At 37.9% G+C, this 72,089-nt stretch overlaps 1 pseudogene; it reads left to right on the top strand.

Annotated features, from left to right (window-relative positions):
* The first annotated feature begins 39,827 nt into the window (after positions 1–39,827).
* Positions 39,828–64,305, top strand: LOC138425901 (EF-hand calcium-binding domain-containing protein 14-like; annotated as a pseudogene).
* The last annotated feature ends 7,784 nt before the right edge of the window (positions 64,306–72,089 follow it).

Genomic DNA, 72,089 nt, shown 5'->3' with positions numbered 1-72,089 from the left:
AATAATGTGGAAGAGAAGAGATTATGGGGCAAGTGAACTGAACCACCAACAACCATACCAAATGCTGGTCTTCATGCAAAGAAGTGGTGTGGTTATATATTGGGATTGGAAAGGATTACTTTATTATAAGCTTTTTCTGGAAAACTAAACAATTAATTCAAGCAAATACTGCTCCCAATTAGGCCAACTGAAAGCAGCACTCACAGCACTCAACGAAAACCACCAGGAATTAGTCAACCGAAAGTGCATCATCTTCCATCAGAATAAAGCATGTTTTTTTGATGACCAGACAAAAATTGTTACAGCTTGGCCAAGAAGTTCTGATTCATCTGCCATATTCACCAGATTTCGCACCTTTGGATGTCCATTGATTTTGGTCTTCCTAAAACTTCTTAATGGAAAATATTTCAGTTCCCTGGAAGCCTGTAAAAAGCACATGGAACCATTCTCTACTCAAAAGATAATATGTTTTAGGAAGACAGAATTATGAAGTTGCCTGAAAAATGGCAGAAGGTCGTGTAATACTATGAATATGCTGTTCAATAAAATTATCAGTGAAAATGAAAAATATGTTTTTTTCTTTCTATTTAAAAACTGAAAAAAAAAACCTTTTTGGCCAACCCAATAAATTTTAATACAGCACTTTCAATAACAAATCACAGAAGTCATCTACAAAAAGTTTATAAGGAGTCCAGAGATAAAAATCACAAAATTTTGTGGATGAGTATGGAGTTCAGAGCCTAAAATTAGCATGCACTGAAACAGAATTAGCTTCATCTTTTGACTAATGATACATTTTTTCTAAATAAATCTTAGAGAAGATTAAGCTGTAAAGAAACGTTTTCAATCATTTCTGTATACAGATTAAGCTCTGAGAATTCCAGCTATGACTTGACATATTAACCTGATTAGAGCTCAATTTTCCTTATTGAAAAAAAAAATCACTACATTTTCATTTTGATGCTTTCTATCACCCAAAATACAGTAACTAGACAGTAAGACTAGGAGGGAATCTATTTAAAAATATGAAAAAAATGAATAAAGACATATTATGTACAGAAGGAAATTGTTTCTAAAGAAAATATGTTTTTCAAAGTGAAGAACCCGGCTAAGTTAATCCATTTGGAATATTTATAGACCATTCCAAACCTTTTCAGAACTTTAACAACTGAATGAGTAGTCTTTTTCTCACTTTAATCAAACATTTCAGCATGAATTCATTCACTCAACTCTAAGAGCCACTTCCTCTGAAGTTATCCATAAGTCTTCTATGTCCTATGGTAGAGAAATCTAAAATATAACAATATCTTTAAAAGTCTTGAAATTAAACTTTGCTAAATTTTTTTACTGAAACACAAGGTTGAGTATGACATCCACAATCCTTTGGGAAGCTAGTAAGATACTTGCAGAAAAATTTGATTAAGACTTCCTGATGTGTTGCTCAGTTCAGTTCAGTTCAGTTGCTCAGTCGTGTCCAACTCTTTGCAACTCCATGAATCGCCAGACTTCCCTGTCTGTCACCAACTCCTGGAGTTCACTCAGACTCATGTCCATCGAGTCAATGATGCCATCATATATATTATTAGTCACTAATTTTTTTTTTTTGAGGAACTCTTCCAGAAATAAGAATTTGATCTTTGGTAATTTATTTCTTCTATTGCTAATATGCTCTGTGATTTTGAGCAATTTATTTGACTGGCTAGCCTTTTGACTAAACTCATATTTAATTAAGAAAACAGTTTGACATTAATTAAGTCAAATTAATTAAATGTAAACATTCTGATGCCATGTGTTTTTCTAAACTTTTAATTTGGAATAATTTTAGATCTGTAGAAGAGCTACAAAGACAGTACAGAGTTCCTGTGTGGTCTTCATTCAACTTCCTTAATATTAATATTTTACTTTGGGATGATAAATTGTCAAAATTAAGAAATTAACACTAGTAAAACATTAATAATTAAGCCCTCAGTTTTGACTGGGTTTTGCCAATTTTTCCACCATCTTTTTTTCTCTCTCAGGATCAAATCTCCAAATTCCACCTTGTATCTTGTGCTCGTGTCTCCTTGGCCTCTTCAATCTGTGACAGTTTCTTAATCTTGTCTTGTCTTCATGACCTTTGAAAAATACTGCTTGAGTATTTGTTGAATGTCCTTCATTTGGCAATATCTACTGTTTCCCATGAACATATGTGTTACATAGTCTTCTCATGGCATCATGTCACAGGGACATGGTATTAAATTGAGAGCTCTGGAACACTTGCTTTGATCACTGGTTAAGGGGTCTGTGGGCTTCTCTACCCGAAAGTTACTATTTTTCTTTCCTACTCCTAGAAGGAAATCTTAGAATCCACTAAGTTCAGACTACACTGAAGGGGAAAGGAATGAAGGTGAACTTCCCAGGGGGAAGGGTGTCCAAGAGTTTGTGTTCATATGTTAAAATCAGAGCAAATTTGAGGGTACACAAAGACTCTATTTCTCCTCAAAATTTTCTCTAGGGATTCTGATATTTACCAGTGGATCTTACTTGATGTGATTACTTCTACAGAGTTTAACTGGAATTCTTCCATAAGAAAGATTTGTTTCTTCTCTCCCATTGCTTTATTCAATGATATCACTCAAGGCTCACGAAAATTTCCTTTTTTTTTTTTTTTTTTGCATTATAATCTACTATTATGATGATCACATTGTCTCAGCTGTTCCAACTTCTGCAGTTAAAAGCCCTCTCAGATCGACTTCTGTGGCCATTTGACATAACACTTCAGGCTTTATGCTTTGCATGTGTGTTAACGTCCACACTTTGTATCACTGTCAGACAATGGTGTTAGCTCATCTTGTATTTTCCCTGCTTCAGTGCTAGAATCAATCACTTCTTCATGACAATGATGCTTGTATTAGTTTCTTGGGACTTCTATAGTATGATCCCACGAACTAAGTCGCTTAAAGACAATAGAAATTATTCTTGCACAGTTCAGAATGCTGAAATTGAAGGGCTGTGTCCTTGCCAGCTACATGCTTCTCTTCCCACTTTGGGCAGTTGCCAGCCGTTCTGTTTTCCATGGTTTGCAGCCACTCACTCTGTTTCCTGCCTGTGTCACCCTGTGGCCCTTCCTTCTACATGTCTTTCCATGTCCTCTCCTATTCTCTTTTCAATAAAGGGGCAGCAATCATTGGATTTAGGGTTCACTCTAAATCATGGATCATAGCCTTGCCATGGCAAAGGGGCTTGCATTGTTCAATGAAACTATGACTCATGCCATGCAGGGCCACTCAAGATGGATGGGTCATAGTGAAGAGTTCTGACAAAATGTAGTCCACTGGAGAAGGAAATGGCAACCCACTCCAGTATTCTTGCCTGGAGAACCCCATGAATATTATGAAAAGGCAAAAAGATATGACACTGGAAGATGAGTGCAGCCATGAAATTAAAAGACACTTGCCCCTTGGTAGAAAAGCTATGACAAACCTAAGCAGCACAACAGAGATATCACTTTGACAAAAAGGTTCTGTATAGTCAAAGCAATGGTTTTCCCAGTAATCATATATGAATGTGACAGTTGGAACATAAAGAAGGCTGAACGCCAAAATATTGGTGCTTTCAAATTGTGGTGTTGGACAATACTCTTGAGAGTCCCTTAGACTGCAAGGAGATCATGCTAGTCAATCCTAAATCCTAAAGGAAATCAGTCCTGAATATTCATTGGAAGGACTGATGCTGAAGCTGACACTCCACTACTTTGGCCACTTGATGCAGAATTGACTCATTGGAAAAGACTGATCCTGGGAAAGATTGAAGGCAAAAGGAGAAGGATAAGATGGTTACCTAGCACCAGTGACTCAATGGACATGAATTTGAACAAACTGGGAGATAGTGGAGAATCTCTAGTGTGGTGAGGAATCTGGTGTGCTGCAGTTCACTGGGTCACAAAAAGTCAGACAGGACTTAGTGACTAAACAACAGCAACAACTAATTCAATATGACCCCATTTTAATTAATGGCATCTGCAAATACTCTATTTCCAAATAAAGTGGTATTCTGAGGTTCTGGGTAGAAATGAATTTAGAATGACACTACTCATCTCACTACATATTCAGATATCAAGATCTGTGCATTGCATTTTAAAAGGAAAATCATCATGTGTATATGTATGATATACATATAATATATAAAAATATAAGTTAAAATGTGATGTTTTATGTTACAGCTCTCTTAGTAACTGCATTGCTTTATCCCTTTGCTTTACATTTTATTTCCAAGTCAAGTAACTTCCTTAGATATACTATTGAAAGTATATTTATCTCAATTTTAAATATATAAATTCCAAAATATCTTTTAAGAAATCAAATCTTATAGTTGAAATAATAATGATGTTGTTAAAGTTCATTTTGCATCTTTCAGATGACCCGAGGAAAGTTAAAATCATAAAATTTACATTACTTCCAATTGACATAATGTAACTTCAGTTTTAATGTCTAAATTGTAAACTACTTTAAAGATACAGCATAGGTACACTATAGTAACACAATGCATCCACCACCCACTTCACCACATAGCTTGGTCATTTTTGCAACGTGATTTTTTAAAAGCAAACTAAATTCCTCAAAGATAACTAAAATTGAAAACCCTTTAAAAATAGTGTATATTCAAATTATTATCTAAAGCTATAAGCATGTTTTCACAAACATTATTGTTTTCATATTCATGTAACTAACACTATGGTATGCTTACTACTTTTCCATTTTCTTTTATTTTTTAATATTCATCTATGTTAATAAATATAGTATGTTTTAATAGCTATATTTTATATATAAATATAGAAAATATAGAATAAATGACTATTAATTCACTTCTCTATTAAACCAAATTTAGGTTGCTTTTTTCTTTTTAATATTAAAATCATTCTTAGTTGATATCTTTCAACAAAGAATGGCTGATTCTTACTGCATGTGGATGAATAGCTCTAGTAATATTCTTGCATATTTGCTTACTAGCAAGGTAGCAAGACTCTGCTTCTTTGAATCTATGCCTATTTGGTATTATCTCAAATATAGGCTATTTTACATCTACACCATATTTATTTATATTTTTACCATTTGATAGATTTGAAATTATATCTCATTGACTTAATAAATACTTCCTTATCTTCTAGCAATATAGAGCTTGCAAACTGTTCATTGACAACTCAGATTTTCATTGGTCATTTACCTGTTCAAATCCTTGACTCCTTTTAGTTATTCTTTGTTTTTACTTTTAGAAACTTTAATGCATTCAAACAGTAAATCTTGGCTAGTTATAGGCAAGGTGAATATAATTTTGCAGCTCACAGCTTTGATTTAGCTTTTTTATAAGACAAAGATTCTACATTTCAAATGTGTTGAAATTAACTGTGTTTTTCATTTGCTGTTTTGTGTATATAGATATGTTTTGTGTATGCATAATTATTTTTAAAATTATTATCATGAGGTCATATATTCTTTTAAATTACATACTTATTCCATCTAGATTATATTTGTACAATATATAGGTAAGTATTGTTTTATAGTTTGTTTTTTTTCTCTCATTTGGACAGCCAATGTTTCCAACATTATATATTACATAATCCACCCTCTCTCGAGTGATGTGGTTGTAAAACCTCTACCTCTTTTATATTCTGAATCCATATATCTATATGTGTTTGTTTCTGGGGCCATCTCTTCATTTCCATTTCTAAATTTAAATAAATATTTGTTTATTTTAATTTCTACCTATTTGGCTACTTACTATGTCAAGTGTTTTCTTTTCACTTTTCTGTATGGGCTGTATAATGTACTGGTTTACCATGTAATATTTAGAGTTTGCAAATCAGGATTCAGCTCTCAATATCATCCTTGTTTAACAGTATGACACTAGCAAGTTACTTCCACTTTCTGTGTCTTAATTTCTCATCTACAAGGTAAAGGTATTAATGGTTCCTGTGCTATAGTGTTCTTTCAAAAAGCAAATGTGTTTATTCATGTAAAGCACCAGAATTGTTCCTAGAAAATACTTAATAATTAGTCATTATTCAAAATTGTCTTGATTTATCTTGGTCTTTCACTGTTTGTAAATTTTAAAGTCAGCATTCCAAATAGCTTAATAAACCCTATCCATATTTTTTATTGACATTTCAATTAATTTATAGAGTAATTTATGTTCTCTAGCTAATTCTGTAAAACAGTTTTGCTTGGACAACATTAATTTCTAACAACAAGTAGTGATAGATATGTATAATTCCTGATGGACAATACTGTGTGAAAGTTGTTTTGCAAAACTTCCTGATTATAAAATAATTTTAGAATTTTTTTTTAATATAAGGGCAACTTAACCATCATGAAAATTATCCCCAAATGCTGCAAATGGCTGATGTTTGCTTGGTGTGCCACTGAAGCCTAAATCACTAGAGAAATGGTATCTTTTATCAAAACAGATTTGTTGTAGGACCTACTCTGTAGCACAGGGAAATATACTCAATGTTTTCAATAATCTGTAAAAGCAAAGAATCTGAAAAATAATATGTATACACACATATGTGAGAATATATATATATATATACATACATATATCTGAGAATATATATATGAAAAATGAAAGTGAAAGTAACTCAGTCATGTCCAACTCTTTGCGACACCATGGACTACAGAAGTCTCCATGCCAGAATACTGGGGTAGGTAGCCTTGCCCTTCTCCAGGGGATCTTCCCAACCCAGGGATTGAACCCAGGTCTCCCGCATTGCAGGCGGATTCTTTACCAGCTGAGCCACAAGGCTAGTTCAAGAATACTGGAGTGGGTAGCCTAGCCTTTCCCCAGGGGATCTTCCCAACACAGGAATTGAACCGAGTCTCCTTCATTGCAGGCAAATTCTTTACAAACTGAGCTATCAGGGAAGCTAGGCTGATATATATATATGTGTGTGTATGCCAAATAAGGGCTTCCCTGGTGGTGCAGAGGTTAAAGCATCTGCCTGCAATGTGGGAGGCCTGGGTTTGACCTCTGGGTCAGGAAGATCCCCTGGAGAAGGAAATGGCAACCCACTCCAGTATTCTTGCCTGGAGAATCCCAAGGATAGAGGAGCAAGTTACTTAAAATATTTGGTGCTATAAAACAGAGAAACAATATCTAATTCATTATCTTGTCATAAAAAAGAAAACAAAATAAGGGAAAATAAGGGCAAAATTATAATTTCTGTGGAAAATTCTTAAAGACTTGGGAATACCAACCACCTTACCTGCCTTCTGAGGAATCTGTATGCAGGTCAAGAAGCAACATTTAAAACCAGACATGGAACAGCAGACTGGTTCCAAATTGGGAAAGACTGTATATTGTCACCCTGCTTATTTAATTTATACGCAGAATACATCATTGGAAATGCCTGGCTGGATGAAGCATAAGCTGAAATCAAAATTGCCAGGAGAAATATCAATAATCTCAGATATGCAAAGGACAACACCCTTATGGCAGAAAGCAAAGAGAGACTAAAGAACCTCTTGATGAAAGTGAAAGAGGAGAGTAAAAAAGTTGGCTTAAAACTCAACATTCAAGAAACTAAGATCATAGCATCTGGCCCCGTCACTTCATGTCAAATAGAAGGGGAAACAATAACAGACTTTTGTTTTCTTGGGCTCCAAAGTCACTGCAGATGGTGATTGCAGCAATCAAATTAAAAGACGCCTGCTCTTTGGAAGAAAAGCTATGACCAGCGTAGATAGCATATTAAAAAGCAGTGGCATTACTTTGCCAACAAAGGTTCATCTAGTCAAAGCTATGGTTTTTCCAATAGGCATGTATGGATGTAAGAGTTGGACTATAAAGGAAGCTGAGCACCAAAGAATTGATGTTTTTGAACTATGTGAGTCCCTTGGACTGCAAGGAGATCAACCCAGTCAATCCTAAAGGAAATCAGTCCTGAATATTCATTGGAAGGACTGATGTTGAAGCTGAAACTCCAATACTTTGGCCACCTCATGTGAAGAACTGACTTATTTGGAAAGACCCTGATGCTAGGAAAGATTGAAGGTGGGAGGAGAAGGGGTTGACGGAGGATGAGACAGTTGGATGACATCACTGACTCTATCGACATGAGTTTGAGCAAACTCTGAGTGTTGGTGATGGACAGAGAAGCCTGGCCATCCTGCAGTCCATGGAGTAGCAAAGAGTCGGACATGACTGAGCGATTGACCTGAATAATTATAAACATTGAGGCTACTCAAGTATAGAAGACATTTTGTTTTCTTTCTTCTTTTTTTCCTTCTCCTTGCTACTCAGGAAGAACAGAATGCAATCTTGGGAAGGCAATTTATGGCCTTCCTGCCCTGATATATAGAAGGGAGTTTGGAGACAAGAAACCATCCAGTCTTAAGGAAGCTGGGCCACTGGGAAGATGGTTCCTCAGAAGCCCTGAGTGAGGGCTATGGAGTTAAATAATATAATGTCGACCTTTCAACCACGCGTAGTGACAGCACTGATCCACTGCTTATGCCCAAAGTGCCATAATGTCAACGTCCGGTTGGGACTCAGAGGATTTCCCCAGTCTGGCTCCAGTGTCTCATCTGTTAATCACCAGTGAGAGGGGGATGAGTGAGATGGTCCCCTGCATCCCATCAGCCAGACACACACACAACACACCAGGCCACACACGAACTCGACTCTGATCGAAACTGTAAGGTGGAGCTGAGCATGTGAGAGAAATGGAGTCAAACCTTCTATTTCACTGAGGGGATAGAAAGAGAAGTAAGACAGAAAAAAAGAGATAAACTTAGTAGAATCTGGGAAGGAAAATGTCTTAGAAGCCAGGAAAAATCAGTTTCCTGAAGGAGAGTTAAAATATCAAATGCTGCTAAAATCAAGTAGAATGAGAACCAGAATTTTGCTTAAGAAACTTGAAATGAAGACATCTGTAACTCACCTTGTTCAAAGTAACATGTATTTTTTCTGGGTTAGAATGATCTCTTGGTTTGTACCCTTTTAGTCCATCCTATTTCATCATATAGAATGCACATTTCTTTAGCCATCCTATCTCTGCATATGGATAGGATGCATCCAACGAGATACATTTTCCTAAAAAGAAGATCTAACTACATCTCTTGCTTATCCCTTCAAGGTTACCCTCTACTCAGTGTTAAGTCCAGTATTCTTTGGACAATATGTAAGAATCTATATACATTCAATAGAATGAATTCTAATTTTTTCTACATTTAGATTCTAAATATTTAAAATCAAATAATTCTAAATATTTAAATAATCATTAATCTTGTATTTTTAAATTAATTTTAAAATGCACTATTCTGGTCAGTCATCTTACGAAGAACTTAACACACATTTTTCTCTTTTATATCATGCATTGTGTTAAGATGTCTGTTTAATATCTGTCCTTTCAGTACACTTGATTAGAAGAATCATATCACTCAATTGGGTTCTTAAGTATCTTGCATATTCATGTAAAGCCTGGAAAAATGGATATTACATGTCCTATAGGCATTGAAATTGGTACAGTCTATACCTTCAGAAAGATTTCATGTAATAGTTTCCTAAAGTATTAAAAAGAATTATAATAGCCAGGACATGGAAACAACCTAGATGTCCATCAGCAGATGAATGGATAAGAAAGCTGTGGTACATATACACAATGGAGTATTACTCAGCCGTTAAAAAGAATTCATTTGAATCAGTTCTGATGAGATGGATGAAACTGGAGCCGATTATACAGAGTGAAATAAGCCAGAAAGAAAAACACCAATACAGTATACTAACACATATATATGGAATTTAGGAAGATGGCAATGATGACCCTGTATGCAAGACAGGGAAAGAGACACAGATGTGTATAACGGACTTTTGGACTCAGAGGGAGAGGGAGAGGGTGGGATGATTTGGGAGAATGACATTCTAACATGTATACTATCATGTGAATTGAATCGCCAGTCTATGTCTGACGCAGGATGCAGCATGCTTGGGGCTGGTGCATGGGGATGACCCAGAAAGATGTTCTGGGGAGGGAGGTGGGAGGGGGGTTCATGTTTGGGAATGCATGTAAGAATTAAAGATTTTAAAATTTAAAAAATAAAAAACTAAAAATTAAAAAAAATAAAATAAAATAAAATAAAAAAGTTAAAAAAAATAAAAAAAATAATAAAAAGAAATCAGAGCCTCTTCTGCTCAGCAGTTATATTTCTTGAATGAATATAAATAAAATAGCAATTTAGTTTATGCAACCATTTCTGCATACTTAATGCGTGCCAACTCACAAGAGGGAACTCAGTGGACTGTCAAGTCAGTTTTATAAATTAAAAACCAGATGTTAGATGGTGAAGAAGTTACCAAGAGAATGCCATGTGTGCAAATGGCCTGGGGGCTCAGCTAGAGGTTTTTTTTTTTTTTTTTTTTTTTTTGGTGAGATGTTGCTTTAGATTATATTATGTTCAAAATTTTTTAAACTTCTGTAAAATAATTTGTTGAGAAATTCAGATTTAATTTTGAATTAACAGATCTGCATGAATGATTATGGTACTGCATCTTTTGTAATAAACAAAATACTTTGTTCACTATTTCCTACATAATTGGAATTACTTCTAATAACTAAATTTCTTATAAGTAACTAACTTCTTCAATAAAATTTAAGCCAGTGTTGATAGTTTATTTTATACTATTTTAAGGATATCAATCAGATCTCATTTTTAGCTTGATTGATTTCTTTAGGGTTTTATCATTTTTTAAATACATATACAAGCTAAGTTTTGGCACCAATAGGCTCACTTTTAAACCATAAAAATTCTTAGGTTGAATCATAATAGCAATAAATAATCCATTCATGTAAATTAACAATTTTCATTATGGGATATATAAGAAAAGATCCTAATTTTGTGATAAGTGGTTACATTTTATACTCTTTCCTATTTGTTTCTCTTTAGAGGAACTGTTAGAATTTCAGTTGTAATCATATAATATTGATATATGTAATAAACATATGGTGCTTCCCTGGCAGCTCAGAGGTAAAGAATCAGCTTGCCAAAGCAGGACACCTGGGTTCGATTCCTGGCTAGGGTGGATCCCCCAGAGAAGAAAATGGCAACACACTACAGTGTTCTTGCCTGGGAAATCTCATGGACAGACAAGCCTGGCAAGTCACAGTCCATGGGGTCTCAAAGAGTCAGATGCGACTTAGTGACTAAACAACAAAAATTAAATATATAATGATTATTTCAACCAAATGAACTGTTTAAGTCAGATAAGTAGAAATTGCAGCAAATATCTAAAAGCATGCAATATTGATTCCCAATTTCAGATTAGAAATCTAAAACACAAGTCCCTGAGTTTTTCCTGTAAAGCACCAGATAGTGAATATTTTAGGCTTTGCAGGCACATGGTCTCTACTGGGGCTCAATCTATAGACAGCTTTGGAACCAATAGTGTGGCCATGGTCCATGAAACTTAAAAGGCACGCAACAGGCTGGATTTGACCCTTGAGCCATAGTTTGTTGACCTTTGAACGTCAGTGTTCAGATACTTATACTTCAATTGTGACTGAACTGTCACTGCGCTGTTTTGTTTTTTATTTTTAGTCTTAATTTTGAATTTTTTGAAACACAGTTAATTTATAATGTTGTGTTAATTTCTGCTGCACAGCAAAGTGACTTAGCCAACACATTCTTTTTTATATCGCTTTCCAATTTGGTTTATCACAGGATATTGAATATAGTTTCCTGTGCTATAGACTAGGACATTGTTGTTTATCCATCCCATATATTGATATAATAGCTTACATTTGCTAATCCCACTGTTGTTTTGGAATTCAATCAATCCTTTCCAAGCAGTATGACTTGATTAGCTAGTTCTCTATATTTCAAATTCTTAAATTTTCTAGTGAAATATCTATTTTGTAAAAAGGTTTGAGATAATTGCCCACTAATTCCCCAAAAGTACTTGGCAGAGGGCATCCTGACACATGAAAGCAGTTAATAAACTTTAGTGGTATTATTACTTTTTTCTAAGATTATATATTTTTTATAATATAATATAGATAAATATATAGGTTTTTTCTCACCGATTATATATTACATAATTCATAAAGTATGTCATTTATTCAATTCAACCTAACACAGATAATATTTATTAAGGAACAATTGTTCTTGACATTTTTGTTGGCCAGCAACTTTGGTGATTCCCTTACCCCTTTAGTCTTCTATGTTATGCTACTTAAAATGTTTCAAAGAACTCAAATTATACTACTTTATTTACATTTTTAAATTAATTTTACCACTTTAATTAAATTTTCATTTAGCAACCAATTATATGTACAAATTTGAGACAGACAAAACAGGTAATGCGAAAGTCCAGAGACATTAAGATTAAAGAAAGCCAGATTATGTGCAGAATTTAATTGACCCACATTCACATTAAAACAAGTGATTCCGAGGTTTTCACATGTTAATCACCAGTTATAAGGAACAGCAAACTTATAAAGAAATAAATTTGGTGTTGAAAGTAAGGGAAATGAAATATGTGGTTTTGATATTTCAAATAGTACAAATTGGCACAATTTAGGCTTCACAAAATAAAAATATGATTGACAGTTATAAAAATGTCTTAGTGAAATTTTTCTTTATACCATGAATACATATATATATTCATATAAATGTATATATGGCTATATAATTATTTGAATATATTGCATGCATTTATGCCTCAATGAGATTTTTTTCTTTTTTTTTCTTTTCTTTTCTTTTTTTATTGTTTTAATTTTAAAATCTTTAATTCTTACATGCGTTCCCAAACATGAATCCCCCTCCCACCGCCCTCCCCATAACATCTCTCTGGGTCATCCCCATGCACCAGCCCCAAGCATGCTGTATCTTGCGTCAGACTTAGACTGGCGATTTGATTCTTACATGATAATATACATATTAGAATGCCATTCTCCCATATCATCCCACCCTCTCCCTCTCCCTCTGAGTCCAAAAGTCCGTTATACATATCTGTGTCTTTTTTGCTGTCTTGCATACAGGGTCGTCACTGCCATCTTTCTAAATTCCATATATATGTGTTAGTATACTATATTGGTGTTTTTCTTTCTGGCTTACTTCACTCTGTATAATCGGCTCCAGCTTCATCCATCTCATCAGAACTGATTCAAATGAATTCTTTTTGACGGCTGAGTAATACTCCATTGTGTATATGTACCACAGCTTTCTTATCCATTCATCTGCTGATGGACATCTAGGTTGTTTCCATGTCCTGGCTATTATAAACAGTGCTACGATGAACATTGGGGTACATGTGTCTCTTTCAATTCTGGTTTCCTCAGTGTGTATGCCCAGAAGTGGGATTTCTGGGTCATAAGGTATTTCTATTTCCGGTTTTAAAGAATCTCCACACTGTTCTCCATAGTGGCTGTACTAGCTTCCATTCCCACCAACAGTGTAGGAGGGTTCCCTTTTCTCCACAGCCTCTCCAGCATTTATTGCTTGCAGATTTTTGGATCACAGACATTCTGACTGGTGTGAAGTGGTACCTCATTGTGGTTTTGATTTGCATTTCTCTAATAATGAGTGATGTTGAGCATCTTTTCATGTGTTTGTTAGATATCCGTATGTCTTCTTTGGAGAAATGTCTATTTAGTTCTTTGGCCCATTTTTTGATTGGGTCGTTTATTTTTCTGGAATTGAGCTGCATAAGTTGCCTGTATATTTTTGAGATTAGTTGTTTGTCAGTTGCTTCATTTGCTATTATTTTCTCCCATTCAGAAGGCTGTCTTTTCACCTTGCTTATATTTTCCTTTGTTGTACAGAAGCTTCTAATTTTAATTAGATCCCATTTGTTTATTTTTGCTTTTATTTCCAGAATTCTGGGAGGTGGATCATAGAGGATCCTGCTGTGATTTATGTCTGAGAGTGTTTTGCCTATGTTCTCCTCTAGGAGTTTTATAGTTTCTGGTCTTACATTTAGATCTTTAATCCATTTTGAGTTTATTTTTGTGTGCGGTGTTAGAAAGTGATCTAGTTTCATTCTTTTACAAGTGGTTAACCAGTTTTCCCAGCACCACTTGTTAAAGAGATTGTCTTTACTCCATTGTATATTCTTGCCTCCTTTGTCAAAGATAAGGTGTCCATAGGTGTGTGGACTTATCTCTGGGCTTTCTATTTTGTTCCATTGATCTATATGTCTGTCTTTGTGCCAGTACCATACTGTTTTGATGACTGTGGCTTTGTAGTAGAGCCTGAAGTCAGGCAAGTTGATTCCTCCAGTTCCATTCTTATTTCTCAAGATTGCTTTGGCAATTCGAGGTTTTTTGTATTTCCATACAAATCTTGAAATTATTTGTTCTAGTTCTGTGAAAAATATGGCTGGTAGCTTAATAGGGATTGCATTGAATTTGTAAATTGCTTTGGGTAGTATACTCATCTTCACTATATTGATTCTTCCAATCCATGAACATGGTATATTTCTCCATCTATTAGTGTCCTCTTTGATTTCTTTCATCAGTGTTTTATAGTTTTCTATATATAGGTCTTTAGTTTCTTTAGGTAGATACATTCCTAAGTATTTTATTCTTTTCGTTGCAATGGTGAATGGAATTGTTTCCTTAATTTCTTTTTCTACTTTCTCATTATTCGTGTATAGGAATGCAAGGGATTTCTGTGTGTTGATTTTATATCCTGCAACTTTACTATATTCATTGATGAGCTCTAGTAATTTCCTGGTGGAGTCTTTAGGGTTTTCTATGTAGAGGATCATGTCATCTGCAAACAGTGAAAGTTTTACTTCTTCTTTTCCAATTTGGATTCCTTTTATTTCTTTTTCTGCTCTGATTGCTGTGGCCAAAACTTCCAGAACTATGTTGAATAGTAGCGGTGAAAGTGGACACCCTTGTCTTGTTCCTGACTTTAGGGGAAATGCTTTCAATTTTTCACCATTGAGGATAATGTTTGCTGTGGGTTTGTCATAGATAGCTTTTATTATGTTGAGGTATGTTCCTTCTATTCCTGCTTTCTGGAGAGTTTTTATCATAAATGGATGTTGAATTTTGTCAAAGGCCTTCTCTGCATCTATTGAGATAATCATATGGCTTTTATTTTTCAATTTGTTAATGTGGTGAATTACATTGATTGATTTGCGGATATTGAAGAATCCTTGCATCCCTGGGATAAAGCCCACTTGGTCATGGTGTATGATCTTTTTAATGTGTTGTTGGATTCTGATTGCTAGAATTTTGTTGAGGATTTTTGCATCTATGTTCATCAGTGATATTGGCCTGTAGTTTTCTTTTTTTTGTGACATCTTTGTCAGGTTTTGGTATTAGAGTGATGGTGGCCTCATAGAATGAGTTTGGAAGTTTACCTTCCTCTGCAATTTTCTGGAAGAGTTTGAGGAGGATAGGTGTTAGCTCCTCTCGAAATTTTTGGTAGAATTCAGCTGTGAAGCTGTCTGGACCTGGGCTTTTGTTTGCTGGAAGATTTCTGATTACAGTTTCAATTTCCATGCTTGTGATGGGTCTGTTAAGATTTTCTATTTCTTCCTGGTTCAGTTTTGGAAAATTGTACTTTTCTAAGAATTTGTCCATTTCTTCCACGTTGTCCATTTTATTGGCATACAACTGCTGATAGTAGTCTCTTATGATCCTTTGTATTTCTGTGTTGTCTGTTGTGATCTCTCCATTTTCATTTCTAATTTTATTGATTTGATTTTTCTCTCTTTGCTTCTTGATGAGTCTGGCTAATGGTTTGTCAATTTTATTTATCCTTTCAAAGAACCACCTTTTGGCTTTGTTGATTTTTGCTATGGTTTCTTTTCTTTCTTTTGCATTTATTTCTGCCCTAATTTTTAAGATTTCTTTCCTTCTACTAACTCTGGGGTTCTCCAATTCTTCCTTTTCTAGTTACTTTAGTTGCAGAGTTAGGTTATTTATTTGACTTTTTTCTTGATTCTTGAGGTATGCCTATATTGCTATGAACTTTCCTCTTAGCACTGCTTTTATAGTGTCCCACAGGTTTTGGGTTGTTGTGTTTTCATTTTCATTAGTTTCTATGCATATTTTGATTTCTTTTTTGATTTCTTCTGTGATCTGTTGGTTATTCAGAAGTGTGTTTTTCAACCTCCATATGTTGGAATTTTTAATAGTTTTTCTCCTGTAATTGAGATCTAATCTTAATGCATTATGGTCAGAAAAGATGCTTGGAATGATTTCGATTTTTTTGAATTTATCAAGTTTAGATTTATGGCCCAGGATGTGATCTATCCTGGAGAAGGTTCCATGAGCACTTGTAAAAAAGGTGAAATTCATTGTTTTGGGGTGAAATGTTATATAGATATCAATTAGGTCTAACTGATCTAATGTATCATTTAAAGTTTGCGTTTCTTTGTTAATTTTCTGTTTAGTTGATCTGTCCATAGGTGTGAGTGGGGTATTAAAGTCTCCCACTATTATTGTGTTATTGTTGATTTCCCCTTTCATACTTGTTAGCATTTGTCTTACATATTGCGGTGCTCCTATATTGGGTGCATATATATTTATAATTGTTATATCTTCTTCTTGGATTGATCCTTTGATCATTATGTAGTGCCCTTCTTTGTCTCTTTTCACAGCCTTTGTTTTAAAGTCTATTTTATCAGATATGAGTATTGCCACTCCTGCTTTCTTTTGGTCTCTATTTGCGTGGTGTATCTTTTTCCAGCCCTTCACTTTCAGTCTGTATGTGTCCCTTGCTTTGAGGTGGGTCTCTTGTAAGCAGCATATAGAGGGGTCTTGTTTTTGTATCCATTCGGCCAGTCTTTGCCTTTTGGTTGGGGCGTTCAACCCATTTATATTTAAGGTAATTATTGATAAGTATGATCCCGTTACCATTTACTTTATTGTTTTGGGTTCGGGTTTACATACCATTTTTGAGTTTCCTGTCTAGAGAATATCCTTTAGAATTTGTTGGAGAGCTGGTTTGGTGGTGCTGAATTCTCTCAGCTTTTGCTTGTCTGTAAAGCTTTTGATTTCTCCTTCGTATTTGAATGAGATCCTTGCTGGGTACAGTAATCTGGGCTGTAGGTTATTGTCTTTCATCACTTTAAGTATGTCTTGCCATTCCCTCCTGGCCTGAAGAGTTTCTATTGAAAGATCAGCTGTTATCCTTATGCGAATCCCCTTGTGTGTTATTTGTTGTTTTTCCCTTGCTGCTTTTAATATTTGTTCTTTGTGTTTGATCTTTGTTAATTTGATTAATATGTGTCTTGGGGTGTTTCACCTTGGGGTTATCCTATTTGGAACTCTCTGTGTTTCTTGGACTTGGGTGATTATTTCCTTCTCCATTTTATGGAAGTTTTCAACTATTATCTCCTCAAGGATTTTCTCATGATCTTTCTTTCTGTCTTCTTCTTCTGGAACTCCTATAATTCGAATGTTGGAGCATTTCATATTGTCCTGGAGGTCTCTGAGATTGTCCTCGTTTCTTTTAATTCGTTTTTCTTGTTTCCTCTCTGATTCATTTATTTCTACCATTCTATCTTCTATTTCACTAATCCTATCTTCTGCCTCCATTATTCTACTATTTGTTGCCTCCAGAGTGTTTCTGATCTCATTTATTGCGTTATTCATTATATTTTGACTCTTTTTTATTTCTTCTAGGTCCCTGTTAAACCTTTCTTGCATCTTCTCAATCCTTGTCTCTAGGCTATTTATCTGTGATTCCATTTTGATTTCAAGATTTTGGATCATTTTCACTATCAATATTCGGAATTCCTTCTCAGGTAGATTCCCTACTTCTTCCTCTTTTGTTTGGTTTGGTGGGCAACTCTCCTGTTCCTTTACCTGCTGAGTATTCCTCTGTCTCTTCATCTTGGTTATATTGCTGCGTTTGGGGTGGCCTTTTTATATTCTGGTAATCTGTGGAGTTCTCTTTATTATAGAGCTTCCTCACTGTGGGTGGGGTTCTATCAGTGGCTTGTCAAGGTTTCCTGGTTAGGGAGGCTTGTGTTGGAGTTCTGGTGGGTGGAGCTGGGTTTCTTCTCTCTGGAGTGCAGTGGAGTGACCCGTAATGGGTTATGAGACATCAAAGGTTTGGGGATAATTTTGAGCTGCCTGTATATTGAAGCTCAGGGGAGTGTTCCTGTGTTGCTGGAGAATTTGCGTGGTATGTCTTGTTTTGGAACTTGTTGGCCCTTGGGTGGAGCTTGGTTTCAGTGTAGGTATGAAGGTATTTGATGAGCTCCTATTGCTTAATGTTCCCTGAATTCATGAGTTCTCTAAAGTTTTCAGGCTTTGGATTTAAGCCTCCTGCTTCTGGTTTTCAGTTTTATTTTTACAGTAGCCTCTAGACTTCTCCATCTATACAGCTCCGATGATAAAACATCTAGGTTAAAGATGAAAAGTTTCTCCACATTGAGGGACACTCAGAGAGGTTCACTGAGTTACAAGGAGAAGAGAAGATGGAGGGGGTAGTTAGAGGTAACTGGAATGAGATGTGGTGAGATCAAAAGAGGAGAGAGCAAGCTAGCCAGTAGTCACTTCCTTATGTGCGCTCTATAGTCTGGACCGCTCAGAGGTATTTATGGAGTTATACAGGGAAGGGGAGAGGGAGGAAGTAGACAGAGGTGGCCAGGAGGATAAGAGAGAGGAATGAGAAGGAGAGAGACAAATCCTGCCAGTAACCAGTTCCTTAGGTGTCCTCCACCGTCTGGAACACACAGAGATTCACAGAGTTGGATACAGAAGAGATGGGGGAGAAAAGAGACAGAGGCCACCTGGTGGAGAAAAAGGAGAGTCCAAAGGAGGAGAGAGTGGTCAAGCCAGTAATCTCTCTCTCAGGTAAACTTGGGTAGTGAAGTTTGGGTTTCTAAATGTACAAAATTGACAACAAAAACCAAAGAGCAAAGATTAAAAATCTAGAGTAGAGGTTGGATTTTCAAAAATACAATATTAAAGAAAAGAAGCAGAAGGAAAAAGGAAGAAAAAAAAAGAGAGAAAGAAAGAGAGAGAGAGGAAAAAAAAACAAGAATTATTAAAAAAAAAAAACACCACCAACCCTTAAGAAAAAAAAAAAAAACAACTTTTTTTTAAAATAGTAATAGTAGGTTATAGAAATAAAAATTAGAGGAGAAATAGAAGACTTAACAATTAAAAAAAGTTAGAAAAAAAAAGAAAAAAGAAAGGAATGATTTTAAAAATAGTAAGAATATTTCTGGCCCTTCTCCGATGTTGTGGGCCGTGTGGGATCACGTCCAAGGTGGTTCCCTCTGTTTAACTTCTTCTGTTTGCTGGTTTTTTAGGCTCACTAGTTCAGTCGCGCTGTGGGGAGGGGGGATGCTGCAAACAAATAGCACTGTCGTGTGCACACCGTGTCTCAGCCCCGCTTGACCTGTCCCTTCTTGCGGCGCACAAACCGCTCCGGCTCTATGATGCTCAGCCAGGAACCATCTCGGGCCGGCCCTAGGCTGCGTGCACTTCCCCGGTCCAAGCCGCTCAGGTTCGGCACTCAGGCAGCCCTCAGAGGCGCAGATTCGGCTGGGACTGTGCTTTGTGCCCTTCCCAGGTCCGAGTAGCTCAGGAGTTTGGCGAGTGCGATTGCCGCGACTTGTCACCTTTTCTGCCGCTGCTGCTCAGCTTTCTGGGTGGACCGCTGGCACCCCCCGTGAGGCAGATGGTGACTGTCCAGCACCCCCAGAAGTCTTAGTAAAGAAGCCTGCTTGCAGTTAGGTAAGTAAAGTCTCTCCGGGTCTGCAATTGCCCCTTTCCAGTCCTTACGGCTCTGGCTGCCTGTCCCCGGCGGGGGATGGTCTGCAACCGGCTTATTCCGTTCCGTCCTTTGTTCTGAGTTCGGTCCTGGCGGTGTCTTATGTTCGAGCTTTTCGCGTGGTAGCTATCCCACAGTCGGGTTTGCTAGCCCAAGTTAGATCGTTCTGGTTGTGCGTGGGGCATTCCTGCCGGATTCTTACAAAGCACTGCAGCCCACACCTCCCACGCTTCCCTGCCCTGCCCGCACTAGCTTGTGGCGGATGCAAGCGTCTGTGCTGCTTTTCCGCTGGGGGAGTTACTGTTGGGCTTGTAATCTGTTGGTTTTAATTATTTATTTATTTTTCCCTTCCTGTTATGTTGCCCTCTGTGTTTCCAGGCTCGCCACAGACTCGGCAGGGAGAGTGTTTCCTGGTGTTTGGAAACCTCTCTTCTTAAAATTCCCTTCCTGGGATGGGCTTCCCTTCCTGGGATGGAGCTCCCTCCCCACCTCCTTTGTCTCCTTTTTCGTCTTTTATATTTTTTCCTACCTGTTTTTGAAGACAATGGTCTGCTTTTCTGGTTGCCTGATGTCCTCTGCCAGCCTACAGAAGTTGTTTTGTGGAGTTTGCTCAGCGTTGAAATGTTCTTTTGAGGAATTTGTGAGGGAGAAAGTGGTCTTCCCATCCTATTCCTCCGCCATCTTTACAGTTCTGATTTTTTTCTTAATATATATATTTATTAAAGTATAGTTGAGTAACAATGCTTCAGGTGCACAGCAAGCTGATTCAGTCATACATATATACATACATTACTTTTGAAATTATTTTACATTATAGATTATTACAAGATATTAACTATAGTTCCCTGTGCTATACAGTAAATCTTTGCCACTTGCTGTATATCTATTTTTTAAATTATAAGTCTAGCATTTGACTCATACGAAATCAAGCCAGTGGAATCTAAATGTCATAAAATGTTTAGTTAGGCAAAAGTTCATAAATTTTCTAAAATATATATATTGTATATTATTTATATATGTATATAAAAGCTTTTCTACTAAGCTTAATAAGGGTTTAAAAAAATCAAAAATGAGAAGAGATGGAGAAGTTGGAAAACATAACCTAAATGATTGGGAGCACTGACTATGAAATAGAAAAAGGTGAAACAAACTGGATTAAAGTAAATGATCATCATATACTCCAGTTTTGTTTTGTTTTTTTTAATGTGACTGCTCATTAGAGACATATCTGGAGTCCTTGGGTGGGCGGGGGGCGAGGCGGGAAAATAAAAAAGCAATACCTAGGGATTTGTAGTTTTCAAAAAATTCCAAAATAATTCCAATATGCCTCTGGATTAAAAAAAAAAATTTTAAAAAAAGTGATTGCAGGCTTTTCTATTAAATTGTAGTTTTGGTGATATAGAGTTCTATTAATTTTCTGTTGACCAATCATGATACAATGGTACTGAGTATTAGTCACCTGAGCACAATAGTAAAAGATGTTTATCAGTTTTCAGAATCAATATCCAGACAAAAAATAAAAGATAATTACAACTGCCAGCTATAATGGGAACATGATTAGCTTAACAATATAAACTGCTGCTGCTGCTGCTAAGTCTCTTCAGTCATGTCCAACCCTGCGCAACCCCATAGACCGCAGCCCACCAGGCTCCCCTGTCCCTGGGATTGTCCAGGCAAGAACACTGGAATGTGTTGCCATTTCCTTCTCCAATGTGTGAAAGTAAAAAGTGAAAGTGAAGATGCTCAGTCGTGTCCGACTCTTCGCAACCCCATGGACTGCAGCCTACCAGGCTCCTCCATCCATGGGATCCTCCAGGCAAGAGTACTGCAGTGGGGTGCCATTGCCTTCTCTGAACAATATAAACTAATTACATATAATTTTGGGGTCAAGCAGAGTGATGTGGTATGTGGAAGTGCATACATGCACTTGTTTTAATCTGCCCAGCCAGTCTATGTCTTTTGGTTGGTGAATTTAATCAATTTACATTTAAGGTAATTATCAACATGAGTGATATTAGTTTAGTTCAGTTCAGTTGTTCAGTCATACCCAACACTTTGTGGCTCCATGGACTGCAGCATGTCAGGTTTCCCTGCCCATTACCAACTCCCAGAGCTTACTCAAACATGTCTATAGAGTCAGCGATGCCATCAAACCACCTCAGCCTGTGTTGTCCCCTTCTCCTGTCTTAAATCTTTCCCAGCATCAGTGTTTTTTTCCAAAGACTCAGTTCTTTGCATCAGGTGGTCAAAGTGTTGGAGCTTCAGCTTCAACATCAATCCTTCCAAAGAATATTCAGGACTGATTTCCTTTAGAATTGACTGGTGATCCTATTATCATTTTCTTAATTGTTTTGAGTTTATTTTCTGCAGGTAAGTCTTTTCCTTCTCTTGTGTTTCCTGCCTAAAGAAGTTATCTTAGCATTTGTTGTAAAGTTAGTTTGGTGGTGCTGAATTCTCTTAACTTTTGCTTGTCTGGAAAGCTTTTGATTTCTCCATCAAATCTGAATGAGTCTTCTTAAGTAAAGTATTCTTGGTTGTAGGCTCTTCCATTTCATCACTTTAAACATATCATGCCATTCCCTTCTGATTGTAGAGTTTCTGTTGAAAAATTAGCTGACAACCTGATAGGGGTTCCCATGTATGTTATTTGTCATTTTTTCCTTGCTGCCTTTAATATTTTATCTTTGTCTTTAATTATTGTCAGCTTGATTACTATGTGTCTTAGTGTGTTCCTCCTTGAGTTTGTCCTGCCTGGGACTCTCTGTGCTTTCTGGACTTGGTTTTCTCTTTCCTTTCCTTTGTTAGGGAAAGAAAGTGAAAGACACACAGTCATGCCCAACTCTTTGCAACCCCTGGACTGTACAGTTCATGGAATTCTCCAGGCCAGAATATTAGAGTAGGTAGCTGTTCCCTCCTCCAGAGGATCTTCCCAAACCAGAGACCAAACCCGTGTCTCCCACATTGCAGGCAGATTCTTTACCAGCTGACCCACCAGGGAAGCCCGTTGTTAGGGGAGATTTCAGCTATTATCTCTAAAAATATTGTCCCAGGTCCTTTCTCTCCCTCTTCTCCTTGGAACCTCTGTAATGTGAATATTGGTACATTTAATGTTGTCCTAGAAGTCTCTCAGACTGTCTTCATTTTTTTTTCATTCTTTTTTTCTATATTCCATTATGCAGCAGTGATTTCCACCAGTCAAGAAACACCTGGAGTAACAGGCAAATTTGGCTTTGGAATGCAGAATGATGCAGGGAAAAGACTAATAGAGTTTTGCCAAGAAAATGCACTGGTCATAGGCAACACCCTCTTCCAACAACACTAGAGAAGACTCTACACATGGACATCACCAGATGGTCAACACCGAAATCAGACTGATTATATTCTTTGCAGCCAAAGATGGAGAAGCTCTATACAGTCAACAAAAACAAGACCAGGAGCTGACTGTGGCTCAGATCATGAACTCTTTATTGCCAAATTCAGACTTAAATTGAAGAAAGTAGGGAAAACCACTAGACCATTCAGGTATGACATAAATCAAATCCCTTATGATTATACAGTGGAAGTAAGAAATAGATCTAAGGGCCTAGATCTGATAGATAGAGTGCCTGATGAACTATGGAATGAGGTTCGTGACATTTTACAGGAGACAGAGATCAAAATCATCTCCATGGAAAAGAAATGAAAAAAAGCAAAATGGCTGTCTGGGGAGGCCTTACAAATAGCTGTGAAAGGAAGAGAAGTGAAAAGCAAAGGAGAGAAGGAAAGATATAAGCATCTGAATGCAGAGTTCCAAAGAATAGCAAGAAGAGATAAGAAAGCCTTCTTCAGTGATCAATGCAAAGAAATAGAGGAAAACAACAGAATGGGAAAGACTAGAGATCTCTTTAAGAAAATTAGAGATACCAAGGGAACATTTCATGCAAAAATGGACTTGATAAAGGACAGAAATGGTATGGACCTAACAGAAGCAGAAGACATTAAGAAGAGGTGGCAAGAACACACAGAAGAACTATACAAAAAAGATCTTCATGACCCAGATAATCACGATGGTGTGATCACTCATCTAGAGCCAGACATCCTGGAATGTGAAGTCAAGTGGGCCTTAGAAAGCATCACTACGAACAAAGCTAGTGGAGGAGATGGAATTCCAGTTGAGCTATTTCAAATCCTGAAAGATGATGCTGTGAAAGTGCTGCACTCAATATGCCAGCAAATTTGGAAGAATCAGCAGTGGCCACAGGACTGGAAAAGGTCAGTTTTCATTCCAATTCCAAAGAAAGGCAATGCCAAAGAATGCTCAAACTACCTCACAATTGCACTCTTCTCACATGCTAGTAAAGTAATGCTCAAAATTCTCCAAGCCAGGCTTCAACAATACGTGAACCATGAAATTCCTGATGTTCAAGCTGATTTTAGAAAAGGCAGAGGAACCAGAGATCAAGCTGCCAACATCCACTGGATCATGGAAAAAGCAAGAGAGTTCCAGAAAAACATCTATTTCTGCGTTGTTGATTATTCCAAAGCCTTTGATTGTGTGGATCACAATAAACTGTGGAAAATTCTGAGAGAGATGGGAATGCCAGACCATCTGACCTGCCTCTTGAGAAATCTGTATTCAGGTCAGGAAGCAACAGTTAGAACTGGCCATGGAACAACAGACTGGTTCCAAATAGGAAAAGGAGTGGGTCAAGGGTGTATATTGTCACCCTGCTTATTTAACTTCTATGCAGAGTACATCATGAGAAATGCTGGACTGGAAGAAACACAAGCTGGAATCAAGATTGCAGGGAGAAATATCAATAACCTCAGATATGCAGATGACACCACCCTTATGACAGAAAGTGAAGAGGAACTAAAAAGCCTCTTGATGAAAGTGAAAGAGAAGAGTGAAAAAGTTTGCTTAAAGCTCAACATTCAGAAAACGAAAATCATGGCATCCGGTCCCATCACCTCATGGCAAATAGATGGGGAAACGGTGCAAGCAGTGTCAGACTTTATTTTCTGGGGCTCCAACATCACTGCAGATGGTAACTGCAGACATGTAATTAAAAGATGCTTACTCCTTGGAAGAAAAGTTATGACCAAGCTAGATAGTATATTCAAAAGCAGAGACATTACTTTGCCGACTAAAGTCCGTGTATTCAAGGCTGTGGTTTTTCCAGTAGTCATGTATGGATGTGAGAGTTGGACTCTGAAGACGGCTGAGCACCGAAGAATTGATGCTTTTGAACAGTGGTGTTGGAGAAGACTCTTGAAAGTCCCTTGGACTGCAAGGAGATCCAACCAATCCATTCTGAAGGATATCAACCCTGGGATTTCTTTGGAAGGAATGATGCTAAAGCTGAAACTCTAGTACTTTTGCCACGTCATGCGAAGAGTTAACTCATTGGAAAAGACTCTGATGCTGGGAGGGATTGGGGGCAGGATGGAAGGGGACGACAGAGGATAAGATTGCTGGATGGCATCACGGACTCGATGGACGCGAGTCTGAGCGAACTCCGGGAGATGGTGATGAACAGGGTGGCCTGGCGTGCTGCGATTCATGGGATCGCAAGGAGTTGGATATGACTGAGCGACTGAACTGAACTGAACTGAACTGAAAAGGATAAAAATTTTAACTATAATATAGCCTTCCCCAATACAAATCAAAATAAACTCCAAATGTATTCATTGCATAATTTTATGAGTTTTAAAATATGCTTCCTAGAAAATGTACAGGTAGTTTTTCTTGTGGTTTATTGGTGATCCTGAAGATTGTGTTTAAAGATAACATTTTTAAGGAACATGCCAGGCAACTGCTCTAATGTTGATTTATTACCTTTCTGCATAGAAATCAGTCTTTGAATGATAATTTGTGCTTGCATGCTCAGTTGCTTCAGTTGTGTCTGACTGTTTATAATCCTGGGTACTGTAGCCCACCAGGCTCCTCACTCCATGGGGATTCTACAGGCAAGAATGCTGGAGTGGGTTGCCACTTCCTCCTCCAGGGGTCCAGGAATCGAACTTGCATCTCTTATGTCTCTTGCATTGCCAGTTATGTTCTTTACCATTAGCACCACCTGGGAAACCCTTCTAGAAAACTTGTAGAAGAACGCAACTCTGCAAAACTAGTTGAAATGAGTAAAACAAGACAGGATATAGAAGCAATCAGTGAGGTCAAGGAAGTTTATTCACCACTGAGAAGAGGCAGGGGTTCACCTTCTTTCCCAATAGTACATTTGTGACATGTTGGTAGTTTGAAATTGGCCATTGGAGGTCAGAAATGCTACAAATCAAGCTTGCCTTTCTTTTTCTTTCTCTCTTACTTCTTTCCCCTTATCTAGAGCCAGCTCTTACAGATTCACAAGCCACAGGATCAGTCTTGACCTATCATGATTGTATGATGATAGGTTCTGATCAAGATTCAAATGTATTCTTTTAGGTTTATAAAATATTGCAGTGATATTCTCAGAACTGTAAGTGGAATGAATAGGGAAATAAGATAAATGAGTGAAAATAAAGAGTAATACTATTGCTTTTATTTTAGATGGTAAGCTAAAGTTTATTAATTTATTCACTTAACACTTCTTGTTTTCTTCATATATCCTGCATGTCAAATGGTATACAGGGTGCAAGAGTTTTGAAGATGAATAAGACCTTTCAGTCACAGAGTTCATATCTAAAGGCATAGTCACATAAACAGAGAATAGATATTAAATGAAAATGTGGAGCTATGTAGGGGATATTGTAGCAATATCTAAGAAGAGAACACAAGACAAGTTATGACTGACTCCTAGAGGATGTAGCACCTAATTTTTCAATAAAACTTCTTGGGATGTAGGTATTATTAAATCAGTAACAGAGAAATGAATCCTGCCACCTAAACTCTCATATTTAACAGTATATATTTATGATTTCTAAATCTATCTAAACAAAAACAATTTGCCAGTCTGAAACAGACCTCTTCGCTCTTTGGATCTAGTTATCCATCCATCATGATATGATGGCATCCTTTGTGTTAAAATTGCCAAAGAAGATTTAGTTTTTTTCTCAGACTATGCAACAGTTAGGTACATGTAATGGAAAGAAAAGCAACACTGTGTGTGTGTATTTTTTAAGAGCTCTGATAGCTGTATCCACAGATTACTTGCTTAAATTGTGTTTCTGCATATGCTGAAGAAAATACTTTTTGTACTTGGCATATAAGGGGGATTTATAAGACCTTGCTTGAAGGATAATTTCTTTAAATTGTTGCCAAAAATTAAATACTTGAATCTATGGGCTATTCCCAGGTTGCACTAAATGTGTTTTGAAGATTTCCAGAGGTACTATTGCTGTCTTTGTAAATGACAATAATTAATAACAGAATGCCAAAACTATAGCTTTTATTAAATCATTAGCAATGAAAGTGATAAACTCCATATTAGACCTTTGGACAATGGCTACAGACACTGGAGAAATCATCCAAAAATCTGAGGCCTAAATAATGAAATCGGTCCACCTTGACTAAATATGAACATGATACTTGTGGCTCCCAAGCCATTATGATAAAGCAACAGGTTTCCGTGGTCTATCACTAAACGGTATTTTCATCAACTGGTTTATGTTGCGCATCTGTCAGGGAGGTGTCATTAGTAAATTTCCAAGGATGTTTCCCACAGTATTTTCCAGTGATGGTGCAAAAAACATATGGAAGATACAAAAATGGTTCTTAAAAACAAATCTGTCTCAGGATGATATTTAGCCAACTCTAAATAAACAGAAGAGGCTTAACATCTGTGTAACTGTCTGTATGGAGAAACATTATCAGAACTGATGTATGGAAAATTAAATCAGTGACCTTGGTCACTCTGCAGTAGCAAAAAATCACTAACTGGATCCAATAGGGTGGCTTAGAGGGATAAGTGGGAAGACTATACAAAAGAAGCAAAATTTAAAATAGAAATAATAATCAATAGCCTAGTGGTGTATTATATCTTCAAAATACTTCTAGGAGCATCATCTCATTTAGTTATAAGAAATTATTTGTCAAAAAATAGTTATTTTTGTGACCATGCTGCATATGAAGTTTAGAAACATTATTTGATTAAAGACACAGGGCTAAAAAGGGTTAGAACTGAAAACTGATCAGCAGTGTTTAGAAGGAAATGGCACTCCACTCCAGTGTTCTTGCCTGGAAAATTCCATGGACAGAGCTTGGAAGGCTACAATCTCTACCTCTCCTTTGAAATACAAATAAAAATGTGATAAATTTCTCCCCAAATTCTTTGCAGGAAAGGTAGGTTGACTTCAAAAGTGAAAATGTTTAAGCAAGTGATTTTATAGACGTTAAACTTCCCTTTCAAAACAGGCATGCTGGATAATTCCTGAGTACAGAGGAGAAAATCTTTCTGTGAGAAGGAAAATTTACTGCCTGGTAATAGCAGGGTAATTTCCTTGAGATTATCTAAGAGTATCAATGTTGTGTAATGTAATCACTATTGAGGTCTGGCTTTTGAAAAATGTAGGCTAAGTGACAAGGAGTGCATGAAACTTACATTTAGCTCAATTTATTGAGCACCACTTAGTTCAAAGTTCCAAATGTTAAAGGCTAGAGAGATGAACACAATCAGATATCTGTCATCTAGGCATTTATAATTTATTTGGTGAAATAACACAAAGATCTTTAATATAAAATTACAGTAAATATCAAAACTATAGAAAAGGTAACAATACAGTGAAAGACCAAGAGAAAGAAAAAGTGTTTTCATTGAGAAGAAGAAATGGAAGTGGTGATATGATAAGAATGAAGGTAGGGCATGGACAGCTGGCAATGTCAGGAAGGAGTGAGGTGAGGAAAGACATGCTGAGACAGAGGGTTAGCCTGGGCTGATGAGGTTGGCTCAGGATGGTCCCACCAGGGAGACTGAGACCTGAGAACCTAAGGGCACAGCAGTGACACAAAGCCCAGGATGAAGAGAGAGTAAACTTCTGTTTCCACTCAAAGTGAAGTTCATTTCCAAATCAGTGCCCATGGAGGGAAAAGTGAAGGAAGAATAAGGTAATTTTAGTGGATGAATGAATGAAAAATAGACTGAAGATGGAGGTGAGGTGGGTGGATAATATTTCTTTATGAAATTTTGCTGTGATGGGATGGAGATGCTTAGGTGAGCAGCAAAGAGTCTCAAGGCTGAGGGAGAAGAGTCAGCAGGGAGGGCTGGGAGGAGGGAGAAATACTCGATGTGGGGAAGGATTGCCTCAGCAGAGGCAGAGTTTCTCTGCCCAGGGACAGTGAGGGCCCAGCTCTGAGTAGAAAGAGGGATTCTTCTTCAGCTCAGCCTAGAGGAAAGAAGGAACACATAGATGGATAAGGATATGTTGATAAATAAAAGTGACAAGAAATTGGAATCAGTTCAGTTCAGTTGCTCGCTCAGTCGTGTCCAACTCTTTGCGATCCCATGAATTGCAGCATGCCAGGCCTCCATGTCCATCACCAACTCCCAGAGTTCACTCAAACTCATGTCCATTGAGTCAGTGATGCCATGCAGGCATCTCATCCTCTGTCATCCCCTTCTCCTCCTGCCCCTAATCCCTCCCAGCATCAGGATCTTTTCCAATGAGTCAACTCTTCGCATAAGGTGGCCAAAGTATTGGAGTTTCAGCTTCAGCATCAGTCCTTCCAATGAACACGCAGGACTGATCTTTAGAAAGGACTGGTTGGATCTCCTTGCAGTCCAAGGGACTCTCAAGAGTCTTCTCCAACACCACAGTTCAAACACATCAATTCTTTGGTGCTCAGCCTTCTTCACAGTCCAACTCTCACATCCATACGTGACTACTGGAAAAAGCATAGCCTTGACTAGATGGACATTTGTTGGCAAAGTAAGATCTCTGCTTTCTAATATGTTATCTAGTTTGGTCATAACTTTCCTTCCAAGCAGTAAGCATCTTTTAATTTCATGGCTGCAGTCACCATCTGCAGTGATTTTGGAGCCCCCCCCAAAAAAGTCTGACACTGTTTCCACTGTTTCCCCATCTATTTGCCATGAAGTGATGGGACCAGATGCCATTATCTTCGTTTTCTGAATGTTGAGCTTTAAGCCAACTTTTTCATTCTCCACTGTCACTTTCATCAAGAGGCTTTTGAGTTCCTCTTTACTTTCTGCCATAAGGGTGGTGTCATCTGCATATCTGAGGTTACTGATATTTCTCCTGGCAATCTTGATTCCAGCTTGTGCTTCTTCCAGCCCAGCATTTCTCATGATGTGCTCTGCATAGACGTTAAATAAACAGGATGACAATATACAGCCTTGACGTACTCCTTTTCCTATTTGGGACCAGTCTGTTATCCACCTTTAATTGATTCAGTTTTCCAGTTGAGATATAGTTACCAAAATAGTGTGGGGCGGGTTAAGCTTGAAAATGGGACAGTCAGTGAGGGGAAAGAAGGTGGTGTTGAAAACAAGTAACTGAGATTTGAGGTCCCAGCTCTGTGTGAAAATCATTATTCTATTGTTCTGATCTATATGGTCACTTGGTTTTACACAGCAGAGCTTAGGAAACCACTTAGGTATAAGGAAAGGGACTGAGATTGAGTCACGATTACAATTTTTGCCAGATATTTCCTGTGAAAGGGCAGGAGGATAAGATTATTGAAAGTGCAGTGACCAATATTTCAGAAGAGCAGAGGACAAAAAGATTATCAAAAGATGATTTTATGTATGAGAGGGATGGAGTCTCAGTTATGGGATCGGAAAGAAATCCTAACAGGAAACAATGTCCTTGAGGTGGTCAGATGATGAGATAAAACTAGATGTCTGGTTGGAACAATTCAAAGTGATGAGAAAGGGTAGGGCTGTGTGGGAGTGTGTGTGTGTGCGTGTGTGTGTGTGTGTATACTCACACATACCCACGTGCACTCTAGCTTCTTTTCAGGGTTTCTTTTCCACCATTCTGAATTTTACTTCTCTGTGCCATAATTTTAATTGTTGCCCAAATACATAATTTATAGATTCAGAGCCCTGTCCCTAAACAAATCCCTTCACAGCAACAGTGCCTTCTCTCAGACCTTATGTAAGGAGGCCTTTTAGACAAACAACAGTTTCCTCTCTAGCTGATTCAGCATAGGAGGTGAGGGTCGGCTCTCATACACCAAGCAGCAGATGAAGACAAAATGAGCTTAACAGCTAAACTGTAGACAATTCAATATTCTCAGCAGGTGAACTTTGTTAAGTTTGGATCTAAAGATTTCTATCTTATGTAGTCATTACTGCCCTAATTGGAGTTGATTTATTATTGCACCAGCTATGGTACATGTTTAAGGCGCAGATTTCTGTAGCTGCTATACTGAGGTCAATGTATACAATTTAAGGTCTTACACTAAGTAATACTGTTCCTAAGTGGAGCAAATGTTAGAAACACAAACCAAATGTAAGTTTGCATAGAATTAAAATGTTATATCTATAGGTTCTGAAGTTGGTAAGAGATTAATATGGATGAAGTTATTTTCATTCTTTTTTTTTTTGAAAAGCAACTGTTTATTAGAACCAATACAAGAGTATGAAAAGTGGGAAGAGAGGAGGTTGGAAGGTGGAAGAGAATGAGGTCTGCATCAGATGTCAGTTGTGAATATATATATAGATAAATTAATATTTTGTATTTTATATATATTTTATGTTATTATATATTATATATCTACATATAGTATATAATATATCTACATATAATATATAATATAATACAATATATATATACATATATAGTATACAATATATAATATATATCTGCATATATATGTGTATATATTATATAATAATATATATATATAACATATGGATATATGTAGATATATATTATATATGTAATATATAGAGATATAATATATATAGATATTATATATCTATATAATATATAATACACATTTTATATATAATATATTATATATATCTATGGCCTATATATATTATATATGTTATATTATATTCAGTTCAGTTCAGTTCAGTCACTCAGTAGTGTCCGACTCTTTGCGACTCCACGAATTGCAGCACGCCAGGCCTCCCTTTTCATCACCATCTCCCGGAGTTCACTCAGACTTGCGTCCATCGAGTCCGTGATGCCATCCAGCCTGTGATGCCATCCAGCATCTCATCTTCGGTCATCCCCTTCTCCTCCTGCCCACAATCCCTCCCAGCCTCAGAGTCTTTTCCAATGAGTCAACTCTTCGCATGAGGTGGCTAAAGTACTGGAGCTTCAGCTTTAGCATCATTCCTTCCAAAAAAATCCCAGGGTTGATCTCCTGCAGAATGGACTGGTTAGATCTCCTTATATACACCACCTATATTATGTTTTATTATATTATATATTATACATATTAAATTATATTATTATAATTATGCTATAATTATGTATACTTAATATAATATTATTATATTTTATAATATTATATAATTTATTTGGTGAAATGACACAAAGATCTTTAAAATAACATTGTGGTAAATATCAATACCACAGAAAAGGTAACAATACTGTGAGAGACCAAGACAAAGAGTGTTTTCATTGAGAAGGAGGAATGGAAGGGGTGATTATATAATTAATATTTAATATAATGTATATTATATAATTATTATATTATTATATTTATATATTATTATATATTATATTATACATTACATAATTATATAGTATATAATTATATGTGTGTATATTATGTATACATAATTATATTTTATATAGTGTTATAATAATATAATATTAATATATACATATACATAAATATGTATAATTATATATAATATATAATAATATAACATAATTGTCTATGATTATATATATATATATATAACACATTACCTCAAATAAATCAAAAGTAGACATATTTGGCTGAAATAAAACCAATAAACTGAATCAAAACTCTCCCACAAACCAAAAATATCCATACAGAATTCAATTTCCCATTTTTACATTAAGAAGTCTGACAACAAAGTGTGATTTGTTTTGTTACTCAGGATGGTACCAAGGGCTGAAAGAAATCCAGACTCAGGCTCTTCTCAGCTTCCATCCTGTGGAAAGGGGTGGGAAGGCCTGTGGATCATGGGCCAATCAACTCCTGGATACTTGGCAGGATGTACTGACTGTTCTCTCTGTTCTCTCCAGGACTCCCCAGAACCTCCTGGTGCTCTCAGTGCAGTGAACAGAGGAACAGAGTCCATAAAACACTGAGAACCAGAATGTGACTGTGGCAAGAGGCCAGGACGTTTTGCCTATTTGTGGGTTACCCATCTAGGGCCAAGGAGAAGGAGAGGAGAACAAACCCTATTGGGAAGAGGAAATGGCCAAGCCCCTAAACTGGGATGGAGAGTAAGGCTCTTGAGTCCACACCTCGGCAAATAGAAATAGTGTGTGAAGGTTTCCCAAACCAGAGGGAAAAATGGTTGAAGCCAAGTTCAGATTCTGGACACTGACAGAGAAGTGACAGATGCTGAATACAGTGAATTGGATGAAGTTTTCAGGAGTATCAGTGCCCAATTCTGAGGGTTAAACCTCTATCCAGAAAAAAAAAATTAAATTTAAATTTATTTATTTTAATTGGAGGCTAATTACTTTACAATATTGTATTGGTTTTGCCATACATCAACATGAATCCGCCACGGGTGTACACGTGTTTCCAATCCTGAACCCCCCTCCCACCTCTCTCCCCATACCATTCTAATGTTGCTCTTTTTCGATGGAGGATGAAGGAAGATTGAGCCAGCTGGTTCCTATGAGGAGGCAAAGGCTTGGGTACAGACATTACAAACAGGTGAAGTGATCCAGTTCTGGGATCAGTTCAGGGAGCAATAAACAATGATATAACTCATGTACACTGTGTGTACTTTGCTCCTGAGACAGCTCCAGTCTGTTCCAAGTCCAAAGGGAATGAACCCCCAACTCCCAACCTGCAGATAAATCTTGGATCTCAAACAGCCTCTCTTTGTGGATGAAAGACATAGAAAATACTAAGTGCTTTCCCCTGTATATCTTAAGTAAGTCTGGACTAGTAAGATTCCGAAACTCATGAAAACACTGTCAACATCTGAACAAGCAGCTTTGATGAGTGGTGGGGCCAAAGAACTCACTGAGGTCAATAAGTAGTTCCAAGCTTGGAACAGCTTAGCAAGGACAAAAGCCAACAGCAGGCCTAGACTTCAGCTCAAGGCAGCCTCCATCAAGGACTCTAAATGTATTCTGTTGACTGTGACTTATAGTGCCTCACAACACCCCTGTGAAATAGATCAGTATTATTACCCCCATTTGACAGATAGGAAACTGAGGCATTGATAAGAGTGACTTTCTTGAGGTCAGCCATTATGAATCATCAAGAAGCTTGACACACACAGTTAGCATCCACTCAATTCCTGTTCCACTTCCTGGAGCGTTTTTGTTCTCACAGTACACTTGATGCAAAGGAAGACACGAGACACACCTCACTCTTCAAACTAGATGAACTCAATCAGCCTGCAAGTACTAATGGCTGGCCTATTATTTATTTACATAATGCAAGGAACCTTGGAAAAGAAACAAACTGCTTCTGAAAGTAATGTATTAATGAGTGCTTTGAAAATAAAATTACATTTTAAACATTAAGGGCAGGCATTATTTTGTAAAGAAATAGTTTACTCTAAGAGTTGAAGGACTATGTTGCAACAATTTCTCAAACTTCTGTGCTAAGCAACAGAAATTAAAATTCAGAATAAAGTAAGATTCCACTCAAACATAAAACTAAGATCCATTTCCTCAGAGGTGGTCTAGGTAGTGCTTGGAGCTCGAAGGTTGGTGGGGAAGATAGCAACAGTGGTGACTGCAGCAGCATCCTCTACAGGCTAAGCTAGAAACCCAGGTACCACCAAACACCCTGCTGCCACTCATCTCTCCCTCACAGTACCTAGGGGCAACATCTTTCCAATTTTCTGCCTCAACTCAACCACAGGAGTTGCAGTATCTTCACAACAGGTCAGGATTAAGGAGACAGATACATGCATGCTAGGTCACTTCACTCTTTGTGACAGTATGGACTGTTGCCTGCCCAGCTCTTTTGTCCATGGCATTTTCCAGGCAGGAATATTGAAGTGGGTTGCCATCCTCTACTGCAGGGAATCTTCCAGACCCAGGGATCTATCTCATGTCTCTTCTGTCTCCTTCATTGGCAGGCAGGTTGTTTACAGCTAGTGCTACCTGGGAAGCCCAAGGAGATAGATGGTGACACCTGTTTTTCCATTATATTCATTCCTGATGAGATATTGACAGCAATTTTGTTAAAGAATTTTCAAAGCTCCCCTCAGCCATTCCTCAGTTTTCTCTCGGCCTGCTTATCTTTGTCTTCTTTGCACTTTACAATGTCCCAACTCAGCATTTAAATAGGTATAGATCATTACAGTGGAGAGACAGTAGTAAATTGAAATGGGTTCTTAGAATCTTCATTCCAACCAGAAATATATTTCCCAGAAAATCTCACAGCCAAACAATGAGCTTGCTCTACTTTTGGACAGTTTATATTCTTTTTTTTTTCACTTACAAGAGCTTAAAAATCAATGTGTGTGTGTGTGTGTGTGTGTACATATAATTTTTCCATATTACCAGCACCTTTCTAGATGTTATGTAAATGTAAAAAGGTGAAACCTAGATCGTTACCACAAGTCCTGACAATCTAAATGGGACTGACTAGCATCACTTAGAGAAATGCAAGGGCCAGGCACACAAGATGGGATGTGAGAGTAAATCACTCTCATGATGTGTCTTCACCCAGCAAACATTGATGGGGCCCCTTGCCTCAGATGCTCTTCTAAGGCTGAGCATACAGCATTGAACAGAGCTGATGACATACGTGTTCTTAGGTGGCCCATGGTGCCATAGAGCAGACAATCAGCAAGATAAATAAGTAGACACACTAAAGAGTAAAGAAAGCTAAATATAGACAATGAGGAGGAGAGGGGCCCAAGACACATTGGGGTTTGGTAAGGAATTTAGATAGAATGTCCAGTGAAAGATGAACTGCCTAGGAATCTGAAGGAAGTGAAGGAAATGAACTAGCCATGCAGATAACTGGGAAAATACATTCCAGGCAGAGGGGCTGTCAAGTGCAAAAGCACTGAGGCAGAAGTATGCTCAAGGAAGAATAGGGATTCAGATCACTAAATGTATGTCACTGTGAGAACTTTGGCTTTCACCTGGAGTGATAACAAAGGATGGAAATCAAGAAGTAGGTAGAAAGTGTAAAACATGAATAAACAAATCTCCCAATTAAATAGATCCAGCAGTGGAGGCTCTCGAGCCTCGCAGTAACAGTTGAGTCCATCAGGAAGAAGGAAGACTCACTTTCCTTGCTGATCAGAGCTCAGACAACGAAAAGCCATGGGATCTTTAATTATAGCCCTCCCACCTTCCTTTCCCTACTATAAAAGCAGCTCCTTCCCTTGCCGTATGGGGACTTGCACTTGGCTCCCTACATCTGCAGAACCCAAACTGTAATTCTCTGCTGATCCTGAATAAACCCATCTTCACTGGAGAAATATCTGGCCATTTGTTTGTTTCAGAATATGAGAAAGAATAAATACAAGATGTGAAATTTCCACCAGATGAAGGTGAAGGTGAAGTTGCTCAGTCGTGTCCAACTCTTTGCGACCCCGTGAATTGTAACCTACTAGACTTCTCCATCCGTGGGATTCTCCAGGCAAGAATACTGGAATGGATTGCCATTTCCTTTTCCAGGGGATCTTCCCGACCCAGGGATCGAACCCAGGTCTCCCGCATTGGAGGCAGACGCTTTAACCTCTGAGCCATGAGTGGATAAAATAATGGCACAATAGCAGCAAAGACATAGTAGGAATTACTTTAGAGGCCATGATGGTAAGGTGCCTGGTGTTAAGTAGAAAAACATCCTGTGACTGGATAATGATGGTGGGACTAAACTATTGATGACCTTGGGTGACATGAAAATAAGCTTACATGTGATAAAAGAGAAACACTGGGAATCTGGAAGCTTTTGACCACCAAAGCTTGACTAAATTGGCAAAAGACCAGTGCAGGAGAAGAGATAAAAAAAATAGAGAGAGCGAGAGAGAAAAAAAAAAAAAAAGAAAACAGATTTCTATAGCAGTTAAAACCCTCAAACCTCTATTCTAGCCCCCAGTGGACTTTGAATTTCCACCCATAGTTTATAAACTTGAGTGGTTTTGTTTGAACAGGACCCTTGGTAAGAATTGTAGTTTGAGGTAGAAAAGAACAGTAGGTGAAGGGGAAAAACTGGAGGGATAGAAATAGGAAAAGAAGTAAATAAATACTTAGGTAAGCTAGAAGAGCTGGAGCTCTGTTAACGATTTCTAGCAATCTGATATTAATAATGTTTTAATGTGTTGGCGTTTATTGCAGTGGGGTAACCTGCTTTAGACTACCTCCCACTGGTTCTTCAGCTGTCAACATTTTGAGATTAGTGTTTTGAAGCATATTTTTCCAACAGTAAAATTAAAAAGTGCTTTAATGTCTACCTCCTACTGCCTCTCTGACATGGAAAGATTTTCACACGGGTTTATACAGGAGGTAAAAATAAAAACTGCTTTTACTGAGCCATTGGGCTGTGAAATGCAGTAAATTTCCAAATGGCAAGACTAGAAGTGTTTATGACTGTGGGACACTCACTGACTACAGGGTATACTTTTCAGTGGATTGAGAATTTGGGACATTCTATTTTCTATATGTCACCTTTAGCAAGTATAGAAGATGGGAAAAAAATTCTTACAACTTTGACTGGTTTACAAAGTTATCTCCATTAATTTTGGTTGTCATTGCTGGTGCACGGTTAAACTAAGTGAAATTCAGATCAGCCTGAAAGTGTGAGGTGGAAATGTTCATGTTTCTGGGCCAAAATCAAAAATTTACAAGTAAGGGAGCTCAAAGAACAGTGATAAAGAACAACAAAATTTCAAACATGTTTAATGAATTTCTAGTGATCAATTCATGTCAACACTTGTCTGTTGTTGTAACTGCCTGGGATGAGTGCATTCTGGCATGGAAACACCAATGGTTTAATTACTTCACACATAAACTTACTGATGGGGCAGAATAGGAGCACAAGTCCAAGTCTGGGGTCCCTAAACTATGGCTCATGAGCCAAATATATTCCCCTTCAGCCTCTTTCTGTAAATATAATTTTATTGAAACACAGCCATACACAATAATTTGTGGGTACCTACTGTTGTTTGAGGGCTTCCTAGGAGGCTCAGTGGTAAAAGAATTCAACTGCCAAGCCAGAGATTCAGGATATGCAGGTTCAATAAGAGTTTGATCCCTGGGTCTGGAAGATCCCTTGGAGAAAGAAATGGCAGCCCACTCGAGGATTCTTGTCTGGGAAATCCTGTGGGCAAAGTACCCTGGTGGGTTATAATCCATGGGGTTGCTAAGAGGCAGACATGACTTAGCAACTGAACACATGGCTGTTGTTGTTGCTGGTTTTTAAATTTTTTTAGAGTTATTTATTTTTAATTGGAGGATACTTGCTTTACAAGATTGCATTGGTTTCTGCCATATGACAACATGAATCAGCCATAGGTATACATATGTCCCTTCCCTCTTGAACCTCCCTCCCACCTCCCACACCATCCCACCCCTCTAGGTTGTCACAGAGCACTAGTTTGAGCTCCTGGTGTCATATAGAAAATCCCCACTGGTGATCTATTTTATGGTACTTATGAACCTATTTGCAGGCCAGCAGTGGAGACACAGACATAGAGAACAGACTAGTGGACACAGTAGGGGAAGAAGAGGAGGGGGATGAATCGAGATAGTAACAGGGAAACATACACATTACCACATGGCTGTCTTTACAGTACAATAACAGAGCTGAGTAGTTGCTACAAAGATGGATTCTGCCCCAAAGTTGAATATATTTACTGTGTGGCCTTTAATGAAAAGTCTGTCCTACCTCTTCTAAGAGCACTGCTGTGCATGGGAATCACGCAGCTGGAAAGTAACACATATTCTGTGAGTAAAAGACAGATGAATCTGGGAGAAGGAGTTAGGGGCAGAGATACAGCAGAACAAGACCTCATGGGCCTCATGAAATAAACAGCCTGTGAACACTACTGTCCATGGAGAGCTTATCTGAACATGCTATCATTCAATGTTGCATTCCCTTTTTTAAAATAAAAAGTTGTTCTTTTCTAAATTCTATAGCAGTAATGTTTTTGGCTGTTGCCTTGGGAAGAAATATTTCTTTTTAGGTACTGAACTAATATAGATACAACTAGTAAGCAAAACGACAAACAAGTGTTAACAACTATAATTTTTTTTTTACCAAGTCAGTAAGAAATAGGCTGTTATCGTCTCATTGTCACCCACTTTTATTATAATCACATTGTTTCAAAACTCTGTGAAAGAAAATTGCTGCTTCCTGAGATCACAGCATAAAGGCAAACTGGATGAGAAATTCAGGTCATTACCTGCCACATGTACTATTATTTATTTAGAGATTGAAAGTTGTGGTATTTATTTAGGGAAATATCCATTTTCTCTCTTTTGGAGAAGAGCTTTCTGTCTCATCCATGAAAGCTCCATGGCATTGCACCTTATAAACCCAGGAGAAGAACCTGAGTTGTGCAGTGTGGTGATGGATGAGCTCACTCTGGGTGATGAACATCCCAGCTATTGTTGCTGCTGACATCACAGCTGCTTCATCTTTTGTTTACAAAGCTGAACTGATCAGTTTTTAAAAAATCAATTTTCACTTGTTTCAAGACAATTATTTTTAAATTTTTGAATGGATTATGCTTCTTTCATTTTTTGCAATAGATTTAATTCTAATTTAATAATAGGCCAGCACAGCACAGGAGTTGAGAATATCATTTCTCAGACTTTGTGATCTCTAGACACATTCCCACTCAAAACTTACTGAGTTTTCAAAGAGTGTTCCATTTATGTGGATTAAATCTATTATTGATGTTTTGCTACTAAATACACATATTTCAAAGAGACAGAGAAACAAAAGATTAAATTGCCAACATTTGTTGGATCATGGAGAAAGCAAGGGGGCTCCAGAAAAGCATCTGCTTCTGCTTCATTGACTACACTCAATCCTTTGACTGTGTGGATCACAACAAACTGTGGAAAATTCTTAAAAAGATGGGAATACCAGACCACCTTACCTGCCTTCTGAGAAACTTGTATGCAGATCAAGAAGAAGCAGCTAGAAGCAGAAATGAAACTGGTTCAAAATTGGGAAAGGAGTACAAAGGCTATATATTGTCACCCTGCTTATATGCCGAGTATGTCATACAAACTGCCAAGCTGGATGAATCACAAAATGGAATCCAGATTTTGAAGAGAAATATCAACAACCTCAGGCATGCAGATGATACCACTCTAACAGCAGAAAGTGAAAAGGAACTAAAAATCCACTTGATGAAGGTGAAAGAGAAGAGTAAAGAAGCTGGCTTAAAACTCAAAGTTCCAAAAGCTAAGATCACAGCATCTGGTTCCATCATGTCGTGGCAAATAATTGAGGGAAAAGTGGAAGCAGCGACAGATACTCTTTTCTTGGGATCCAACATTACTGTGGATGGTGACTGTAATCATGAAATGAAAAGATGTTTGCTCCTTGGAAGGAAAGCTATGACAAACCTAGACAGTATGTTAATAAGCAGAGACATCACTTTGCTGACAAAAGTCTATATGATCAAAGCCATGGTTTTTCCAGTAGTCATGTAAGGCTATGAGAGTTGGACCATAAAGAAGACTGAGAGCTGAAGAATGATGCTTTTGAATTTGGTGCTGTAGAAGACTCTTGAGAGTCTCTTGGACTGCAAGGACATCAAACCAGCCAATCCTAAAGGAAATCACCCTGAATATTCATTGGAAGGACTGATTTTGAAGCTGAAGCTCCAATACTTTGGCCATCTGATGCAAAGAACTGACCCACTGGGAAATATCCTGGGGCTGAGAAAGATTGAAGGCAAAAAGGAAGGGAGTAGCAGAGGATCAGATGGTTAGATAACATCACCGGCTCAATGGACATGCATTTGAGCAAACTCTGTAGGACATATTGTAGGACAGAGGAGACTGGCATGCTATAGTCCATAGTGTCACAAAGAGTTGGACACAATTTAGGGACTGAACAACAATAATGCTAATAAAAATTTAAACTGACTCACTTTAAAATATTTATTAGCTAATTTTAAATGTATTTCTGTGGTAAAATACACAAAATAAAATTTACAGTCTTAACCACTTTTAAATGTGCAGTTTACTATTGTTAAGTATAGTCACAGTGTTTATAACATTAATTTATTTTAGATGACAATAATAAATACTATACATGGTCATATAAGCAATGTGTTTTTAATGCAAAATAAGCATTCATTTATTTTGAAAAATAAAAGCAATTTCCCCCAAGTTCTATTAAAGTAAAAGTAGCATTGTTTTACATTTTTGTAGACATTTCTTTAATGTCTAGCTTAATAGGAGATGTTAAAATCTCATATCAACTTTGCATTCATTGTAATAAAATATATTGTTTGCTGAAAGTGTATGAAGAAATTCTGGTTTTGTATAAACATGTAGTTGAGAAAAAATGAATATATTCTTATAGCCTCTCCAAATAATTGTGGATTCATTATGTGGCCTTCACTGTGTACCTGAAAGAGAATAAAAAAATATAAAAGGCAAATCACATCTTAGTATACTCAAAAATAATTTTAATCTCACAGATCCTCTGAAAAGGACCCTTATGTGTTTTATAGAATTAGCAGTGTAGGGTACATCATTCTGCAAATTATATGACTTCATGGAAGCAAAAGTGAAAGTGCTAGTTATTCAGTCATGTCTGACTCTTTGCAAGCCCATGGACTGGGGCTTGCCAGACTCCTCTGTTCATGGAATTCTCCAGGCAAGAATACTGAAGTAGATTGCCATTTCCTCCTCCAGAGGATGTTCCCAACCCAGGGATCAAACCTGGGTCTCCTGCATTACAGGGAGGTTATTTTTATCATCTGAGTCACCAGGAAAGCCCAAAGTGAATAGTAAACATTGTAACAAAAACTATATTAAATTTTTTTTAACAAATTGTGATGAAAAACACATCACATAAAATTTATCATCTTATCCATTTTCAGTTGTACAGTTCAGTACAGTTTAGTGGTATTAACTATATTCACATTGTTATACAACAAATCTTTAGAACTTTTTCGTCTCACAAAACTCCTTCTAGGCAGCTGGATTTTCAACATGCACAAGAAGGAAGCTGGAATCTTACCTTACACCAGAGAAAAATTAGCATTAGTTAAAAGCCTACAACTATAAAAGTTATAGAAGAAAATGTAGGTAAACATCTATGGGACATTGGTTTTCAAAACAATTTTTTGAATATAAAACAAAAGGCACAGGCAAAAAAAAAAAACAAAAATAGGACTACATAAGCTTCTGTGAATCACAAAAAAAAAAAAACAAAACAGTCAACAGACTAGAAACGAAAAGGCAAGCTACAGTGTGAAAGAAAATATTCAAAAATCATTTTTCTGATGAGTTGATATCTAGAATATATAAATAATTCCTACAACTCAGCAACCAAAAGCCAAATAAATTGATTAAATAATGGGCAAAAGCCTTGAATAGACAGAATTTCCTTAAAGAATATGTAGAATTCTCTAAAAAGTATGTAAAATGATGCCAAGCATTGCTCTTTATTAGATAAAACAAGTTCAAACTTCAGTGAGGTATTACTTCACACCCATTGGGAACATGGCTATTACCAAAAATAAACAAAATGGCAAACGCTGAGGAGAGGTGGGGAAATTTGAAGTCATATGTATTTTAACTGGGAATGTAAAATTTTATGGTCGCTTTGGAAAACAGTACAGATATTTCCCAAAATCATAAGACAGAATCACCTCATGATCCAGCAATCCCATTTCTAGATATATATCCAAAATAATTAAAAAGGTCTCTAAGAGATATTGGTCCACTCTTTCATTACAGCATTGCTCACAATAGTCAAGAGGGAGTAGAAGCCAGTCAGATATTCATCCATAGGTGAATGGATGAACAAAATGTGTATGCATATACAATGTGATTTTATTCAGTCTTTTAAAAAAGAAAGAAATCTTATCACAGATTACAACACAGATGACTCCTGTGAATTGATCTTTTCTTTCTCTTGTGACAGGTTTCAACTTAAAGTCTATTTCATCTGATGTAATATAGCCATCCCTCATCTTTTGGACATCATTTGCATGATGTATCTTTATCCATTCTATCACTCTCAGCCTATGTGTGCCCTTGAATCTAAAGTGAACCTCTTTATTAGACAGCATATAGTTGGAGCTGGATTTTTGTTTTAGGTTTTTTTTTTTTTGGTCTGTTTTTAATCAATTTAGCTAATCTATGTCTCTATGTCTTTTGATTGGGGGGGGGGGATTCTATCCATTTACATTAATCCCATTTTGTTTCTGTAATTTTTTTGTTCTTTATTTTCCTCTCTTTCTGAATTTTTTTCCCCTATTCATTGATGTTTTTAAATGCTTTGATTCTTTTTCCATTTCCTTTGCTGTATGTTCTGTAAGTATTTTCTTTGTGTTTACTGTGATGATTACATAGAATATCTTAAAGTTATACAATCTATTTTAAATTGACAGCAACTTAACTTCAATGGCATAAAAACTTTATTCCCTTTTATGTCTCTGCCCCCTGCTTTATTTACTGATTTTATAAATTACATCTATTTATATTGTATAGCATTAACATAAATTGATGGTTACTTTTGTGCTTTTATCTTTTAAATTATATACAGAATAAAGAGTGATTTAACTATCAACATTACCATACTTCAGGATTATTCACCTATCTAGATATTTATCTTTACCAGATGACCTTACAATTTCATATGTTTCATGTTGCTATCCAGTTTCTTTTTGTTCCTACTTGAAGGAACTCCTTGTATGGAGATGTATAACCTTAGCTTTTGCTTATCTGGGAAAGTATTAATGTATCTTTCTTTTTCTTTCAAGCTTTATTATAGCTGACAAATAAAAATTGTATGTATTTAGCATGTACAATTCATACATATACATTGTGAGATAATCACAACACTCGTTAATAAATATGTCCTTCATGTAACATAGTTATCATCGTAGGGTGGGTGTGTTGTTGTTTAGTCACCCAGTCATATCTGACTCTTTGCAACCTGGTGGACTGCAGCATGCCAGGCCTCCCTTTCCCTCATCATCTACTGAAATTTGCCCAAGTTCATGTCTGTTACATTGGTGATGCCATATAGCCATCTCATCTTTTGATGCTGTATTCCTTTTCATGGATCACTATCTTGTTGAAGCAAAGGGGCTTCTGTAACTCAAGGAAACTATGACCCATGCCATGCAAAGCCACCCAAGATGGATGGGTCATAGCAGAGAGTTCTGACAAAACATGATCAAGTCGGGGAGGGAATGGCAAACCACCCCAGTATACATGCCATGAGAACCTCATGAACTGGTTAGAAGGTCAGAAAGATATGCCACAAAATGATGAGTCCCCGAGGATAGGACATGTGTGTGTGAGGGAAATTAAATAAATAGTCTTGTTTAGGCTTCAGAGACAAAGTAGAGCAGAACATCGTATCCGACGTTCCTGGACACCTCCCTGACTGTGGGTGACTGCCTGCGGTGAATGCAAGACTTATGGTGGTTGGATCATCGAAAAAGCAAGAGAGTTCCAGAAAAACATATATTTCTGCTTTATTGACTATGCCAAAGCCTTTGACTGTGTGGATCACAATAGACTGTGGAAAATTCTGAAAGAGATGGAAATACTAGAGCACCTTACCTGTGTCCTGAGAAATCTGTATGTAGAACAAGAAGCAAAAGCTAGACGTGGACATGGAACAACAGACTGGTTTCAAATCAGGAAAGGAGTATGTCAAGGCTGTATATTGTCACTCTGCTTATTTAACTTATATGCAGAATACATCATGCAAAATGCCAGGCTGGATGAACCACAAGCTGGAATCAAGATTGCCAGGAGAAATATCAATAGCCTTGGATATGCAGATGACACCACCCTTATGGCAGAAAGTGAAGAAGAACTAAAGAGACTCTTGATGAAATTGAAAGAAGAGAGTTAAAAAGTTGGCTTAAAACTCAACATTCAAAAAACTAAGATCATGACATCCAGTCCCACCGTTTCATGGCAGAGATGGGGAAATGATGGAAACAGTGACAGACTATATTTGGGGGCTCCAAATTCACTGCAGACGGTGCCTACAGCCATGAAATTAAGAGATGCTTGCTCCTTGGAAGAAAAGCTATGACCATCTTGAATAGCATATTAAAAAACAGAGACATTATTTTGCCAACAAAGGTTTGGCTAGTCAAAGCTATGTTTTTTCCATAGTCATGTATGGATGTGAGAGTTGGGCTACAAAGAAAGCTGAGCACTGAAGAATTGATGCTTTTGAACTGTGGTTTTGGAGAAGACACTTGTGAGTTCCTTGGACTGCAAGGAGATCCAACAAGTCAATTCTAATGGAAATCAATCCTGAATATTCATTGGAAGGACTGATGCTGAAGCTGAAAGTCCAATACTATAGCCACCTGAGGCGGGGAATGACTCATTACAAAAAGACCCTGATGCTAGGCAAGATTGAAGGGAGGAGGAGAAGGGGATAAGAGAGGATGAGATGGTTCGATGGCATTACCAACTCAATGGACATGAGTTTGAGCAAGCTCCGGGAGTTGGTGATGGACAGGGAGGCCTGGCATGCTGTGGTCTGTGGGGTCACAAAAGTTGGACAGGACTGAGCGACTGAACTGAGATAAGATAGGAGGAATTTTGAAATTGTTGAGTGCCTGGAGGGAGCCTGGCCACCCAAGCCCCAGGCTTAATAACATTCCAAATTTTACGTGACAAAGCAAACAGCATTACCATGAAACCAGATCTGCAATTTGCTCAGAGACTGATGATGATATCAGTTTGCATCCTGGGATTATATTGAGTTCTGTGATCTTGAAGTCTCACCCACAGAGCACATGTGATTGATGTCTGGCCTCTTTTCCCAATTGGCACTCCAGAAGTGCTGTGATCTGGGACTTCCCAGCACTGTTTGAGTCTGGATGTTTGTCAAAACCCAATCGGGTAATGTGTCCTTTTCTGTTTCTGTTTCTTTTAGAGTTAGTATATTGAAACTAAGCTAAATAAAGTGAAAGTGAAAGTCCTTCAGTTATTTCCAACTCTTTGTGACGCCATGGACTATACAGTTCATGGAATTCTCCAGGCCAGAATACTGGAGTGGGTAACCTTCTCCTTCTCCAGGAGATCTTTCCAACCCAGGGATTGAATCCAGGTCACCCTCATTGTGGGCAGATTCTTTACCAGCTGAGCCACAAGGGAAGCCTGAGAATACTGGAGTGGGTAGCCTATCCCTTCTCCAGCAGATCTTCCTGACCCAGGAATTGAACCAGTGACTCCTGCTAGATAATTCTCTAATAAATGTTGGTATTACTTATTTGTATAGAATGAGTGGCTTATTTTGTTAACAAATCCTGAATGAAAACTTTTGGCAAAACAGTTTGGTGAAGTATAAAATAAGGTATTGCTAACCATAGTTACATTGCTTTACATTAGATGCTCAGAACTTATTCATTCTGCATAACTGAAACTTTATACCCTTTCATCTATATCTTCTTATTTCCTCCATTCCCTGGACCCTAGCAAATTTTGGTCTCTGCTTTTGTGAGGTTGACCATTTTAGTTTCCAGATATGACTAAGATGATGCAGTATTTGTCTGTCTGTGTTTGGTGTATTTCACTTAGTATTATGCCTTCCAGGTTTTTCTATGTTGTCACAAATGGCTAGATTTCCTTATTTTTATGACTGAATGGCATTTATCTGAGTGTGTATCATTTACATATATATGCAGAGACATTACTTTGCCAACAAAGGTCCATCTAGACAAGGCTATGATTTTTCCAGTGGTCATATATGGATGTGAGAGTTGGACTGTGAAGAAAGCTGAGTGCCAAGGAATTGATGCTTTTGAACTGTGGTGTTGGATAAAACTCTTGAGAGTCCCTTGGACTGCAAGGAGATCCAACCAGCCCATTCTGAAGGAGATCAGCCCTCTTATTTCTTTGGAAGGAATGATGCTAAAGCTGAAACTCCAGTACTTTGGCCACCTCATGCAAAGAGTTGACTCATTGGAAAAGACTCTGATGCTGGGAGGGATTGGGGGCAGGAGGAGAAGGGGACGACAGAGAATGAGATGGCTGGATGGCATCACTGACTCGATGGACATGAGTCTGAGTGAACTCCAGGAGTTGGTGATGGACCGAGAGGCCTGATGTGCTGAGATTCATAGGGTCATAAAGAGTCAGACATGACTGAGCGACTGAACTGAACTGAACTGATATATAGGATGTAAATATAATCCTCCATCAACATATATTAAAGGTATTTCTCCTTAATATATATTTGTTTGCCAATATTGATTTGTTCACTGGGGTTTTTTCCATACCTTGGCTATTGTGAATAATGCTGGATTGAATGTGGGAGTGTAAATGTCTCTTCAGATAAAAATTTCATTAAAAAAATCTATCTATCTATCTATCTATCTATCTGTATATATATATATATATATATATATATATATATATATATATATAGCCAAAACAGATTGCTGGATCTGTAGGTTCTATTTTTAATTTTTTAAGAACTTCCATTTTGCTTTTGTAATTGTTTTATCAATTTGCTTTCCTATCAGCAGGGTACAAGGATTTCCTTTTCTGTATATCCTCACTAACACTTGTTATCTTTTGTCTTTCTGATAATAGCCATTAATAAGGTTGCCGAGAATATACAATGAGAAAAGAATAGCCTTTTCAATAAATAATGTGGGCAAAACTACATGCAAAACAATTAAATTGGATCCTTGTGTGAAAGTCACTCAGTCATATCCAACTCTTTGGAACTCTATCTGACTATACAGTCCATGGAATTCTCCAGGCCAGAATACTGTGGTGGACATCCCTCTTTTTCTCCAGGGGATCTTCCCAACTCGGGAATAGAACTGGGATCTCCTGCAATGCAAGTGGATTCTTTACCAGCTGAGCTACCAGAGAAGCCCAAATTGGATCATTATCTCAGGCCACTTATAAAAATCAACTCAAAATGGATTAGCAACTTAAATAAAAGATGTGAAATTGTAAAACTACAAGAATAAAACTTTGAGTAAAGAGTTCTTGGTATTGGTCTTGGCAATGGTATATGTTTTATATGACCCTATAAACACATGCTACAAGATCGAAATAAACAAGTGGAATTGTACCAAATTAAAAATCTTCTGTACAGTAAAAGGGGCTTCCCAGATAGCCCTAGTGGTAGAGAACCTGCTTGCCAATGCAGGAGGCATAAGACACGTAGGTTCAATCTCTTGTGGGGAAGATCCACTGGAGGAGGGCATGGAAACCCACTGTAGTATTCTTTTCTTAAGAATTCCATGGACAGAGGAGCCTGATGGGTTACAGTCCATAGGGTCACAAAGAGTGGGGCATGACTGAGCAACTAAACCCAGCACCTCATGTGATAAGATGTTGCCATCCCAATATATAAGAAATGCTTAAAACTCAATAACAAAAATAAATACATAACCTGATTTAATAATGAACAAGGGACCTAAAGAGACATTTCTCCAAACAAGACATACACATAGAAAACAGTTATAGAAAAAGGGCTCAACATCACAAATCACAGGGAAATGCAAATATCCTTCATATTTGAAGAGCAATTTACTGGGTACAGTATTCTTGGTTGGAATTTTTGTTTTTATGTTCTTTCTTTTAGCATTTTGAATATATCAATGCATACCCTTCTGTTCTGTAGTTTCTACTTTGATAACCTTATAGATGCTCTTTGTATGTAATTAATCATTTTTCTCTTGCTGTTTCCAATATTATCTATTTGTCTGTGATTTGTCAGTTTGATGATAATATGTTGGTGTGAGTCTGCTTAGGTTTATCTTAATGAAATTCATAGAGCTCTTTGAATTTGCATGTTCTTCCTTCCTCAAATTTGTAAAGTTTTTGATCATTATATATTCAAATGGACTTTCAGCTCCTTGCTGATTCTCTTCTCTTGAGACTTGTATAATGCATACATTGGTTTCCCTGATGATATCTCATAGTGCTTATGCTCTCTTGACTTCATTTATTTTCTTTTAGCATCTCTGATTCACTAATTTCAAGTGATCTATTTTTTTAAGTTCTTTCATTCTATCTTCTGCTTGATAAAATCTTGCTGAATTTCTCTAGTGAACATGTCAATTAAATTATTGTATTCTTTAGTTCTGGAATTTCTATCTGGTTCTTTTTTATGACTTTTAAGTAAAATGTCTCTCCTGATATTTCCATTTTTTGCACACTGCTATCCTGATTTTATTTAGTTGTCTAAATTCTGTTTAACATATTAAGCACATTTAAAAACTTAATTGAATTCATTGTAAAGTATTCATAGATTTCTGTTTCCTTATGGTCAGTTTATGGACTGACCACAAGTAATTTGATTGGGCCATTTCCCAAGTTTCTTTGTGTACCTGTGATCTTTTGTTGATATTTGGGCATTAAAAAAATGTAATTTTAACAAAGTTGCAATACACAAGTTTGACATACAAAAGTCAATTTCTTTCCTGTATACCATCAATGAACAAGTAGAATTTGAAATTAAAAAACACAGTATCATTGAAATTTGCAATCCTCAAAATAAAATACTTAGCTACAAGTCTAACTATATATATATATATATATATATATATATATATATATATATATATAAGATCTAGATGAGAAATGCTATAAAACACTGATAAAATAAATTTTAAAAAAGACCTAAATTAATGAGTAGGAAAACTCAGTATTGTCAAGATGTTAGTTCTTGCTTTCAATCAAAATCTCAGCAAGGTATTTTATGAATATTTACAAATTGATTCTAAAATATATATGGTGAGGTATAAAATCCAGAATAACTAACACACTATTGGAGAAAAATAAAGTTGGGTGACTGATGCTATTTGACTTTGAGACTTGTTATAAAGCTATAGTAATCAAGACAGTGTAGTATGGGTAAAGTAATAGATAAATAAAGCAATGGAACACAATAGGGAGCTCATAAATATATTCATATAAATATAGTGAAAGTGAAGTCAGTCGTGTCCAACTCTTTGTGACCCGTGGACTGTAGCCCACCAAGCTCCTCCGTCCATGGGATTCTCCAGGCAAGAATACTGGAGTGCGTTGCCATTTCCTTCTCCAGGGGATCTTCCCGACCCAGGGATCGAACCCAGGTCTCCCAAATTGCGGGCAGATGCTTTATCTTCTGCACCACCAGGGAAGCCCTTAAATACAAGAATACAGTCTCTCAGAGAACCTCCTATAGAGACACAGAACTTCAGATCCAAGTACTAACATCAAAGATATCAAGGGAGGAAAGGAAGCCAGATTGAAAGAAGAAAGGGGAGGAGGGGGAGTGGAAATGGGTGGCCTTACAGAAGTCTTCTGCCACCTACAGATACCCAGGCATTATGGGACTTTTCCCTGGGCCTCCAGAGAAGGGAGGACTGGAACTCGGCCCTATCAGAAATCAGACCAGACCAGAACCAGAATTCAAGTTCTCTGCCAAGAGGAGGTGATCAGTCTCCAATCCTCAGCTCAGGCTGAGGGCCCTTTGACCAGATTCCTGCATCCAGGACTGGGGGGCTAGAAAAACAGGAAAGGATAGGAAGGGTTAAGGAGAGGAAAGAGAGAGGGAAGGGGAGAGAGGCCAATAAAGTCTCTTGTTCCTTACCAGTCTGGGCACTCTGGCCAGTTGTCCACGTCAGGAGGAGACCAGGGACAAAAGGGTCCCAGTTGTGGCCGCTGGGTCTGGTCCATTGGGACCAAACTGGCCCTTGAGTACCCCGAGTGGTCAGGATGTCAGTCTCAGCAAAGAAGAGTCCCCGCCAGAGTCGCCATTTGTTGCAGGAAGGTGGACCCCTTCCAGGGCCCCAAACAGGGCTCTTGTCTAACACTCAGAAATGAATTGTCTGAGGAGACACATGTGCTGACAAAGCAAGAGATTTTATTGGGAAAGGGCACCCAGGTGGAGAGCAGTAGGGTAAGGAAACCCAGGAGAGTGAACTGATCTTCAATATGAAGCAAAGACCATTGAGAAAAGATAGTCTTTTCAACAAATGATGCTAGAAAAATTGGACATCCACATTTAAAAAAATGAATCTAGACCTTACAACCTTCACAAAAAATAACTCAAAATGGATCATAGTCCTAAATGTACAGTAATACTTGTAATGTGCAAATGTAAAATAAAAGTTCTAAATATAACAGATGAGAAAATATAAATAACCTTGGGTATGGCAGCACAATGTCTATGGCATTATCCATAAAATGAATAATTGATAAGTTGGATATCATTAAAATTGAATCTGCTCTGTGAAAGACCATGTTGAGAGATTGAGAACATAGGCCATATACCAGGAGAAAGTATTTGCAAAGACATTCTGATGAAAGACTGAAATCCAAAATATTCAAAGAACTCTTAAACGTCAGTAAGAACACAAACAGACCAATTAAAGAATGGGCCAAGGCATTTAGCAGGCACCTCACCAAAGAAGATATCCAAATGGCAAATAAGCATATGAAAGGATGCTGCCTGTCATGTGTCATCAGGGAAATGCAAATCAAAATAATGAGCTATCATTATGCAACTATTAGAATGGCCTAGATCCAGAGCACTGACAACACCAAATGCTGACATGGGTGTGGAGCAACAGGAACTCTCATTCTTCATTGGTAGGAATGCAAAATGATACAGTCACTTTGGAGGCAATTTGATAGTTTCTAAGAAAAATGAGCATACTCTTACCATATTATCAGCAATCACACTGCTTGGTATTTATCCAAAAGATGTGAAAACTTGTGTCCACACAAAAACTCACACCAAGATATTTATAGTATATTTATTCATAATTGCCAAAACTTGGAAGCAACCAAGATGTCCTTGAGTGATAAACAAACTGTGGTATATACAGACAGTAGAATATTATTTAGCACTAATAAGAAGTGAACTATCAAACCATGAAGAGGCATAGAGGAACTTTAAATGCATATTTGTAAGTTAAAGAAGCTAATCTGAAACAGCTATTAACTATAAGATTCCTATGTGTCATTCTGGAAAAAGCAAACTACAGAGACCAAAAAAAAAAAAAAAAAAAGTGGTTTTCATAGGTTGGAGGAAAGGATGGATAGAGCATAGGTAATTCTTAGGGTAACGAAAATATCTGTAGGATACTGTAGTTATTCATACTTGTCATATATTTTTCCAAACCTATTGAATGTACAAAAGCCAGAGTGAGTGAAAAGTGAGTGAAAGTCGCTCAGTCATGTCCAACTCTTTGCGACCCCAGGGACTATACAGTCCATGGAATTCTCCAGGTCAGAATACTGGAGTGGGTAGCCTTTCCCTTCTCCAGGGGGTCTTCCCAACCCAGGGATTGAACACAGGTCTCTTGCATTGCAGGAAGATTCTTTACCAGCTGAGCCACCAGGGAAGCCCACACAACAGCCAGAGAGTACTATAATGTAAATAGTGGATTTTGAGTGATTATGATTTCTCAATATAGGTTCAGTAGTTTAATAAATGTGCCTCTCTGGTAGGGGATGTGAATGATGGGGGAGGCTGTGCATTTTCAGGAGAGGAGCAATCTGGGGAATCTCTCCACTTTTCCTTCAATTTTTCTGTGAACCTAAATCTGCTCTAAAAGAAATAAAAATATTTAAATTTTTTTTCAATTAAAAACCAATAAACAGTCACACCTCTCAGCCCTTACTACTTTTATACTAGGAAAATGTTCACTAGTGAGCCCAGCTGGAGATTTGGGGAGTGTCTAAAGTCTTCTAAAGCTATATCTTTTCTGGGCTTTTGTAAGTAATTTCCCAGTGAAAGTTGACCCCCTCCTCTGGATCCTGTAAGCTTTTGCTCTGCCTTGGGTCTTTCTGCAGTAAGACAGTCTCTCTGATGTTGTCACAGAAACCCTCAGTGTGGCATCTAACTGTCAATCAAGTCCATGCTTGGTGCTCAGAGTCAGGCTGGACAAAATCCTTTCCTTGGGCAGCCCTCTGAGAGCCAGAACAATTGGCTCACAGCCGACCCTTCTCTTTCCCTCTTGAGTAGAGAGAGGAGCCTGGAATGTGGGAGCTTTCTCTACATCATTCTATAATGCGCAGGACCAGGTGGGTAAATGCAAGGAACACCTTACTGGATTCTGTCAATTCTCTCTGGCTTTACACTTACCTGGGGTGCTGTAGCTGGCTTCTGGGTTCTCATGAAGGCACTATGGGCATATATTGTTATGAAGTCAGTGTTTCTACAGGGGAATGTGGGCCTGAGGCTTCCTATTTCACTATGATGCTGCTATTACTCCAGTAAACCTCTTTTGAAATATAAATACTTGAAATTAAATCTGATATTGTACTAATGAGTAAAAGTTTTAGAAAGTTTTCTGAAAAAACTTTAAACTATCTAAAATACCTTTTCTTTAAAACGTTTTGGCTCATTTCATCTTTTTAAACCCTTAATGTACTTGAGTAATTTTAAAAACCAACAAAGACATATTTTTATGAAAATCACAACATTATAAATCTCTTTTCAGTGACCATTATTGGTTTCTTATTCTTCTTTTGCTAGCTTTAATGACTAATATATCATCATGAAGGGAAGCAGTTCCAAAACCTGATTTTTTGGTGTGTATTTTAAGTGCTAAAATTGAAAATGTGTAAGCATTTTCTAATATGACTTGTTTTCAGATATGCAGGTAAAAAGGGGATAACATACTAAATAAAATACTCAATGTTAATTCTCAACAGAATTTTACTCAGAGTGATTTGTCTTTCTTTTTTGCATCAAAAGGTAACATAAACAAAATTAAGAAATGATGTGCTTTTAAAAGAATTACAAACAGAATTGAAAAAAATACTTTTCTTCAAAAGTATTCCTATTGAGGAATTCATACCTTTGGTAATGGTTGATAAAAATTGTTTCTCTACCCAATTATAAAACCATTAACACTACCATATTTATTGAGCACTCTTTATGGAAAAGATTCTTAGACTGCTGGAAGCTGTTTTCCTATAAACTATTACTTTATCACAATGACAAAAGAACATTAAAATTGTTGAAAACACAAAATTTTCTGATTAAAAGAATGTATTAAATTGTTACTATGTAACATGACAAAACATGCACATATTTTATATTTAGAGTGAGATATTTCAAGAAGATACCTACTTTCCTATAGTTACATTATTTTGTGAGCCAAATAATGATTCAAATACGTCTACATTGAACACACTTGAATTTCTTTGCCTTTAGGGATGAATCCATTGGTGATGTGCCTATTAAGACACAAATAACAGATCAAGGTCTACTCTTGGTTAATGTTATGTAAGGGAAAGTATTTTTAAAAATCTAACTTACAGAGAATTTTGTATGTTTTTAGAAAACATAATTCTCAAATTTAAGAAGATTTACCTATAAGTATCAACAATAATGGATATAAATTGCAGATTTTTTAAATTTTGACTTTTACAAGGTGTTATACCCTTTATGCTTCTGTGCTTTATCTGTTTATTTGTATGTCAGTGTGCCTATTTGCTTTTTTTTTAATCTCTTTGCTGTTAATGATCTATTACCACCCTACTTATTTCAAAAATAGTTTTGAGACTTGCAACAAGTCTTTCAGTCAAGAACTAGGAAGTGCAGCACAAGGTTACAAGCTCTGATGGAAACAACTTTAAGTTCTCATGAAAAGAACCCCTCAGTCAGTTCAGTCGTGTCTGACTCTGTGACCCCATGGACTGCAGCATGCCAGGCTTAGTTTTTGCCTTTTCATACTGTTCATGGGGTTCTCAAGGAAAGAATACTGAAGTGGTTTGTCATTCTCTTCTCCAGTGTCATGAAAAGAACCCCTAAATTTGCCTTATTAATTTTATGAAAAGCTAGTGCAAGTCTGATATATACTAGATTAAAACGTGAATATTTGATGAGTGTTACTGGAGGTAGATGAAGAATGAAAGATTTATTTGATATTTAACCTTAAATTTGTCTACCCCTTTTGTCAAAGGTTGAAGATGAAAGACAAGTAGTTTGGACTCTTTAATATTTGAGGGTATTTTGGATATCTGTCATTGCATGAATTAATCACATTAGAATAAAATAATAAATCAAACATTCGGAAAGAACTAGAGAATTATCCGTTTCTCCAAACAGTTCCTCCTTTCGGATGGTGAGCTAATACACATTATCACCAATGTCAGGCTGATAACCATCTCCCTAAAATTGTTGGCTTAGCTCTTGGCGTTTGCCCTGTTTGATTTTTCATCTTCCTGCCCAGAAGCCACTTCATTGATCTCCACAGTCCCTTTCAACCTATGTGCTGCTGGCTAATACTGGGCCAAGTGAAATATCACAGGACCATCATCATAGTTATTTACGCTGCAGGATGGCATTACAAGGCTTCCCTCAGTACTTGTAGGTGTACATTTTTCTGGAAAGACTTCCCTGAGGGTCCAGTAGTTAAGAATCTATCTGCCAATGTCAGGGGACACAGGTTCAATCCTTGGTCAGGGAGCACTCAACATGCCATGGAGCAACTAAGCCGATTTGCTGCAACTACTGAAGCCAATGAACCTAGAGTCTCAGGGAAACAAGGGAGCCCACTGCAATGAGAAGCCTCTGCACGACAACTAGAGAGTAGCACCCACAAATTGAAACTAGAGAAAGCCTGCATGTATCAATGAAGACCTAGCACAGCCTCAAATAAACAAATAAATAAAAATTAAGAAAGAAAGAAAGAAAGAAAAAAAAAACAGACCCGCAGCCACTGCCAAAGAGGAAGGAAGCTTGGGCTGGAGCAGCTAATGCAGGTCTAGAGCCCACAGCCACTGCTGTCCCTGCCACCAACAAGTTGGGAGCATCTGAGGCCATAGCCCAAGTGGAGGCCAGAGTTGAGGACTTGCATGTGAATTGCTCAGAGTCACCTGAGCTGGAGCTACTCAAACTCTGGGAAGCGGTGCATCAGGTGGGCTCAGCTGTCATTGCCCCTCCTCACTGCACCCCCAGGCCCAGACCACAAGACTGGGATCTCTCCAGGCTTGGAACTCGCTCCTCTCAGGCCCAATCCTCCAAACCAGGCTCTGGGTTTTCCTTGGCTCCCTTCACACTCAGGATCGAGGTGGGAGGATGTGATCATCTCAGACTTGGGTGCTTTCTCTGCCCGGATTGTAGTGGTTGGGAGCCCCCTCCTGCTGACTGCTAGGGAAGGACCAGCACATTCCCAAGGTCTCATTCGGCATCCTCCCTCCTCCCATTCAAGAACAAGTTTCTTTTTTTTTTTTTCTCTCCATTGGAAATACTGCCTGAAGTCCAAAATATTTACCTATGTGTCCTTCCCCAGATCCTAGAGTACTCTTAGAAATACTATCTACTGACCAAGGTTCAGAAACTCTCATTCTTGACTTGACTTTTCATCTTTGAAACAAATGTTGCCCCCTCCCCAATATCTTAAGTAACTGACACTCCATGCCTAGGGCTTTATCAATTTGGATCACCAGCTCCCTGGCTATATTTACGTGATTATCCCCACCCATGTGAATTTCAGTTCCCTCTGGACTCCAACTTCCAGCTCCCACCAGATCTGGGCGGTCCCAGTGGGACTGACCAGAAGGGCTCTGACCCAGGATTTCTCACCCTGGAAGACAGCTCCAAGGAAGCAAGGGAAGTGGATGTCTGGCAGAACCTGGCAGCTCAGGAGTGGGTGTTTTACTTACCCCACACAAGAAGATGAAAAAGCGCAAAGCTCAGTGCATTGACAGACTTGGCTGGGGACAAGTGAAAAAAGAAGCCCAAGAAAGGCTCAGGCCATTGCCTGCTTTGCACTGAGCCTCCTGATTCTCAGTCTAGCTAAGAGGAGGAAGAGGAATTTCATGCAGCTGGAATCACTCTTGCCTTGTCAAGGGAGACTGTTTATGATACTGCAAGATCTGGTATCCCCTCTGTGCTTTTGCCATCCTTGCCACCTGTGTCCTGGCCTGTGTTGGCTTGGTGTCGATGCAAATTGCTCTGCATACAGAATTCTCAAGAAGCTGGTAAAGTGGACTGGTATTCCCATCCTTTAAGAGTTTTCCACAGTTTGTTGTGATCTGCACAGTCAAAGGCGTTAACATAGTCAGTGAAACAGAAGTAGATTTTTTTTTTTCTGGAATTATCTTGCTTTTTCTATGATCCAGTGGATGTTGGCAATTTGATCTCTGGTTCCTTGGCTTGTTCTAAATCCAACCTGAACATCTGGAAGTTCTAGGTTCAAGTACTGTTGTAGCCTAGCTTGAAGAATTTTGAGCATTACTTTGCTAGCATGTGAATTGAGTGGAATTGTGCGATACTTTGAACACTCTTTTTCATTGCCTTTCTTTGAGATTGGAATGAAAACTGACTTTTCCAGTCCTGTGGTCACTGTTGAGTTTTCCAAATTTGCTGACATATTGAGTGCAGCACTTTCACAGCATCATCTTATAGGATTTTAAATAGCTCAGCTGAAATTTCATCACCTCCTCTAGCTTTGTTCACAGGGATGCTTCCTAAGGCCCACTTGACTTCCCACTCCAGGATCACTTAATAGCAAATAGATGGGGAAACAAAGGAAACAGTGACAGACTTTATCTTCTTAGGCTCCAAAATCATTATAGATGGTGACTGAAAACATGAAATGAAAAGACGTTTGGTCCATGGAAGAAAAGCTATGACCAACCTAAACAGCACATTAAAACACAGAGACATTACTTTGTCAACAAAGGTTCATAGAATCAGAGTTATGATTTTTCCAGTAGTCATGTATGGATGTGAGAGTTGGACCATAAAGAAGGCTGAATGCCAAAGAACTGATGCTTTTTTTTTTTGGTTTGTTTTTGTTTTTCTCTTTTTTAGTTCCCTTGGAGCATTTTTTTTTAAGTTTTCTTTGTAGTTTTTTATTTTTTTAATTTTAAAATCTTTAATTCTTACATGCGTTCCCAAACATGAATCTCCCTCCCACCTCCCTCCCCATAACATCTCTGTGGGTCATCCCCATGCACCAGCCCCAAGCATGCTGCATCCTGTGTCAGACATAGACTGGCGATTCAATTCTTACATGATAGTATACATGTTAGAATGCCATTCTCCCACATCATCCCACCCTCTCCCTCTCCCTCTGAGTCCAAAAGTCCGTTATACACAGCTGTGTCTTTTTTCCTGTCTTGCATACAGGGTCGTCATTGCCATCTTTCTAAATTCCATACATATGTGTTAGTATACTGTACTGGTGTTTTTCTTTCTGGCTTACTTCACTCTGTATAATCGGCTCCAGTTTCATCCATCTCATCAGAACTGATTCAAATGAATTCTTTTTAACGGCTGAGTAATACTCCATTGTGTATATGTACCACAGCTTTCTTATCCATTCATCTGCTGATGGACATCTAGGTTGTTTCCATGTCTTGGCTATTATAAACAGTGCTGCGATGAACATTGGGGTACATGTGTCTCTTTCCATTCTGGTTTCCTTGGTGTGTATGCCCAGCAGTGGGCTTGTTGGGTCATAAGGTAGTTCTATTTGCAATTTTTTAAGGAATCTCCACACTGTTCACCAACAGTGTAGGAGGGTTCCCTTTTCTCCACACCCTCTCCAGCATTTATTGCTTGCAGATTTTTGGATCGCAGACATTCTGACTGGTGTGAAGTGGTACCTCACTGTGGTTTTGATTTGCATTTCTCTAATAATGAGTGATGTTGAGCATCTTCTCATGTGTTTGTTAGCCATCCATATGTCTTCTTTGGAGAAATGTCTATTTAGTTCTTTGGCCCATTTTTGGATTGGGTCGTTTATTTTTCTGGAATTGAGCTGCATAAGTTGCTTGTATATTTTTGAGATTATTTGTTTGTCAGTTGCTTCATTTGCTATTATTTTCTCCCATTCCGAAGGCTGTCTTTTCACCTTGCTTATAGTTTCCTTTGTTGTGCAGAAGCTTCTAATTTTAATTAGATCCCATTTGTTTATTTTTGCTTTTATTTCCAGAATTCTGGGAGGTGGATCATAGAGGATCCTGCTGTGATTTATGTCTGAGAGTGTTTTGCCTATGTTCTCCTCTACGAGTTTTATAGTTTCTGGTCTTACATTTAGATCTTTAATCCATTTTGAGTTTATTTTTGTGTGCGGTGTTAGAAAGTGATCTAGTTTCCTTCTTTTACAAGTGGTTGACCAGTTTTCCCAGCACCACTTGTTAAAGAGATTGTCTTACTCCATTGTATATTCTTGCCTCCTTTGTCAAAGGTAAGGTGTCCACAGGTGTGTGGATTTATCTCTGGGCTTTCTATTTTGTTCCATTGATCTATATGTCTGTCTTTGTGCCAGTACCATACTGTTTTGATGACTGTGGCTTTGTAGTAGAGCCTGAAGTCAGGCAGGTTGATTCCTCCAGTTCCATTCTTATTTCTCAAGATTGCTTTGGCTATTCGAGGTTTTCTGTATTTCCATACAAATCTTGAAATTATTTGTTCTAGTTCTGTGAAAAATATGGCTGGTAGCTTGATAGGGATTGCATTGAATTTGTAAATTGCTTTGGGTAGTATACTCATCTTCACTATATTGATTCTTCTGATCCATGAACATGGTATATTTCTCCATCTATTACTGTCCTTTTTGATTTCTTTCATCAGTGTTTTATAGTTTTCTATATATAGGTCTTTAGTTTCTTTAGGTAGATACATTCCTAAGTATTTTATTCTTTTCGTTGCAATGGTGAATGGAATTGTTTCCTTAATTTCTTTTTCTACTTTCTCATTATTAGTGTATAGGAATGCAAGGGATTTCTGTGTGTTGATTTTATATCCTGCAACTTTACTATATTCATTGATGAGCTCTAGTAATTTTCTGGTGGAGTCTTTAGGGTTTTCCATGTGGAGGATCATGTCATCTGCAAACAGTGAGAGTTTTACTTCTTCTTTTCCAATTTGGATTCCTTTTATTTCTTTTTCTGCTCTGATTGCTGTGGCCAAAACTTCCAGAACTATGTTGAATAGTAGCAGTGAAAGTGGACACCCTTGTCTTGTTCCTGACTTTAGGGGAAATGCTTTCAATTTTTCACCATTGAGGATAATGTTTGCTGTGGGTTTGTCATAGATAGCTTTTATTATGTTGAGGTATGTTCCTTCTATTCCTGCTTTCTGGAGAGTTTTTATCATAAATGGATGTTGAATTTTGTCAAAGGCCTTCTCTGCATCTATTGAGATAATCATATGGTTTTTATTTTTCAATTTGTTAATGTGGTGAATTACATTGATTGATTTGTGGATATTGAAGAATCCTTGCATCCCTGGGATAAAGCCCACTTGGTCATGGTGTATGATCTTTTTAATGTGTTGTTGGATTCTGATTGCTAGAATTTTGTTGAGGATTTTTGCATATATGTTCATCAGTGGTATTGGCCTGTAGTTTTCTTTTTTTGTGACATCTTTGTCAGGTTTTGGTATTAGAGTGATGGTGGCCTCATAGAATGAGTTTGGAAGTTTACCTTCCTCTGCAATTTTCTGGAAGAGTTTGAGGAGGATAGGTGTTAGCTCTTCTCGAAATTTTTGGTAGAATTCAGCTGTGAAGCCGTCTGGACCTGGGCTTTTGTTTGCTGGAAGATTTCTGATTACAGTTTCAATTTCCCTGCTTGTGATGGGTCTGTTAAGATTTTCTATTTCTTCCTGGTTCAGTTTTGGAAAACTGTACTTTTCTAAGAATTTGTCCATTTCTTCCACGTTGTCCATTTTATTGACATACAACTGCTGATAGTAGTCTCTTATGATCCTTTGTATTTCTGTGTTGTCTGTTGTGATCTCTCCATTTTCATTTCTAATTGTATTGATTTGATTTTTCTCTCTTTGTTTCTTGATGAATCTGGCTAATGGTTTGTCAATTTTATTTATCCTTTCAAAGAACCAGCTTTTGGCTTTGTTGATTTTTGCTATGGTTTCTTTTCTTTCTTTTGCATTTATTTCTGCCCTAATTTTTAAGATTTCTTTCCTTCTACTAACTCTGGGGTTCTCCAATTCTTCCTTTTCTAGTTGCTTTAGTTGTAGAGTTAGGTTATTTATTTGACTTTTTTGTTATTTCTTGAGGTATGCCTGTATTGTTATGAACTTTCCTCTTAGCACTGCTTTTGTAGTGTCCCACAGGTTTTGAGTTGTTGTGTTTTCATTTTCATTAGTTTCTATGCATATTTTGATTTCTTTTTTGATTTCTTCTGTGATCTGTTGGTTATTCAGAAGTGTGTTGTTCAACCTCCATATGTTGGAATTTTTAATAGTTTTTCTCCTGTAATTGAGATCTAATCTTAATGCATTATGGTCAGAAAAGATGCTTGGAATGATTTCGATTTTTTTGAATTTATCAAGTTTAGATTTATGGCCCAGGATGTGATCTATCCTGGAGAAGGTTCCATGAGCACTTGAAAAAAAGGTGAAATTCATTGTTTTGGGGTGAAATGTCCTATAGATATCAATTAGGTCTAACTGATCTAATGTATCATTTAAAGTTTGCGTTTCTTTGTTAATTTTCTGTTTAGTTGATCTGTCCATAGGTGTGAGTGGGGTATTAAAGTCTCCCACTATTATTGTGTTATTGTTGATTTCCCCTTTCATACTTGTTAGCATTTGTCTTACATATTGCGGTGCTCCTATGTTGGGTGCATATATATTTATAATTGTTATATCTTCTTCTTGGATTGATCCTTTGATCATCATGTAGTGGCCTTCTTTGTCTCTTTTCACAGCCTTTGTTTTAAAGTCTATTTTATCAGATATGAGTATTGCCACTCCTGCTTTCTTTTGGTCTCTATTTGCGTGGTATATCTTTTTCCAGGCCTTCACTTTCAGTCTGTATGTGTCCCTTGTTTTGAGGTGGGTCTATTGCAAGCAGCATATAGAGGGGTCTTGTTTTTGTATCCATTCGGCCAGTTTTGCCTTTTGGTTGGGGCGTTCAACCCATTTACGTTTAAGGTAATTATTGATAAGTATGATCCCGTTACCATTTACTTTATTGTTTTGGGTTCGGGTTTACACACCCTTTTCGTGTTTCCTGTCTAGAGAATATCCTTTAGAATTTGTTGGAGAGCTGGTTTGGTGGTGCTGAATTCTCTCAGCTTTTGCTTGTCTGTAAAGCTTTTGATTTCTACTCCGTATTTGAATGAGATCCTTGCTGGGTACAGTAATCTGGGCTGTAGGTTATTTTCTTTCATCACTTTAAGTATGTCTTGCCATACCCTCCTGGCCTGCAGAGTTTCTATTGAAAGATCAGCTGTTATCCTTATGGGAATCCCGTTGTGTGTTCTTTGTTGTTTTTCCCTTGCTGCTTTTAATATTTGTTCTTTGTGTTTGATCTTTGTTAATTTGATTAATATGTGTCTTGGGGTGTTTCGCCTTGGGTTTATCCTATTTGGAACTCTCTGTGTTTCTTGGACTTGGGTGATTATTTCCTTCCCCATTTTAGGGAAGTTTTCAACTATTATCTCCTCAAGGATTTTCTCATGATCTTTCTTTCTGTCTTCTTCTTCTGGGACTCCTATAATTCGAATGTTGGAGCGTTTCATATTGTCCTGGAGGTCTCTGAGATTGTCCTCGTTTTTTTTTTTTTTTTTTTAAATTCGTTTTTCTTGTTTCCTCTCTGATTCATTTATTTCTACCATTCTATCTTCTATTTCACTAATCCTATCTTCTGCCTCCGTTATTCTACTATTTGTTGCCTCCAGAGTGTTTCTGATCTCATTTATTGCATTATTCATTATATTTTGACTCTTTTTTATATCTTCTAGGTCCCTGTTAAACCTTTCTTGCATCTTCTCAGTCCTTGTCTCTAGGCTATTTATCTGTGATTCCATTTTGATTTCAAGATTTTGGATCATTTTCACTATCAATATTCGGAATTCCTTCTCAGGTAGATTCCCTACTTCTTCCTCTTTTGTTTGGTTTGGTGGGCAACTCTCCTGTTCCTTTACCTGCTGAGTATTCCTCTGTCTCTTCATCTTGGTTATATTGCTATTTTTGGGGTGGCCTTTTTATATTCTGGTAATTTGTGGAGTTCTCTTTACTATGGAGCTTCCTCACTGTGGGTGGGGTTCTATCAGTGGCTTGTCAAGGTTTCCTGGTTAGGGAGGCTTGTGTTGGAGTTCTGGTGGGTGGAGCTGGGTTTCTTCTCTATTTCTATGTGGCTATGACACCAACCTTGGATGTATTCATCATCAACACATCTTCTGGATAAAAGAATCCTGTCAGTTGCAGTAGCTCAGGGGTCCATACTGTCACTCAGGGATCCATGCAGTCACTCAGGGATTCAAGTTGAAGGAAGTTCACCATGTGGAGTTTTTTGGTTTCTGGGAAGCCATTGTGGAAACGCTGGTTGGAAGCACTGGTGCAAGCGTCTTGAACTGATGCTTTTGAACTGTGACAGTGGAGAAGACTCTTGCAGTCCCTTGGACTCCAAGGAGATTAAACCAGTCAATCCTAAAGGAAATCAATCCTGGATATTCATTGAAAGGATTGCTGCTGAAGCTGAAGCTCCAATATTTTGGCCACCTGATGCAAAGAACCAACTCATTAGAAAAGACCCTAACACTGGGAAAGATTGAAGACATGAGGAAAAGGGGATGACAGAGGAAGAGATGTCTGGATGGCATCACTGACTTGATGGACATGAGCCTGAGGAAGCTCCAGGAAATGATGGAGGACAGGGAAGCCTAGCGTGCTGCAGTCCATGGGGTCACAAAGAGTCAGACATTACTCAACAACTAAATGACAACAACAGCAAGGAAAAGTTTAGAACAATGAAATCTAATCAGAAAGCTGTTCCAAGAAGTTCCAAAAGTTAAGGAAGAGCTACTTAGCAAACAAAAACAACTTAAGAAGATTGAATCTGAAGAGCTGGAGTTGAACAAAGTCTGGGTAAACATCACAGAAATGAATAAGCAGATTTCTCTGTTGACTTCTGTAATAAACCACCTCAAAGCCAATGTCAAGTCAGCTGCAGACTTAATTAGCTTGCCTGGCACTGTAGAGGGACTTCAGAAGAGTGTAAGTTCTATTAGCAACACTTTAAACAACATCTGTCTTGCTGTGAAGGCAATACAGAAGACTGTGGATGAATACAAGAAAACCATGAAGTTACTGCAGAGTGGCATGAATCAGCATGCCTTAAAGGAGACCAGTGGAAGCAACCGGATCATTCCATCACTTACAGCTATATCTGAACTTGACAATAAAACACACAGTGCAAATTTGAAACAGGATATCCTGTACCTCCATAGATTTTTAGAAGAGGTAAACAGTGCCCCAGGGGAGTACCAGAGATGGAAGTATCTTAAACTTGAGGGAATGAATGAGGCAGTTAATAATCTTACCCAGAGAGTCAACTTGATAGAAAGAATTTTGGTTGGTATAAGCAAGGTAGTAAAGCAAGTGAACCTGTCTTCCAGCTGTCTCTCCAAAAAGAGTCTTTGCACCAAGTGACCAGCAGAATACAGTTTGTAAAATCCTAGGACTTAAAGGAAGAAGAGGGCATCAGAGGATGGGATGGTCAGATAGAATCACCAATGCAATGGACATGAACCTGGACAAACTCTGGGAGATGGTGAGGGACATGGAGGCCTGATGTGCTGCTGCAGTCCAGGGAGTTACAAAAAGACACCACTGGGTGATTGAACAGCAACAATAAAGAAAGAGGATAGTTCAGATTCTCAGGTATTCAAGCTCAGAGAGAAACTAGCTGATCAATGCTCTCACAGACAAACCTGAAAGCAGCAGGCCTCCAGAAACTACCAAATGAAGAGCAAGTACAGAGTTTCAGGTCAAAGCCCTCAGCATTGCCCAAATTCCCAGTCTCTTGGAGATCAGATTGAAAAATCTGCCCAGGTAAGACCTGTCTCCCTATCAGCAATTTCTAGTATCAAAATCTTCAGGACTTGCTCATAACACTGACTGTGATGTGGATGGGAAGCTGACTTACCAGGAAATCAGGAACTCCTTAGATTCTGTTATGCCAGAACCAGAGCACTTGAGAGAGTTTGATTCTGATGGAGATGGAAGATACTCATTCTTAGAGGAAGAATAGCTTTAGATGTCTAACTTTATCAGGCTTATTTTAGAAATGAATGTGTGCCCTAGATTACCTAATATCTACTCAGTTTCTTTTTGATTAAATGAGTGGTATATTAAAAAAATCAAATTAATAAAAAAGATATTAAATTTTTTTCACCTGCAATAGTGTGCCAAGTAAAATGCAATATTTACACTCTGAATTGGAAAAAGTATCACATAATTTAATTATCCACCAAAACAAAGTAACATTTTGTTTTGGACTTCTATTACAGCATCACTCAAAAATGATAAAGAGCTTTCAACTGAATTTGAGGACTGTGGTTGGGATAGTTTGAGTTAATAAAGAAGACTATACAATACATGTGAGACTCACTTTGGAATGCTTTTTTAAGTCACTTCAGTCATGTTTGACTCTGTGCGACCCCACAGATGGCAGCCCACCAGGCTCCCCGTTCCTGGGATTCTCCAGGCAAGAACATTGGAGTGGGTTGCCATTTCCTTCTCCAATGCATGAAAGTGAAAAGTGAAAGTGAAGTCGCTCAGTCGTGTCCAACTCTTAGCGACCCTATGGACTGCAGCCCAGCAGGCCCCTCTGTCCATGAGATTTTCCAGGCAAGAGTATTGGAGTGGGGTGCCATTGCCTTCTCCTTGGTATCCTTAGGAAACATTAAAAAACACAATAATTCTGCAGGAAAAGGGAAATTAAGCATGGAATTCCTAGCTTCAGAGGATATGATTATGTAGTCTGACATAAAATGCATTCACTTATACACTCAATAACAGAATGTATATAACATATATATGCTTGAATTGTTTGCAATAAAATAGGATACATATAATATAAAATATATATAAATAATATATACATGATTATACTATTTACATGCATACATACATGTATCCATACACACATGTATAAATAGTATTATATTTATAATAGCAAAATAATAATTTAAATGATCATGAATAACATATATAATAGTTTAGTATTATTATTACTACTACATATATTATTCTATTGTGTGTTTGTGTATATATATATATACACACACTACTTATGGTTATTTAAATTATTATTTGAAGTATGTTTTCTAACAAGAGACCTATATAGTACATATGGTATATGTGTTATATAATGTGTATCTCACTGAATGCATTTGTATATAATGTTCAGTGAAAATAGCCAAAATACAAAGTTGATATGTAGAATGATTACACTTTTGTGAAATGGCATTTACCAAGATAAGATTGCCCATTTTGCAGTCCAAAACAGAGTTTGAATCTTCGATTACTCACACATATAGAGGCTGCTGCAGGTCAGGGAGCCCTCCTTCCTCTTGGAACCCTTGGTGGTGACACGTATGGTCTCTGAAGTCATTGTGGCTTGAAGGAGAGGTGAGGTAGCTACACCAACTCTTAGCTGGCTTGACCAGAAGGTGAGGTGTGTTCTTCACCACCATATGTATCATCCAGAACTAGTCCCACAGCTCACATATACATTTAAGAGATCCTAGGAAGTTACTATGCCACAAATGTACTTTTTAGACAATGAAATATCCTCTATAAAGTTTGCTATTAACATCAAAATATTAATAACAGCTTTCTGAGTGACTGATTATGATTAATTTCAACTTTCTTCTTCGTGCTTTTCCCCTTTCCCAAATACTCTGTTTAGTTCAGTTCAGTCGCTCAGTCATGTCCGAATCTGTGATCCCATTAATTGCAGCACGTCAGGCCTCCATGTCCATCACCACCTCCCGGAGTTCACTCAAACTCACGTCCTGTGAGTCAGTGATGCCATCCAGTCATCTCATCCTCTATCGTCCCCTTCTCCTCCTGTCCCCAATCCCTCCCAGCATCAGAGTCTTTTCCAATGAGTCAGCTCTTCACATGAGGTGGCCTAAGTATTGGACTTTCAGCTTTAGCATCATTCCTTCCAAAGAACACCCAGGGGTGATCTCCTTTAGAATGGACTGGTTGGATCTCCTTGCAGTCCAAGGGACTCTCAAGAATCTTCTCCAACACCACCGTTCAAAAGCATCAATTCTTTGGCGCTCAGCTTTCTTCAACTCTCACATCCATACATGACCACTGGACAAACCATAGCCTTGACTAGACAGACCTTTGTTGGCAAAATAATGTCTCTGCTTTTGAATGTGCTATCTAGGTTGGTCATAACTTTCCTTCCAAGGAGTAAGTGTCTTTTAATTTCATGACTACAGTCACCACCTGCAGTGATTCTGGAGCCCAAAAAAATAAAGTCTGACACTGTTTCCATTGTTTCCCCATCTATTTGTAATATGTATTATTTTCATAAAATAATTTTTAAAGTATTAAAACTACAAAGTAGCCATGTACTCCACGTCACATTACTTTAGCTTTTTATTAGTTTTAGGAACTATTAATATACCTTAAAAAGTTACTTTCGCCCTCAGTCAAACATAACTATAATCTGTTAACCTCTACTTTGTGCCTTGGTAAAATATAAAATGTAAGATCACTATAGACAATTTTTTTTGCAATTTAAATCTTTTATTGGAGTAGAGTTGCTTTACAATTTTGCATTAGTTTCTGCTGTACAACATCATGAATCAGCCGTTTGCACACATGCATCCTCTTCCTCTTGAACCTCCCTCTCACTCCCGCTGCCCATCCCATCTCTCTAGACCATGGCAGAGCACCAAGCTGAACTCCCTGTGCTACACAGCAGGCTCTCATGAGTTACCTACTTCATACATGATAGTGTACATATGTCAAACCTAATCTCCCAGTTCATCCCACCTTCTCTTATCGACCCCCTCATCATGTCCGCATATCTTTCTCTATGTCTGTGTCTCTATTTTGCCCTAGTACTAGTGCATCTATATCATTTTTCCTGGATTCCACATATATGCGTTAAGAGAGGATGGTGTGTGCATGCTCACTTGCTCAGTCGTGTCCAACTCTTTGTGACCTCATGGACTATAGCTCGCCAGGCTCCTCTGTCCATGGGATTCTCCAGGCAAGAATACTGGAGTGGGTTGCCGTGTCCTCCTCCAGAGAATCTTTCCAACCCAGGGATCAAACCTAAGTCTCTGGCATCTCCTGTACTGTAGGCAGATTCTTTACCCACTGAGCCACCTGGTAAGCCCTGTTAGTAGAGAATACAAAGGACTTAATCCAATTTTAAGATTGAACAACTTAAATATAGTTAAATATGTTCTGTCAAGTTTCTAGCATATTATTTATGAGTTAATGCTAAAACCATACAAATAGGAATGAAGGGATAATAAACATTTTGTGACAGAAAAGAGGATGTGATAGGAGAATGTGGGGCTTAGTTTTAATCTCAAGGGAGACTCACTGACAAATGCCCAAATCTCTAACACTTTTTTTACTAACATAAGCAACTGTGTCAACTGTGGGGTGTGAATATTGTGAAAACAGTTTGTCTCTGAGATTAATTGCTTCAGCATCTCTCTCAAATGATATCAGGACATCCAGATCTCAGGAAGTCCTCTTTGAACTTGAATTACCCAAGGAACTCAAAACTGTTCAATCAAAAAATGGTCAATCATATTGCCCCTTGTAATTCACCAGGTAGCAGGTGAAGAGGAAATTGGAGGGTCGTTTCACTGTTTTTGCCTAGCAAAATCTTCATTGAGGCATTGTTGAAAATTTTCCCTGCAAAGTCATATTCACAGATTTCTCTGTGCTTCACATATTTTATTTCCTGAGGTTACAGCTTTTTATTCCAAAGGAACTCGCACAGACATTGTTCCTAAGTCACATCCTCTATAATAAGTTGCTTCAAAAAAAAAAAAAAAAAAGCACAATTTCCTACTCTTCTCAAATACTTTATCATTGATGTGAGGATTTACAGTTTCTCTCTGCTTAAAATGAGTTTATTCCTCCACCTCTTGATCTGCGATGATTTCATCTCTTGCTTTGAGCAACAAAAGATGGTGTTAGTTTTGCTACAGCAACTCCAAACCTAAGTCTCTGAGGGCCTTGCAGTCTTCTTTTCTTTCTCTTAGAATCCTGCTGCTGCCATCTGAACTCATGCAGGCCAGCAGGTGTATGAAGAAAGACATGTCACTCCACCATCAGACTCTCTAGTGAGTTGAGGTCTCCAGGATGAGCTAGTCCCTAGCCAACCCATCAGAGAGACATGGGAAGCCCACTGTAAGATCATTTATGTCTGGCCCAGATCAGCAGAACCAAATGACTAACCATAGCCTCATGAACGATACCAAGTGGTTGTTGTCATTTGTTTTTTTGTTATTCTTACTTATGTTGTGAAATCAATGTCCATCTCCTGACTGCACCTCTCCCTATTAGACTGCAAACTCCATGAGAGTGGAGTCTCTTTTGAACTATTCAACACTGCCTCCCCAGCATCCAGCACTATGCCTGGCACTTAGCACACCCCCAATAAATGCAGGATGGATGAGAATGTTTGAATAGCCAGGATGATGCTGGTTTAACCAATAGCAGAAAAACTGAGAAAAGGAGACTAACATCACATGAAGTGGACAGAACAGTTTGAGACAAGAATCAGAACTGGTTCTGACTGTACTGTGCTCTGACTACACTATTAGCTACATGGTCTGAGCAGGTCAAAATTCTTTATCCACCACACCCTCAGTTTTCTCCTCTGTAAAATGAGAATAACAAACCTGTAACTGGGCAGATGAATATCCTCCAAGGCAGAAACAGTAAGTCTAGTGGAGGGTCAGAGAAGGTGATGGCACCCCACTCCAGTACTCTTGCCTGGAAAATCCCATGGTCAGAGGAGCCTGGTGGGCTGCAGTCCATGGGGTCGTGAAAAGTCGGATATGACTGAGCGACTTCACTTTCACTTTTCAGTTTCATGCATTGGAGAAGGAAATGGCAACTCACTCCAGTGTTCTTGCCTGGAGAATCCCAGGGATGGGGGAGCCTGGTGGGCTACTGTCTATGGGGTTGCACAGAGTCGGACAAGACTGAAGCAACTTAGCAGTGGAGGGTCATGGTGACCCAAATGGGTCAACCATCTGCTGAGACATGCTGGAGAACCAAGTGACTGATGTCTTAAGCCTCTAGGCTTCCACAGATTTGTTTATAGGAAGCTGTGTACAGCCGCTCTGGAGCTCAGGACTCCAGGCCAGATTAACACACCTTTCTTCACACCGAGTTTTCCTGATTCTATTTCTTAACAGTGGGCATAATTTTTCAAAGAAATTTTTCTAACATTGAATTACAAAGGGAAAAAGTGAAGGTCTGGTGCTGGGAGCCAGCGTGAGGAAACCCGCCCATGGCAAAGTCATGAAGAAGTAAGCCCAACCAAATGCAAAGGCATGATCTGGCTTCAGGGGTTCCCCCTGGGTTTTCCTGAACATCTACCCCCTAAAAACAGTCTTCTTGCCTTATTGTACTGTGCTTTCCACTCTTCTGACATTCTCTGGAAAAAGTTAACTCAGGGCTTCAGTAACAGTCTCCTGCATATGAAAAGAATGTGTCAGCTCAAACCCCTTTCATGGCTCTCTAACTTGCCTAACAGTTGGGGACTTTTACAACTTGTGAATTGTTTACAGCCCCCCAACTGTGAGAGGCACAAAGCTTAAAGCATCTTAAAGATACAGAGCCTTTTCTAAAAAGCTAAAAATTATACTGGTGATGGGTTTCACTGTTGAGTCAATGACTGCTGCCAGGCCTCCATATTCTTTATCTTTTAGACATCTGAAGGATATTAATCAATGTAATTGGGATATAGAAATAGGAATATAGTAGTTTTGATGTTAGCAACACTAGACTTTTGAGTTAATTAACTTTCTCTTTGTTATAAATCACTGTACTTCTTTCATTGTTATAAATTGTTGTGTCTTTGATATGTAAGAATGTAACTTTATTTAGTGCTTTTTGAGAGTGGCACCAGACTTTGGGAAGAACAACACAAATAAGTCTCCCAGCTGACAAACCCTTATCAAAAAAGGGCCATAAAATGTTAATTGGCCTTCTGGCCAGAAGATGATGTAAATCACCTAAGACTTCTGTATACAACTAGGTATGCAGAGAAAAAGCCTGGTCTTGATAAGAGTCAGGGCTGCTGAAGCTGCATAATTTTATATTATCCATTGATTTCTATGTACAAAAAAAGGTATAAAAGGCCTTTCTGGACAATAGAGGATGGGCAAGTCACTGGAAAGACTGGTTTCCCCTGTGTCCTCTTTACTCTAATTTCTGGCTGAATTCCCATCTAGAGTAGGGAGGCTCACCACGTCTACTTATTTGCCCTGGCTTTTAAGGCTCATGAGAGAGGGAGCCCAAGGTGGGGCACCATCCACTATTCAAACAAGCACCAGTGGCCTAACGTAGATGATACAAACATCTTGTCCTGAAGTTTTATTGGCTTTCCCCATAAAGCAAGTTATTCAGCATCTTTTCTCCACTAATTTTTCCTACTACACTATTTCTTCCTAATCTCTCTTTATATTTCTAATTAAATAAATAAATTTTCCTCACCTACACTGTCTCCCCTTCGAATTCCCTGGATCCAACAGGGCAGGACCCTGGCAGTCTGGGACTCAACAAATCCCACGAGCTTTCTTCTTTTACAAAGTTACTGACTTCCTCAACAGCCACTGTGGCTGCAGGCCAACAAATATTACACTGAAGAACTCAAGGAAATTTCTGGGAATGATCCATATATTCTATACCTTGATTGTGGTGAGGGTGTATATATATATATCTAAACTTATAAAAATGTTTACATTAAATGTGTAAAATATTTGATAATAACCTTCCCTGAGGGAAACAAAATCCACAAAACTTACACTTAGCTGAATGTGTTTCAGAGTAACTTTCTGTATATACCTGAACATATGAGATACAAAAGAAACCAAAAACCCAACTGCCACTTCTGAAGACCCCAGAACAAAAGTAAGGTACTGTGTATGCCCCCCACACATAACACCACCTGATGGGTAGGCAAACCACCTAAGCCACCCTTCTGGCCCCACCCCTGGACACATCCCAACCCTGAGCCCATATAAGGAACCAGCTCATCTTCCCCTTGGGAGCCAGCAATGGAATCTGTTTGTGCTCCCTCCCTTCTGCCACAGCAGGAGCCCTAGTAAGGCCTTGCATAAATTGCTTCTCTGTTCTCCAGTCAATTTCCATTGATTGGGGAAGGTCAAGAGTCCTGGTGGCTATCAGGGTTATCCTGGAAAGTTGCA

This window comes from Ovis canadensis, chromosome 20 (genome assembly GCF_042477335.2).
Source record: "Ovis canadensis isolate MfBH-ARS-UI-01 breed Bighorn chromosome 20, ARS-UI_OviCan_v2, whole genome shotgun sequence".
Classification (NCBI taxonomy): domain Eukaryota; kingdom Metazoa; phylum Chordata; class Mammalia; order Artiodactyla; family Bovidae; genus Ovis; species Ovis canadensis.
The sequence above is the reverse complement of the archived record's forward strand: the minus strand, read 5'-3'. Positions and strand labels throughout refer to the sequence as shown.